This window comes from Streptopelia decaocto (assembly GCF_964273445.1).
Source record: "Streptopelia decaocto genome assembly, chromosome: 5".
Taxonomy (NCBI): domain Eukaryota; kingdom Metazoa; phylum Chordata; class Aves; order Columbiformes; family Columbidae; genus Streptopelia; species Streptopelia decaocto.
The window spans coordinates 61803787-61874978 of NC_138659.1; the positions used below are offsets into that span (position 1 = coordinate 61803787).

The 71192-nt window shown below is 42.8% G+C and overlaps 2 protein-coding genes across 2 annotated transcripts; both read left to right on the forward strand.

Annotated features, from left to right (window-relative positions):
• Positions 1–8920: 8920 nt before the first annotated feature.
• DUSP5 (dual specificity phosphatase 5) lies at positions 8921–20330 on the forward strand. Its single transcript, XM_082052453.1, has 4 exons — positions 8921–9473; positions 13833–13975; positions 15445–15664; positions 17870–20330. The coding sequence occupies exons 1-4, from the start codon at positions 9077–9079 to the stop codon at positions 18268–18270; spliced, it is 1161 nt and encodes a 386-aa protein (XP_081908579.1). The 5' UTR covers positions 8921–9076; the 3' UTR covers positions 18271–20330.
• An 11717-nt stretch (positions 20331–32047) lies between these two features.
• SMC3 (structural maintenance of chromosomes 3) lies at positions 32048–59531 on the forward strand. The gene is made up of 29 exons (XM_082054603.1): positions 32048–32200; positions 36330–36405; positions 37932–37970; positions 38779–38846; positions 39221–39292; positions 39477–39556; positions 40147–40225; positions 41581–41698; positions 42261–42436; positions 42629–42709; positions 42938–43102; positions 43613–43734; positions 44161–44374; positions 46693–46796; positions 47018–47117; positions 47591–47751; positions 49088–49229; positions 50458–50608; positions 51641–51793; positions 53882–54033; positions 54261–54419; positions 55109–55216; positions 55611–55719; positions 56369–56616; positions 56738–56950; positions 57647–57838; positions 58005–58182; positions 58640–58746; positions 59058–59531. The coding sequence occupies exons 1-29, from the start codon at positions 32186–32188 to the stop codon at positions 59127–59129; spliced, it is 3654 nt and encodes a 1217-aa protein (XP_081910729.1). The 5' UTR covers positions 32048–32185; the 3' UTR covers positions 59130–59531.
• The last annotated feature ends 11661 nt before the right edge of the window (positions 59532–71192 follow it).

Consider the following 71192-nt stretch of genomic DNA (forward strand, 5'->3'; position numbering starts at 1 on the left):
CCTTTGCCTTCCCACCATAAGAAAGGAGTGGATAGAGGGAACCCCTGGGAAACTCCATCCCTTCCACATCTCTGGCTGCTTTCCACCCCTGCCTCTGGAGTTTTGTGTTCAGAGGCATCACACCATGTATGTGCTTCTTGGTGGGACAACTGTGTGTTCTGATGGTATTTCTGGCTAGCTAGCAGCACATGATGCATGGAGGGTGCTGATGCAATCTATGTGGTATAGGTATAGAGAAGAGAGTCCCCGTCACCACGCATTCGTAACTTATCACAGTCCCAGGCACAGCCCCAGGACCAGACTGACAACATCACAAACGTTTTTTATTCCTGAAAAAGCTTTAGCTGTTCTTCATGGGTAGTCAGTTCCAAGGGTTGTTATGATAAAAAAAGGAGTGGCAGCTTCAGCAGCTTGTTGTCTGTAGGCTGAGGTGGTACGATAGGAGCACTGCGGCTGTGCATTGACAAATCCTCTAGGATTGACCTCCCTTTTTGGAACAGTTTCTAAAGGCAGAGCTGCTTCACGTATCTTGAAGCCCCATGGGTTCGGGTGCCCAAGATCTTTCCAAATCAGTGCAAAAAAATATGGTTTTCCCCTCTCTGGTAGATAAGCAAGGTATTGTAAACAACCAAAAACTGTCAGTGATTCAGACAGTGGAATATGTGTCAGATGTCCCTGCTCCCAAAGTAGCACCGCTATGGTCTGAGTGGTGGTGTGTGTCAGCAACCAGCCTTCCCAGCTGGGAAGCTGCCCCTCGAGCCACACTTCCCTGAGCGCTGTCTGTCGGGGGTGGCGTTCCCAAGAGGTTCTGGGGGTGCAGAAAAGGGAATGAGCATGTCTGCACCATGCTCCTGGAGGAGGAGAGCAGTGGGAACGAGAGCTGAGCATCAGTCATGGAGGGTTGCTTCACCACCCCCTCCCAAATTTGGCTTCCAGTGTCACCACGAGCAATGCTGGACAAATGTTCTGGCAAGTGACAAATTGTTTCCCAGCTCAGCCCTGTTCCCTGCCCACCCCTTTTTCCCTGTGAGTTGACTTCTGCCTACACAGATGCTTCCAGAGCAGCCTGGATGCTGTCTTCATCGCATGCTGATGGAATGGTGAGTTTGCACTGATGAACATTTTCTTCCCCTGGATTTCCAGATTTTCCTGCATGTAGGCAGAGAGCAGCGTGATGCTGTATGACTGAAGCCCCTGCTCACAGTTCCTGAATAATAAAGGCTGCCCAAGCTCACAGCCTGAAAGCCATGTTTTTAAAGGCCTCCAGCACACATTCACACAGCAAACATCTGCGGTGGTGTGAAATGTGACAGCTCTGTGCTGATCTTCAGCCAGAGGCTACACTGCCCACCCTGGAGCTGGAGGAAGAGATGGTGCAGGATAGTCCAGCCCCCTTCAGCAAAATGACCTCTGGCTCAGGTGGGACCTTTCTGCAGATAAATTAGCAAAGTGAAGCAGAACCCTCTGGGTGCAGGAGGGATGGAGTGAGCAGCAGCTTATAGGGCTAGCATTTTCCTCCTGCTCTGGAGGACTGGCTGTTACTCTTTTTATCAGGACCATAGGATGAAACTATCTGGAAGCCATAGGCTATAAGGAAGCCCTAGAGATCCTTCATCATGAGCAGTTCCTGTTGGAAAGGGCATTTCCCAGGACAGACTTGGGAAGGGAGAGGGGAAGGGCCTGGCTTTGATTTTTTTTTTTTTAATTAAACAAGAAAGTCTTAATAGACCTGGAAATCCCCCTTTTAAATTTGATACACCAGCCCCTTGCAGACCCCCAAGCCCTCAGGGAGGAAGCCATAGGAAGTGAGATTAAATGCGCTTGAAGTTGAGGGACCAGAGAGACAGGGACCCAAGGCATGTCTGCACTTGGGTAAGACAAAGCAGCGACTGAAGGAGCTCATTTGAAATTAAGCCCATAGGTGAACAGCCTTTTTCTCAGAGGAGACCACCCTTTCACAGGAATGTGAGATAAATAAAAGATGACTTTGTACCTACAAGGTCTTGCTGGTGGTGCAGTTTGCAAGCCGAGGATCAAGGCAGTTTCTGTTGCAAGAGTTCCTGTGCAACAGGCCGTTTGCCGTATCTGCAGAGGAAACCAGCTCTGTCACCCCACGGGCTCTTTTCTGCCAGTAGGAAACTGCAGCGAAGACTCATACTACAAGCAGTAGCGTTGTACTGGAAGGAGTTTCCAATACAAAGTTGACTTAAGAGCAGCCAAGGTGCTGCACTGATTCGTCTGTGTGTTAATAATACCAGTACAAATCATCATGCAGGTCCTGCTGGTCTCAGATCATGCCCTTCCTACAGGACAAAGGTGAGCAAATGCATGGCAGGTATCCTCCAATTTTTGTAATCCTCCTGTTTTCTTAATGAACAGCATTTTTGTTATTATTTGCTTCCACATTTACTTCAGCTTACATATGCTTATATATTTTATGGGTTAGAGTGTGATACCCTCTTACGTAGGCCTGTGAAATACAGGGGTGGAACATGGTCCTGCTGGCACAAACCAGTTTGGTGCACAGAATGAAAACTGTAATGGGCTGAAAGTGATGGGGAAGTTTTATTTTGTAAAGATGCTCAAGTGGGCTATGCCATCAAAAGGATACAAAGTTGAAGCCACATCCTGCTGGCTTGGCTGATCCATAAAAGAGCTTTCAGTGTTTTTCCCTTGGAGTAACAGCTTTAAATTTTAATAAGCTGTAGTGTACTTTCACCGGATGTCATAAGCTGATAGAAAGTTTAAATAGGGTTAAGTAAGTAGGAGCCTAGGAGAAATGAACATAAGAGACATAAATCATTTCCTCTCTTTTACAAGTTTTTTCAATAGGTTTATTTTGGAAAAAAAAAAAAAAATCAAATTATTTTTTTCTTCTCAGATGCCAGGGAAGGGAAACAACCCCTGAAGTAACCATAGAGCAACTTCAGCAGAAAGGACACTTGGTAAATGAAAGAAATTATTCAAATAATTAATTCAAGTTACTTTGTCATTTAATAGATTTTAGGATAATTAGCATGTTATAGACTTGTGTACCTGAATGTGATCCACGCAAGCCTGTAAAATAAAGACTTGTAGGAAGACTCCCTTAAAGTTTCTTCAGCCCACTCCTGCTGCAGGGCAGGATCAAGTCTATGTAAGTCTTTCCGGATAGACTTTTGTCCAGCCTATTCTTGGAGCCCTCAGTGCTGGAGAACCACAGCCAGCGACCCCAGCGCCGGCACTCTCTGCTGCCGAGAATCTTCCCTCCGCCTACAGCAGATGTGCCTTCCTTCACTTTAAGCCCATTATCTCTTGAGGTCTGGTTTATCTCCTTCCTCCTCACAGCTCTAAGCAGCATGTTCACAGCCTCCCCCAGCCCCCCCAGCTCCAGCTGTTTCCTCTGTCCAGCCCTGCAGCTGCCTTCTAGGTACCCTGCAGCAGCCCCAAATACCCTCTGGAAATACCATCCAGGGTGATAGCCAGGGGGTAGATCGAAGCCTAGATCTCCTTTTTCTTTGTTTTCTCTTTGAAAAGGTGGGATGTGCAATGCCATGCCTGTACTGGAGTAACATATGGAGTTTGCAGTCTGCATCATGACCCACTGGTTGCCCTGCTGGTGCCTGGGGACCCCTGAGAACAAGCAGGGGCTGTGGGATGGGGTTTTCTTCTGCTACTGGCAGTGATGTCAAAACCAGACATGTAAGGGGTTTTAGTAAATGTGTTTGTTTATATCTGCGTAGCCTACTAAAATGACTCCAAAACATTCTCAGCTCAAAGCATGAGCTGCTCCATTTTGAGCTTAGAAAGTAATTTCTGTACCCAGGAGCTGTACTCATTCTCAGTGGAGTGGGCATAGTAACACGCTGTGCAGTGGATTATATTTATATGATTATACCCTTTAGGCAACAACCTGGTACTTAAGAAATTAATCAGTCAGAAAGACCAAGGCAGAGGGAACAGGATTCAGCGATGAGACGATTTGGTTCCAAAAGACCTGGACCAAAGTAACCAGCATTTCTTCAAGATCTGTTTGTCCTAGTAGTCAATTAAATAACACGTGTAAGAATATCTTATGCCATGTAACGGCTCTCAACAGTCTACGGAAACAGTAACCGCACACAAGGACTAGGATTTGCAGCATCGGATCCAGTTGGGTACCAGTGGGCAGGAATAGCGGTGAGATATGAGTGAGAGCCCAGACGGGCTGACCATGGCTGTTAGTGGGGAGAGATCTGCTGGTGTGGAAGAGGAGCAGGTTCCTGGGAAATATATCCAGGAAAAGGGAAAAGACAGGATGAGAAGGCAAGAAATGCATGTGGGGAAACAGCAGCAGGAAGAGGAAAGAACAAATGAGAACTGGCAAGTTGATAAAATAACAAAAGGGCTTTGTCTCATGTTAAAGGCAACTAACCACACAAATTATTTTCCCATGTAAGCAATTACTGCAGCTACCCCGGGGATGGTATGTGGTTGCTAATGGGAAGATGGGTTCTTTACATTCATAACTGGGTCTGGCAAGTGCTCCATCAATGTGTTTCCTGATGCTCTGGGCCATGTCAGGCAAGATGAGAAATTGAAACTTGATTGTGTAAATAGCAGGAATCCCTGTTTTAAAAATTGCCTGTCCATCTGTACACAGCAGTATGTCATCAGCAGTGGAACAGAAAGAACAGTGGCTTCTAAAAGGAGATGAGAGGTTTGCATTATTCCTCTTTCTCTCCTGACAGCGGCTGTTGCCAGCAGCTTGCAGCAGTCAGCAGGGTCACGTAGGCGTGAGTCAGGTAAAAATCAGACGTAAGTCTGAGGTTCCTTTTCAGCCTGATTTTCAGAAGTGCTGAGCGCAGGCAACTCCCCTTTAAGCCAACACACCATTTAGCTTAATTCTGTTTTACAGCAGCAGAGCTGGAAATATAAACCAGATATGAGAGACACTGGGGCCACATAAACTAAAATTTGGTTGGTTCTTCCTAATTGTATAGTTTGTGGCACTCTTTTTTTTTTTTTTCTATTTCTTTTGGAATACTCACTTATGATTAATAATTTGTTAGAAAATGTAGAATTAAAGTGAAAAATGTATGAGTTCTTTTTTATTGAAAATGCTCCAGCAGTACTAATCTTTTTATTAGTTTCCTTGGGGAAAATATATTCCAGTTCAGTATCAAATCACATGTATGGAGCCATAAAGTGAGGGGGATGGTTGTCATGCCACAGAGTCTGTGTCTGACAGTGCATTTCACCCCCTAGCATCAGCTTTTGGTGACAGGTTATTCTGTTGAGACAAATTTGTAAGCAGGCTGTATTAGTTAATGATCTGATTTGTCAGACTTTGTCAAGAGCCACTAAGTCATTATATCGATGAGGTCTCAGCTTGACAATCTCCTGTTGCCGCTGCTCAGCTGTCATTAGCCCTGGCTATAAATTTACCTGTCTTCCAGCTCGCTCTATTTACTGGCACAAACTTATCTCACTGCTTGAGCTGTAAGTGTTTTGACATCAGCCACTCCAAAATTAGAAACTGATGTTATGGAAAACTTAATAACATTAAAGAAATGCCAACCCCTCTTCTCTGATGTCTTGTGCTATGCTTTGTTCGTCTGAGGAATTTCTTGCGTTTCACAACCAACCGGAGGATGCGGATTCAAGATTGTGCCCCAGCAGTCATGATGCAGCTCAAGCCCCAGACTAGGACTCGATGGCATTTAGGTTACTCTCTATATACCACATCCCTGACCAATTCCTGTGTGACCTGCCTTCCCCTCGGTCTCCTTTCCAGCAGCCAGAGCTCACTGGCTTTTGCTCACCTTTGGTCTTGCTGAGGTTTGGGGTTAACTCTGTGGGGTGACAAGCACACTTGTAGCACCCAGCACAGGGTGTCCTTTGTCTCAGCTCAGGCAACTCAAGCCCTAGAGACTTGGCTGATCCTGTCTCTTTTGCTTCCCAGGAAGCATGCATTTATTCACCTAAACCCCTCTTTAAAGCTCCTTTTGTGTTTCATTCTCTCCAAAAGGCAGCATTTTGCTCCGGAGCAAGACCTGCTGGATGCTGCCCCACGGATGCTGTGCCCTGGGGTGGGGGTCCAGCCGTGCCCCCCAGGAGCCGGGGCCACCCCTCCCCAGCTGCAGCAAGAACATTTCCCTTTGCAGCACTGAGAACAGGCAGAAACAAAGAGTCCGGAGGAGGCAGGGAGGGGAGAAGGGAAGAATGAGCTAGGTTAGGGGAAATACAGCCTGGAAGAAAAGGAAAGGACCAGCTGATCTGAAAGCCCCGATAAAAGCCCGAGACAAAGGACGAAAGAGCCTGGGAGATTATCAAGGGGAAGCGGGAGGAGGAGCAGAAAGATGCAGCAGAACCTAAGTGGGAATGATGTAAAGTGCTGCAGGGAGGAGGGGAGTTTCCTACCTAAAGCAGAGCGTGGTTTATCTTACTCAGCCACCTCCATTTACAAGAATCGAGCCCCTTTCTCCCTTTTTTCTGAGAGCACCTGACAAACGAAGGAGCTGCTCCGGCGGGGAAAAGTATCCGTGACCATCCCACAGCCCTGACAGCATCAGCCCCGATTGCTCATCTGTTTCCAAGTACAACCGACTCATTTTGCTGGTGGGCAGAGAAGTCAGGGACACTCTGCGTCCAGTACCCTGCAGCGGAGGAAGCATTAGCACTGCTGTTGTTAGCCTTGTTATTTTCTTCTAATAAAAAGGTGGTCATGACTCACTCCATTAAGAAACAAAAGCAGAGCTGTAATCTACTGAAAGACAGTTGTTTGGATGCTGAGCATTAGGTGTGTAAAAGGAGGAAGGTCAGCTGCAGGTCAGGTCTGGTGATACACATACACCCTGCTGCCACTACAGGCCAAACTTCAGGTATTTCTCAGAGAGGTTATTTTCTGGGCTGGTGTGATTTGCCCCTTCTGTCAGACTAGCACACCACCGGGAGGAGTGTGCGGGGGGTGAAAGCTCTCTTTCCCACCCCTCCACATTTTGCTTTGGTTTCCTGAGAGGAAATGATGCTCTCGTGTGACTGTGCTGGGCCCCCTCCTTCCTCCCAGGAGGGAGAAACACACCAGCCTCTGCCCACAGCCCCTCTTCCCCTCCCTGTGCTGCGCTGGGACCAGTTGGCCAGCTGGGCTGTTACTGGGGGCTGAGCCCCGAGGGAGCCGGGCTGCTTCTTGGGGAGGAAGAAGCAGCTCCTGAAGCTGGGGACTGGGAGGCAGGAAGGGCAGGTTGTGTTCTGGCAGTGCCAGGGCTTTCCTATGTGAGCAGGAACAAGTCACTGCACCCCTGCCTGCGCCAGGCTCCCACTTAGTGAAAAATAAAGTGGGGGAATTGGTCTGTCCATGGGTTGATGAGAAGGTTTTCAGCATGGCTGTAGCAATGCTTCTCATGGTGGGGATCCAGTTCTGGCAGGGACCATGCTGGCACATGGGGACAGCCATCCCAGCCGCATGGTCCCAGCCATGCCCAGCTGCCTCCCAGGGTGGGTGCAGAAGAAGGGATGAAGCCAGGCTGCTGTGATGGTGGTGGCCAGGTGAAGACAACACCCACGCCAAGACGCTCTGCGAACATCTGCCCCTACCCACAATCTATTTCTATTTTTGTTCCATCTCATACCCTGACTGACTCAGAGGAGGGGTCAGGTTAGAAGGAGCCAGCTGGGGGCTGCAGTGGGGTTGAAAGAGGAAGAGGAGGAGGTGCTTCGAAACCAGTAGTTGCTATTCTTTCGATCAGCTTGAACATTTTCCTCGCAGACTCTCTTTCATGCTTCTCTGTTTCAGCTGCAGGCAATTTGAGGCAGGGATGGCACTTCCTGCCTGCTGTTGAGGTGAACATACTTTCAGGGCCCCATCAGAATAAATGACACCCTGCTCTGAGACAGCACCACTGTAATCTGCCCCGGCTGTAATCCTGCTTTGGCTGGAGCTCATCCTTCTGCCTAACTTTTTCTAGGGATTTCCAGTTCTCTTTTTTAGTCAGTTTGCAAAACTCATCTACAAGGAAAGGGCAAGTGCCAAATTTCCTGATTCCTGTGTCAAGACTTCTGGACACAGGCTCAGACTGAGGTCTGTACTGTCTCACAGGTCCTCTAGGTATAGTTTTGCAGCTTAGAAGTTTACCACAAGGAAAGGGACATAAGATCCCCCAAACAGCCATGTCAGCAGTTTTTCTGTCACAGGTAGCCCTCCCATCCACAACCCCACCTCCACAGCATTCATTAGTTCTGCAGAAATGGCACATCTTGCTTTTTCTCAGGCTGTTACTCCTTGTTTCCTCCCTTGCTGCCAGGCTGTGAACCTTGGGCCAGGTAACCACATCCCCAGGGACGTTCCCCAGGCGGTCCACACTTCTCACTCGATTACCTGCTTGCCTTGATGTAAACTGCCGCCCAGGCAGGGGACCCAGCTCTTTCCGAGGGGGTCTAGGAGGAGGCAGCTCCCATTCCCTGAGCAGCGGTGCACTCGCAGGCAGGCCTGCCTGTGCTTGGGCTTTGCTGGGGGCAAGGACATACACAATGAGAGTGGGAATGAGGGGAACTGAAAGCACCTTTGCAACCTGGTGTGAGAAGCCTGTCCAGTGCTACCCTTCCTCCCCTCTCTCCACCCCCTTCCCTCCCCCGGCACGCTTCCCGGTTTTGACTGGGGGGAGAGTGGTGATGCTGGGATGAGCCTCAGGCCGATGACTGAAGAATTTTTGCGGCATTTTTCAGCTTCCTCTGCCTCCGAGCCTGACTAACGCTGCCTGCGCGGCCGCAGCCCCCGCCTGATGCCGGGGAAGGAGGGAGGGGATCCCCGCCAGGGGGCGGTGCGCCGGGCGGCGCTGGGCGGGGGATGCCCATGTTTGGAAGGCGGGAGCGTCACTCCCCTTATATGGGCAGTGTCGTCAGGGCCCAGCCTCCCATTCATATAAATGCCCAGTGGCGGCAGCCGGGATTCCCTGCCCGGGCTCGGCGCGGTACCGCGGTGTCTCCGCCTGTCCCTCCTGCCGCCGCTGGCCGAGGCGCTGCGGCTCCCGCGCCAGCACCGGGACTCACCAGCGCGCACCGTCCTTTTCCGCTCTCCCCGCTCCTGCCCCGGCTGCGGCGGGGCGCGACCCGCGGAGGCATGAAAGTCACATCCCTCGACTGCCGCCAGCTGAGGAAGCTCCTGCGGAAGGAGCCCTCCCGCTGCCTGGTGCTGGACTGCCGGCCGTACCTGTCCTACTCGGCCTCCTGCCTCCGCGGCTCGCTCAACGTCAACCTCAACTCGGTGGTGATGCGGCGGGCCCGCGGCGGGGCCGTGCCGCTCCACTTCGTGGTGCCCGACGCGGCGGCCCGAGCCCGGCTGCTGCTGGGCGGCGGCGAGGGACCGGCGGCGCCCGGCCGCCTGGCAGCCGTGGTGGTGCTGGACCAGGGCACGGGGCACTGGCAGAAGCTGAAGAAGGACAGCACGGCCCAGATCGTCCTCAACGCTCTGCTCTCCAGCCTGCCGGAGGCCGGGGCCAGGGTCTGCTTTCTGAAAGGTGAGAGGGGCGGCGGGGAAAGCGGGGGGCGGGGGCTGGGGGCAGCGGCGTGGATTGACCCTCGAAACCTGTCCGGGTAACGGCGGCCCCGCCGTACTCCGGTCCCCTCTCCTGCACCGCCACCGTCCTACAGTTAACCTGATTGTTGGTGCAGGGCAAGGAGGTAACGCCGGGATTTCGTTTCTTTTCCACCCACTAGAAGTAAATCCCGGATAGACTCTGAGGGCTGAGCTCAAATGCCTTTCCGCTCACCCCCGCCGCGCGTTTGAGGCTCATGAAAAGCGAACAATATATAGGGAAGAAGAAAAATATTCGAACATTATCAGGAGGGGAGGGGGGCGAGAGGAATTGGGGCTGCGTGAAAAATAAACTCAGCCCCGCAGAAGCGAGGAGCGCTCCTTGTTCTCAGCCCGGTGACACGGGGCGACTCGTATTGGGCGCCCGAACCCGAGGGATCGGTGCCCGCTCCTCCACCCAGGGCAGGGAGGTTTATCTCTCCATCGGGCAGATCGAGGCTGGAGGGGGAAACCCATAGCGGAAACTCGGGCGCTTCTTGGGGGACATAAATACCTTCTCCCCCACGTCTATTATAGCCCTTTGATTGCGGTTCTCTGTTTTCCTTTCGAGTAACCCGAGGATAATAAAACGATTAAAAAAAAAAAAAAAAAACAAACAAACAAAACAGCCCGCCCTTTCTCTGTCCTCCCATCCCTGCTTCCCCTCCATTTCTCCCGGTAGCGCCTTTGTCCTTTCGCCCTCTCTGTTTTCTCAGCCCCGCTCTCTCCGGGACTGCCCGGCCGGGGCCGCTCCCGCCCGCAGCACCGCACACCCGGCTGCTGGGGCCGCGGGGCCCCCGGAGCGGGTCCACACCGAAGCAGGAGTTCTCAGACACACCCCTCACCATAACCTGAGGCCATGGGGAGGACATAAACGGAGGAGAAAACCAGGCGAGGTTTCTTGAATGAACTGCCCCTGCCTCCTCAAGAGCCAGGGTTAATTCACTTTTGTTAAGTCTTTCATCGCAGTAGTTTTTGTCCTGATGTGCCCACTTTGTACCTCCTATTACAATCGGTGCCTGGAGGGCTTCTTGCCGAGCAGAGGCACCTCCAGCCTGGGTATTGCCTGCTACCAAGGCGGGGGGAGATTTCCAGGGTGGTTTGCCACCACCCTGGCTCTGTCCGGTCACTGCCAGCCTGCCCTGGGCTCTGATGGTCACCCCAAAACGACCAATTCTACTGCTGCAGGGCAGAGATATGCACAAGGACAGCACGGCCCAGATATTGCACTGTATTGGGCCTGGCAAAGAAAGATATTGCACTGTACTGGGCCTGGCAAATCCTTGGGGACCCAATTAAAGCAGGGATAAAGAAACATCTCCAGGGTCACGCTGGGAAAACTGTGGCAAAGCAGGGTCTGTGCTAAGCTCTGCTGACTCCCAGCTTGCTTGTGTAGCCACAAAATCGTCCTTACCTCCTCATGTACCAGCCCCACACTTTGAAGTGGTGACTGTGGCTGTGGGCAGTTTATCTGGGGTGGGGTTTCAATGGAGGCTCTGCTTTCTACCTTGTGCATATTGTGAAGTTTCTTATCTGGAAACCTGTTGATTTGAGGCTAAAAAGATTCCCCTTTGGTGGATGAGAAAGTTCCCTCCTTTTCCTGCTGCTCTTCCCATTTGCTTTGCTGGGAGTGCTCTGGGATCAGGCCTGTGAAGTCCACTGCTCCATTTCAGATCTGGTGTGGCCTGAGGAGCCAGTGACTCACTGGGCAGCGCTGGTGATTCACTGGGGCCACAGACCCCCCCAGGAAGCTGATGTGGTCTGGGGGAAGATCTCTGTGACAGTGGGGGTATAAATCACCCTGAAGCACTGGGCACTGATCAGAATAAAGAGTCCTTTTGGGGTCTGTAACACCAAACTTGCAAATTATGGGCTGCGAAACTACCAGAAAAAAAAAAATTCCTTGAGGTTTCCCCCTTATATTCACATTTTTCCTAGGTGTGTGGGAACTGAGAGGAGGTGCTGGCTACTTAGAAGGTTAACAAGGTCTTGGTCTTGTCTTGGAAGTCTCGGTGATGAGATATCAGTAGGTCATCCTCATCAGGTCAAGCATCCTGGGGACCTGGCCCCGGGCAGGGAGGCTAGTGCAGAGCAGTTGCACACCAAATTGTATGCAGGCCGTGTTCCTTCCTCTGCTTTCTGGCTTCTAGGGGCTGAGTATGTCACATCTTTCATCTGTGTAGGTGCAGTTTCATTCTGGGTGAGCTCAGCCCCAGCAGGGTGAAAGCAGTTGTGTGGCAGAGGAAGAGCTTGCAGAACGATAAAATAACGGATCCTCCCTTGGTGCTGACAATGATTCTATTATTTATTGATTAAAACCGAAGTGCAGCCCAGCTTTCTGTGATGAGCAATCTAGTATTTGCAGAAATGACCTCAGGGAAGTTAGGTTGAGTGGGGAGGGGGAAGAGGACATTGCTGGAGGATGGGATGAGAAGATGACTCACCGTAAGAATGGCCTGCAAATATCCTGATCCCCAAGGCTTGTAATTAACCATTCACCAGCTGTGTGCGTTAGGTGCCCCAGAGACATGAGACATGCATGTCTGTTCAAACACGCACACTGATTTGGCTCAGGCAGATTTCTGTGTTCATTCAGAAGTAAAAAACACAGCACAGGGCACAAATAGGGATAATGGCTATTTATATAAACTGGATATATATTTCCTATATGATGGCTGGGGAGCAGGGAGAGATAAGGTCAGCTATGCAAAACAAGAGGATTTAAAAGGCCACCCCATGAAGGGCAGTTGGAGATCTGGAGAGCATAGGAACCTGGAGAACTGCTTGTGTTTGTTGGCTTTTCACACTGCAAGTTGATCATTTTATCAACCCAGTTGTTGTGGATATCATTTTTATCACCCCCGTCATGGTCTCCATGGTCACTTGGCTGCTTGACCCACTCCCTCGCGCTGTGAACTCTGGGGTGAGCCGACTGAATGAGGCTCGGGAGTAGGAGGAAAGGTGCAGGTGCTGAGTGCCAGCTGACTGCAAAGTCACCCTCCTGCCCTCCGTCATGGAAAACAGAGTTTCATCATGTTCAGTGGGCTTTGGATTGTGCCAGCCACTTGTAACACGAGGACCCCACAGCAGGAGTGAGTGGGCGACAGCAGCACGTCACGAATTTGAGCACACATCTGCTCAAACATTGCAAACCAATGAGACACCCGCGTTAGGGGGCTGAAATGTCAGAGGTAGCTGTACCGGGCTGCCCTGGCAGTGTGGGTGGTGGGGTGTGCGGCTGCTCAGATCTTCAGCACTTCCTTTTGTTTTGAAACCCTTCCTTGCACTGGGGCACCCACATCGACACTGCTTATCAGGGCGAAACAGTTGCAGATGAATGAATCACAGAGGGTTTGCTTTCTGAGCCTTGTTTACTTGAGGGCCACACTCTGAAGGATTATTCAAGAGCTTTTGCTGTTCATTTCTGTTCTGAAAAAGCACAGGTGGTAGACACTTGGCACACCACTGTTTCCAGGCTGCTCCTGCTACCTGACTTGTTCATGTTAATTTTGGAGATTGTGTGCTTCGATGCAGCATATTCCTAGACTGGAAATAGGCAACGATTTAGCTGACAACAAACTTTGAGTAACGATGTAATAATAGGATTAATTCCTTTTCATTAGCAGTGCATTGAATGAAACGAATGCAGTACTTAACCATCCAGAATAGCTCATGTGGGGCTATTCAGTTGTCAAATGCTGTCACAGGATTTCATTAAGTTTTATAGCTGTTATTTAATAGATTGGTTTCAGTGGGGCTGTCTTCATTACTTCGCTGTCTTGTGCATTGTGGTGATAATTGACACAGTCACAACCATTCCCCTCTTGTGCTTGTGTCCATTCAAAAATGCAAATAAAATATTTCTTATGTTGTCACAGTAATAACAGATTTAGAGAGGATGACTATTGAGTAGAAAATCTCCATCTCAACTGCTGGAAATATTGCTCACCTATAAAACCTGGGGGAGGGAGTTTAGTCCCTGCTGTACTGGAGTTAATGGTTGCTAGACTCAACAGAATTATGTTCGCTAACAGTTTTAATCTGGATCCAGTGGCTGTTGGTGAGTTAATAATTGTCAGTACTATCAGACATTTTTCTTTAGCAGGTCCAAGCCTTCTAAACAAACCTTTTTCCCCATGGGAGCATTATCCCTCATTAACCCCCTGGGGCCCATTGCTGTGCAGCACTATTCCACTGCATTGCAAGTGCCAGAGCTTCATTTCTCCTCCACTTTAATTAAACCAGTTTTTGGAAGCCAAACCATTCATGTCTTTTTTTTTTTTTTTTTTTCTCCCTTCCCTAGGGGGATATGAAACCTTTAACTCGCAATATCCTGAGTGCTGTGTGGATGGAAAACTCATTTCCCCGGAGAGAACAGAGGCCGAGAGGAACCTCTCCAGCCACTGTGAGAAGCAGAGTGCCAACCACAAACCCGCTTATGACCAGGTGTGTGTCACAGCTGTGGTGGGTCACCTTCCCCTTGCGTCTTGTCCCTCCTGCCACCAGGCTCAGGTGGAGGCTGGCAGGGTGCTGGGGAGGGGCCCTGGTGCTGGCACAGGCTGTCAGTACATTGTCACAGTCCAGGCTGGCAGCCCATGTGTTGAATAAGATGCCCTGTGTTTGCTGTTGGCCAGCAGCGCCTGTGCCCCTGCTTCATAATTCGGCAGTAGAAGGAGGAAAAAAACCTGTCTAGCCCCAAATCTGTATTTGTGACTTGTCCTTATCACACAGCCAGGCAGCATGAGCTGTGAGCAGCTCGTGCCTCCCCAAGAGACTTAAAATGGGCAAGGGAGGGTCTGCCGTAAGTGTCCTTTTTCTGGCAGATGTGCTTTGCCCATGCGTCCTCCGGCACCCCAGGAGGGCTCTGGCACTGGCGGAGGGAGGCTGGGGCCATGGGGCTGCTTTTGAAAAGAGGCAGCAGCTCTGGAGAGTTGCCCTCGGCTGGGGGGGAGTGGGGTTTCCACAGGGGAAGTCATCACACCCCCTTGCCTGCCCAGCCTGGGGAACACGTGTGCTCTGAGCTGTCACCTGCGGTTGGGCTGCTTCCGCCACGACACCTGTTTCCTGGCACTGGGGGAGCCCCAGGCAATGCCCCTCTGCTCCCCGGGGACCTCCCACACCAGGGGTACCTCTGTCCCCAGGCTCTATCCTGCCACCTCTGTGGTCCCGACTGTCCCCTGTGCGTGAGACCTGCAGGCAGCTCGGGGGGTGGAAAGCTGGTTTCTTACAGCTGGGGGCTGGCAGCAGCTCTTGTGCATCATGGAAAGTTACCTGCAATCTCCGAAACCCTTGTGTCAGGCGGTGGCTTTTTTTCTTTCGCGGTCTCGTCACCCAGGCTTTGCTTGCGCTGAGGAAGGAGGAACCGAGATGACATCTCAGGGCGGGTGACGCAGCGGGTGCTGTGTCTCAGGGAGGTGCAGGGGGACAAGGAGCCCTGCTCCAATTTTTTTTTTTTTTTTTTTAACTTTCCTTCAACTTTAGAGGTGCGAGTGGAGGGGCTGAGTCCTGGACTGAGCTAGAGCAGCCTTTTTCTCCATCCTCCTCTTCCTCCCTGCTCAGACATGGCTCCCCACCTTGCCTGTATTTTGGTAAAGCCTCAGAGGGAACGGGCCTCACATATGAAAGCGCTTTGGGGCCGTCCTGAGGGGCAGCGCTTTAAAGAAAGCCAGAAACATCCTGCATGCGAGTGGGCTGGATCTCACTTTGTACCTCACAGATGTGGACAAGAAAATGAAAACCTTTTTCCTGCGTGGGCTTTGATACCACAGTGATTCACTGGTCAGCAGCACTGGGATCCAAAAATGCCAGCGAGGGAGGGAGAGGGTGCCCACGCAGGCTCCCTTGCTGCTCTCTCGGGTATCAGAAATCAAATACCCTTGAAAAGGAATTACATGCTTCTGCTCCTTCTCTTCCAGGGTGGTCCAGTTGAAATCCTGCCTTTTCTCTACCTTGGTAGTGCCTATCACGCTTCCAAGTGTGAGTTTCTCGCCAACCTGCACATCACGGCCCTGCTGAACGTCTCCAGGAAAAGCTCAGAGTCCTTCAAAGACCAGTACTGCTACAAGTGGATCCCGGTGGAGGACAGTCACACGGCAGACATCAGCTCACACTTCCAGGAAGCCATCGACTTCATTGGTAGGTCCAAATGAACACATTTTCAGATCTTTATGTATTTTAAATCAATTTAATTTAAATTTATTTAATTCAAGATACATGAAGATCCGGAAATTCGCTAATTGTTAAATTGATTTAATATAGAATACATACTGGTGGGAAGGACACATTATTTTCTGTATGCTCCCAGATGTGACAGCAAAAGTATGAGCTCCTTCCCTTCCCCAGCATCTCTCCTGGCAGAGGGATTTCAGCAAGGAAGGAATGAAGAGGGAAATTCAGAGCAAGGTCTTTGTCCTTCTTTCCATGCTGGGAGGCTGAGTGAGAAAAATGCCTCCTCTTGCCTCATGTGCTCAAGCAGTCAAGTGAGCTGGTTTCTTTTCAAAGCAAGTATAAGCTTAACTTCAGCATGACAGGGAACAAAGAAGTATGGTTGAGTAACACTAAAGTCTATTGATTTTTTTTGTAGAGGAAAAAAACATATTGGTTCCTTGCACTTGCATGCCAGACCCTGTAAAAGCCAGGTGAAGCAGAGTCAGCTTGTTGCTTTGCTGTGCTGAGATATTCCAGAGCCAGGGTCTTAGAAATCCAGTGTCTCCCCTTCTCTCAAGAACTCTTTCCATTTCTGCTTTTGATCATGTTAGTATCTCACCCTTTAATCAGACACCCCAATGCAAAAAAAAAAAAAAAAAAAAGAAAACTTCAAGCCATCTCCTCCCAAATCTTCCCACGCCAGGCTGGGCCAGTGAGCGGCACACTGGCCATGCCAGTTAGCACAAGGAAGAGGCTCATGGTGGTTTGGTGGGGTGGAACAGCCTAAGCCCAGGTGGAGATGGTGTTGAAATTGGTGCTGTTGCTCTCCAGGAACACTTGAGAGAGAAACAGAACAAAACCCCAGTTACAGACTTGCTGGACTCATTGCTCGGCTGAGTTTGAGTCCTTTGACAGTGCAGGCAGAATTCCAAACACCTGATCTGAGGGTGCCCTCCGAGCCCTTCCTGGTAAGGGAACTCTCACATCTTTCAGGGAAATGCTAATCCACAACACCTCTCTGTCCCATCCCAAACCCCTTCTGATAGTTGTTGAGTCACTTGGAAATTTCCCAGATTTTGAGGATGACTTTAGTTTTCACTTTCTTTTAAAACTGGGCATGTGGTGTAGATGCTGTGTATGACTCAAATCCATGTCTTCTTTATTTTGTGCAGTAGTTAAATATAACTGGTTGTGGTGGCACCAGTCCCCTGGCAGACAATTGAAGACAGGCAAATGATAACTTGCTCAGCTCTGTGTTGTTTCAGTGCCATGCACTGAGCACTACATTCAGCACAGTTCTCCATAAATTGGAGCTTGAACATATTGCTCAAGGCAATAGAGCAGAGAACATCTATTTTTGAACTGTATTTTTGTGTGGAAAGGGCTTATTTTAAGCACACTCTCTTTAATCTAATAACAATCATTGTGTTGTGTGAGTAACCACAGTGGCTCCTGTTGAGTAAAAAGGGTGCTTTGCATAAGCCTTTTATATCCTGACTTAAGTCCAAACATCCTTTAACCAGGCTGTAATTAGCAACTGCCTACCAGCCCTCCTGTGCTTTGTGGTGAGCCCCAGGGAGTGAGCTCAGCCTCTCCACCCAAGGGTACCCACCAAGGGCTCAGCTCCTGGCACCACCACTTGCTGTGAACCAGCCGAGCAGGGAGTTGGGTTTGGACTTTAATGGAAAGTCCTGTTTTCCTAGCAAAGCTGATGAGAGGAAGGCAGCCCAGCTGTTCTCTCTTTTGAAAGACCTGATGGTGGGAGTGCTGGCAAGGCTGGGCTTGGGTCAGTTCTTTGAGCCATAGGCAGAGAAATGTAGTTACAGCAAACCTGAGCATTGCCCAGATAGCTGATCTCTATCTTGCAATGCTCTGCAAAGTGAGTGGTTCCACAAGAGGAGGAGACAGGGGAAGGACTTTCCTAAAAAAAAAAAAATGCAGAAAGAAGCTAATCAGGATACACAAATCCTGAAACCACATGTTATCTGCAGATCAGCTCCACCTCAGACTGGCTTTTGTCCCCCTTTTCTTTTTAATCTCCATGTTACTCTTAGTACCCAACAGAAGAGCAAGCCTTTCCTTGTTAGTGGACTGGCTGTGTGCCATATTCCACCTCCAGTACTGGGTGTGTGTCACAGTGTCTTCTCCATCCCCAACAACAACTGATGTCTGGAATTACTTTTTTTCCCCTAGATTATGTCAGACGAACTGGGGGAAAAATCCTGGTGCACTGTGAAGCAGGGATTTCACGCTCTCCCACCATCTGCATGGCGTATCTCATGAAGACGAAGAAGCTCTGCTTGGAGGAAGCCTTCGATTATATCAAGCAGCGCCGGAGCCTGATCTCGCCAAACTTTGGTTTCATGGGCCAGTTGCTACAGTACGAGTCAGAGATCTTGTCTTCCACTCCCAGCCCTCCTGTCACCTCGTGCAAAAGAGAAGCTGCATCTTTTTTTGCAGAAGAACTGACATTAGGCAAAAACTTTGAAGGCTCGTGTTTTGCCTTTCCTACCTCAGTGTTGAGTTCTGTGCCCATCCACTCTCCTGTCCACCCACTGAAACTCAGCCCAATGACGGCATCTTCGTCCTGCTGAACATCCCAGGGAGACCAGAGCTGGTGAGGTCCTCTGATCCAAACTGTGACCCCAACAAGAACATTTCATGAACGTGCAATAGAGAAACCTCATCAACTTAGTCTGAGATGGAGTGGTGGTTGTGGGTCATACTTCCCGTATGCTGTGACTGTAAGATGCAAGTGCTCTAAGTGTGGCAGGTTTTCTGAATTTTAGTGTCTTTTTTTTTTTAAAGTGCTTTTTTAGGTTTTTAACCACAGAGTGTGTACCCACTACTGTATTTCCAGATTCCTGGGGAACAATGAGAAATCCATTTAGTATGTTCTCAGTTCCCATCTGCTTCCCTTCTTATTTTTTTAAAGACCCTTATTTAAGGTTTCAAGCAATAAACAGCAGCAGTGGGGAAGAAAGCAAAAGAAAAAGCACCATCTTTGCGACTGCAGAGGTGGTGGGAGTGAATATTCATTCTGCTTTTTCTCTGGCTTTCCTCCTCCCCTCTCCTGTGTCACACTTTCAGGGAGCGAAGGGCTGGGGTGGTGGGAGGAAGCTCCTTTCCCAGGACACCATTGCACAACCAGGTGAAAATCCCCTCCCCTGCTCCAGCCTCTGAAGTGTCAGGTATTGACCACAGCGTAACTGGATACCAAACCAGCCCGTGGATCCATTCAGGTGTGGCATTTCCTGTACGTCTGCATTTGCCTTTGTACTGGATGTGCTTTTAACTAAAGCAGGGAACTTAACTGAAGCTATCAGGCTACCCTGCTGAGCTATTATCCTCCCATCTGTTGTATAAGAACAGCCCTAGAATACTTGAATGTCCTCATACCAGTTACTTTCCATCAGATGATACTGTAACTGCTGGATTTTACACCAAAAAAATAAAACCCTGACAAGCTCAGCTCTAAGCCACCTCTTCCTCCATCCCTTCCCAAGTGTTCCCGATCTGTGATCTGTATTGTTTGTGGTCAAGTGGTCTTGTTCAGTGTTATGTGACTTGCTTAGTGTGTGTGGTCCCACCTTCCAGCTAGCCTTCCTCCGTGAAAACTGCTCACGTTGGTTTCTGTGTCTGCAGGGAGTTCAGAACAAGCAGTTCACTTTGTCTTGTTGACCTTTTTATTTTTTTAAATATGTAATATGTATGGGAAATGGCAATAATTTCCAGAAGATCTTGTGAATGTGAAAAAACCTGCAATGGTTTTTATGGAGTGTAAAAAAAAAAATAATAATAAAGAGGAAAAAAAAAAGCCAGGAAACCAAAGCTGTTTGTTGTACTCAGAGTGAGCTGCTGAAGTGCTTTTGCAGAGCTTGGTGGCAGAAGAGGTCCCCTGGCCCAAAAGTGATGTACGGAGAGAGAAGAGGAGGGTAAGCACCCCTGGGCGCTGTGCTCAAAGCCTCCAAGGTGCATCTCTACAAAGGGGAGAAGGTGAGGGGGAGGATTGTTTTAAACAGCACGACATGAGTCACGGTGGCGTCACTTCCCAGCAGTCAGGCAGGCACTTCTGTTTTGATTCATGCATGTTTTATATAAGATTTACCATCTTGCTGAAGATGAAAATCTGAAGTAGACACAGCCCCCACTTCCTTCCCAAGCACTTGCCATGGGATGTTGCATGCCCTGTGCCACAGGCCACCCACGAGCGTCACACCAGGGACCAGGGCATGTGGGTAATGCTCATCTTTTCCCTTTTTTCAAATGAAAAAAATTAATTTGAGGTGGCAGCATCGCTGAGCCATTCAATACCCCTTTTCAGCTGGGAGTTTTTAAGCTCTTACTGGCTCATCACTGCAATACATTTTAATTTGCATTTCCAAGTTATCAAGTTGAAAAACTTATGGTAGATGTCTGGGTGAGTTACAAAGCATTTCTGCCCTCTGGGGTTCATCCAATTGTAACATCCTCCCCGTGGGAAGCAAATCTCACAGGTGAGAAGCTGTCATTGGAGACAGGCTTTGAATTTTCTCCCTGTGTCGGGGGGCATGGCAGCAGCCCTGCCTGGGCTCTGGGAAACCTGAACACAGGAGCCAGCAGCTGGGGAGGTGAGGCAGGTGATCCAGTAAGAGCCGATCAATTAATTTTCTGAAAGATCTGATTGCTCCCCTTGGGGAGCCCTGGAGAGTGCTCTCTGTTTCTCAGCTCTCACAGCAGAAAGGCTGCTAGGCTTAGCAAGAGTGGCCGTGTACTGACCACAGAGACCTGCAACCTTGACAGAAACAGAGCAGCCAACAGCTTTATTAAACAGCATAAAACATCTTCTGGGGGAATGACCAGCTTTGTTTCTCAAGGATGAGGAGGCTGAAACCTCTGCAGAGCTGATGTTTGCCATGAGAACCTGCAGAGCACAAGGCAGCGGGCTGAAGGGGTTAACAGAGGGACTGCTGGCCTTGGCAGGTTTGACCACAGCAGCTGGAAAGGATCACAGGCCAGGCGGAGGACCAGGTATTTAGCAGGGAGAGAAGGCAGCTGTTCTGGTTATGGAGAGGGACTCTGATCCTGGCCTTTAGCACAGTGTGTTGGTGGATAGTGTTGGCAGAGGGAGACGCTGGGCTGGGATGCAGCAAGGATGGAGGATCAGAGCTCTGTGGGAGCCTGAAGGGGGGTTGTAATTCATGACTGGGCACAGGAGCCTGAGGCTTGTTCTCCTGCCCAGGGCATGGTTCCCTTTGCTTGGCTGGTCCCAACCCATGTCTCCTCCCTGCAGGAGGACACCCCGACATCCAGGGCACTGGGATGTAAATGCTGCCTCCCAGAGGGACATGCTCTTGTGCCTGTTCATGCTTTGCTGTTCTAGTGCTAATGTAAGATTTCTGACCCCTGCTCAGCTCTTCCCTTGGCCAGTTTGGCAGATCTCACCTCTCTGAGAGGACATCACAGCCATCTGACCCATCTGACTGCAGGGCTCTGGAGTGAGAGTATGTGCTCTTGTCCCTCCATGCCCATGTAGCTCCAACGGGCAGGGTGGAACTGAGGACCCAAGCACCAATGTGTGAAGGTGAGTGTGACAAATCAGGATGGCACCTAACTGGGGGATGTGACGTATGATTTTGAACCTGCATGGACAGGGCAGGAACCCTGATTCTCTGCTTCCAGACACCAGCAGAAAACAGCTGCCTCTGTCCTTAGTGAGAGAAACAACTCCAACAGTGTTTTGTGGCTTGTGTGCCAAGCAAATTAATGAGATTGGACAGCCTGGAAGTCTTAGACCAGATGGTCTTGGTTCTGGGTAGGTCAGTCCTAGGAATGGAAGTTCAGATCACACAGGTGAGTTGGATATGTCAGTGCTGAAGGATGGCGGCTGACATTGACAGAGGCTGAACTGGCTGGTTCAATGTGCCTGGCAGAGGAACGGGGATGTCAAAAACAAAGTTGTGATGGAAAACAGAGACACACGTAGCTGTAACAGCAAGGGGAAACCTATAGCACGAAGCTTTCAGACATCAGAAAAAGCAAGTGAGGGAAAGATGCCAGGAATGTTGTACCCTTAGGCAAAGCTTTGATTAGAGCTTATCCTTTATGATACCTGAGTCCAAAGAAGATGAAAGGAAATGTCACAGAAAAGGGGATTTTGCAGGTTCTGCTGCCCTTGGAAGTGCTTGTTCAGGGCTGTGCTGGAACATGAGCATCTCTCAGCATTGACACACTTATGTTCTGAACTCCTCACTGTCAGGAGCTGCTTCAGATCCTGGTGTGGGACTGAAGAGGGCTTGTGCCACATAAGCTTTTGGTCCCATGCTCTTAGGCTTACGAAGAGCATGGTTGTGTTGCAAGAGTGAGCACTGCTGCTCAGTTGGTCTCTGCTTTGCTCAGGCTGCCTTTCCTTTCAGCCTCCAAGACAAACAAATTCCTCAAAAAAAACCTGCCACAAGAAATACATGTCTTTACATGATTGCAAATCAGATTGTGAAGTGATCTGGGTTGGGGGTGGATGGGTGGGTGTTGTCCTTAAGTGTCCCTTTGTGTTCTTTTAGTCATTTGCTAGTGTGATCTGCAGCCTATGCTGGTTACAATATCTTCTCCTGCTTCTCTGATTAAAGGACTTTCCAAAAGGTAGAGGTTACATCCTGACCAGTAAAACCCAGGTAAAATTCACCTGCTTCATGGGGAGTTTATACTGAGATGCCCATCCCTGGCTCCTGAGCAACACTAGGTAGGTAGTTCTTAGCTTCTTGCCTTCTGGTAGCGAGTTTCTTTTTTTTCAGAAGACAAAGCCTGAATGAAGAAGGTATTCTGCAGGCGTTGTTATTTGTGTGCTAAAACCAACACTTGCCTTACCAGGAAGTCAAAGATCCAACTGTGCCTGTAACACGGCAAAAGTAAGCGAGGCTCCAGGTGTGGTGAATTTGACCCTACATCTCCATTTTTCACGGCTTCATGCTAATTGGAGAGGAGACACGCTGCCAGCTCACTCTCTGGGGAGACAAAGACAGGAATCAATTTGCAGAGCCACATAAATATGGAAGTAGGATTTTTTTTGGTGTGGGAGGTGTTACCAGTGCCACACATTACGGTTCCTTGGCTTTATCACATCGTAGGCTTTTACCGAGACGTGAGTAACTTCTCTGAATAAGGAATATGAAAATAGCTTGTGAAATAGGTTGAGTCATCAGAGAAAATCAAATTAAGTTCCGACATTGGGGCCTCAGCTGTGAAGTCCTACTTTGTTTTACTGTTGCATTATAAACTCTGGGGTCATTTCAAGCTGTTTATTTCAGCTTCAAAATTCAAAGTACTCTGACATCTAAGTAAGGCTTACCAAACGGGTTCATTTTTCTGTTAGCAGCAGTGCTGCATCCCTATGTGTCCTGCCTACGAACACTTGCAGGGAATGTAAAGATTATCAAGAGAAATGGCTTCTGTGGTTAGAGCTGAAATGCTCAGCACTTCTTCCAGCATTGTCTAGTTATTTAAGAGGATTTATGGCCCCTAAATATCCCTTTCAAGTACTAGCCTACCTCATGGAAGTTATTTGTAGCTCCTGGGAACCCTAGCAAGACCTGTTGTGCTGAGAGCTGCACAAACACCAAACCAACCCAGAAAGCCAGTAATTCCGGACCAGAAATGACCATAGTAGATAGAAAGGGAGAAAGAAACACAAAGCCCCAAAGGGATAGCATTGCTGTGGGGCTCTCATGTATCTGTCAAGGATTTTTCTTGCCACACCAGGATAGAACCCATGCTAGGGAGACCACCCATGGAAAGCACCCCTAGGAGAAAAGCTTGCATGGGATCCATGGGAACCATTGGATGTGCTGTATGTGAGAACAAGTGGGAAGAACCCACAGTGTAAATCCTACAGCTACATGACACGCAGGTCCCCACCCAGGACCAGGCTCACTGCAGTCACAGGATTTCAGGACAGGAAGCACATGAAGGTGTCTGATCTGCTGGGTCTGTTAGATGCTCAAAAATGACAGGCAGACTGATAAAGACCTCAAACCCCTTTGGCATAACCATTTTTCCAGACTTGGTTTTGCTGAGCTGCTCATGTTAGTAAAGTTACTCATATGAGTAAGCGTTCATCAGACAAGATTTAAGTCTCTCAAGTGAAGCGATAAAGGGGTTTTTCATTGGTTCTCTTGTGCGTCTGAATAGTGGTTTATTTCTGTCACACAGATACTCCATTTCTGAGACTCCTTTGTAAAGTAGACAGAGTTTGATAGTGAGTCATCTCTGGTTATTAAATTGTCCATACATTGCAAGCTGCCTCCAGGCCCTGATCCAAAGCCTATTGCCTTCAGTGGGGAGGACAGTTCCTGAATGCAATGGGCTTCGGGTCAGGGCCTGGATGAATCTTTGCATAAAATCTTCTAAGGAATCATTTATTCTAATTGGAACTAGACTTGACGCTGCATTGAAATGGAATATGAGGTCTGCAGGACTCAAACTGGAACAACGGGTATGTCCTCTCTGCTCCAATGCCTCCAATCATGTTAAGTCAAGTTAACTGGAAAATCAATTGACACGAATTCCAGCATGACCATTAACTGCCATCCGGCTGGGCCCTGAGAGGCTGGCCAAGATTAGCCAGATTTCTAACAGGAACGGAGAAGAACTGTGTGCGTTCATCTCCTAGAGATGCTTTCAACCCATGGCCTCCCTAGCAATGTCCGTGTTGCCCCGAGTAATTACTGTGGCTAATGGAGGGACCAGGGGGTCAGGCAGCCTGGGATCGATTGTGGGCTCTGCCCTTGGCTTTCAGGGCAAGCGATGCAGCTGCACTCCTGCTGGCACAGTCACATTTGTCAAAAGCATAAAGGAAGTGAGTGAGAGCTGGGCTGACCGAGCTGACCAGAGAGATCCCCTGAGAATATATAGAAAAGAACTGTAGCAGCAAAACTGTGTTTTCTGCAGCACAGATCATTTCTCCCACAGAGGATGTTTCTGCTCTGTTGGTACAAAGCAAAGCTTTGCTGATGTGGCTTTGCTCACACAAGAAGCATTTTGCTGCTAGAGTGGACCTGAATTTCTCTCCAAATGTTTCTTGCAGGCTTATCCATATGTTTTTGCATCCTGCCTTGCATCAGGGATAATGACATCGATCTCATTCTGAGAAGGGCTTTTTCATATGTTTGCAATGCAAATTAGACCCATGGACAAAGGCTATCCTAAGCACAAAATCTCATTAACATGATGCATCTATTGTACTGTGCTTGTAGGCCCGTATGTTCCCTACTATGAGAGAGATTTTAGGTGTGTGTTTAGTTTTGGTGTGGTTTTTTTGTGTGGTGTTTTATTTTTTCTCCCCCCAGCCTATAACGTTTTATTTAGTTATAAAAACAAAACCAATCAGACAGTGTTTCAGACAACCACAGTGCACTGGAGCAGCCGCTCTGCCAGGAAGCAGGCGACGGGAGCCCTGAGTGGGTGGCAAGAAAACCATGTGCTACCGAGAGCTAAAGCATTGATATGGTTCAGTTTACTAAATCCAGCTGTGAAGAGCAGCTGGTTTTCTGGCAGCCAGCGTGACATACTCAGGCGAATATGCTTGAGAGGATGGATCAGGGGCCACCAGTGGGGAGAAGGGGAGGGTTCCCCGTGCTACTAAGTGCTAAAGTGGCTCCTGGCAATTCTAATTACCAAACCCAGCTGCAAGGAGCTTTTCTGGACCTGAATGTGACATCTGACAGGGATACCTCTCAGCCGTGTGCACGGGGAGGACGGGGGAAGGAGAAGGGTTCTGCATAACCAACTACTGCCCTGCTCGGTGCTTGGGTTTGCGGGATCCTGGGGAAAGGTCACGGGGACAAGTGGAGGATGTCTGCAGACAGCAGGGGAGGCTGCCAAGAGGCTTCAGGCAGTGTTCCCATCTTGGTTTCTCGGTTTGTCTTTCCATTTCCTTCCCTTCCAGCCCCCCTACAGGAGGGAGCTGAGGACACCAGGGGAGACAGCGGGCACAGCAGGCCAGAACAAAGGGAGATCAGGTAGAATAAACAGCAAGACACCTCCTTAGGGGGCTGAAAAAGATTAAAAAAAAAAAAAAGATGCCTGTTATCTGGACCAAACTGTGAAAAGCTGCAGCGGTGAAGCCTGCCAGGCTGGGTGTGATAGGAAAAGGATGTCCTGCTGTCCCTGGGCTCATCCTGGGAACAGCCTGAGAAATGATGCTGAGCTTAAAACTGGGGGGGAGGGAGGTCGGAGATAATCTCTGGGGTAGTGGTCTTAGTTACCATGATAAAGCTGGAAGTTATTTTCGCTTTCTTTTGATCTTCAAAGGACAGGAGGAAATTTCACACTTAGAGGAGGCCACCCGGTGTCAGGTGAAGTTGCTGCAGCTTGTGAACGTCGGTCAGATGCCATAAGGCCAGCAACTCACCTGCCTTAGTGTGAAAATGCCCCGTGGAAAGGAGTCTGCCTTTTCCTGGGGCTGCTGTTGGTGCCAGGGCTAGAAAAATCACATTTACTTGTGGGTCCGGAGGCTGCAGACGGATGGCTCAAATTGAGAGTAAAATCCAGGCAATGTGATTGTGATGTGATTCATCAGTTTGGATGTGTATTACTTTGTTGGATGGATGTGGTCAGCCAAAATAATTATTTGTGTTCTAATCTAATTACAAATTTACTGCGGCTGTCTCCTTCCAGGTGCTAATGAGCAGTAGAGGCAGGAGGAAAGGGATTTTTCGGTATTTCAGGACGCTCTGTGCAAATCAGATGTCTAGTCTGGCATCTCTGTCAACATAATTTTGTTCATATTGGCCACAAAGACTGAAAAAGCTGCCCTGAAATGAGGGGGCATGGGTCACAGACCCAGGCGGGCTCTTTCTGCCCCTGGCCCCACAGCCTGGCTCATCACACCACGTGTGCCCAGCGCAGGCATTTGGCCACTTCTCTGCATCCACCCACCAATTCCCCCAGGGAGTCTCTGTGGCTCTCGGTTAGTCTGTGTCCTGGCATTGCTGGGAACTGGTTGCAAAATATCCATTTGGTCAATGATATCATCCAACCAGCAACACCTCTGGGGCCTGGGCAGGCACTGCCACTTCCCCTCAGTCCCTCACCCACTCTTTCACAACAGCAAATAATCAGTTTTTCTGCGGATGCAGCTTTGGAGTGAGCAGCCAGTCCGGCAGATGGGATGTATATATTTATGTCTGAGTGGCTCTCTTACTGCCAAGATCGCATTTACTGCTCTCTTGAACATGAAGAGATTCTTTGGAAGTAAAATTGACTGGTTTTAATTCACCTCCTGATCTCCCAGGCTCGTGCTGCTGCCTGAGCTGGAGATTTTTCATCCGGAGTTTGCATTAGGAAGCTCTCCAGAGGTCACCCTCACTTATGATTTATTTTTATGACAACCAGTTGATCCTGTCCTCCCAGGGCCGTGAGTGGCAGGTGCTTCCACCCCCCCTGGAATGTGATGCAGTCCCCAAAAGCAGCCACGCACCTGGCCTGATGTGGGTGAGCTGGTGCCAACCCAGCCCGGCTCCGGGGCAGCATCCACCAAAGCCAAGGGTGCTGGTGGCTGCCACCCTCACTGCTGGGGCAGCCACTGGTGCAAGGGCTCTGTGTGGTCCAGGGTCCATGATTTGCTTCTCCTTCACACCTGGCCCACCCAAAAACAGGTCTGGGGGTACATCTGGGGGAGTCCTCCAGCACAGCTGACCCCATAAACAGCCCACTGCAGGGCTCTTCCACTGTCTGAGAGCTAAAAAAAAAGAGGAAAAAAGAAACAAACAGAGCAATAGTTTATTTTACAAAATTGCCAAATGCAACAATGCTCTTTGTTGCATCAGAGCAAAGAAAAACATAGAAGGTTTCCCCCCTTCGGCAGGATGCGGACCCTCTTGCCCCACAGCAGAGCTCCTGGCACGGCCCTGCTGCAGCACCCGGGTGCGTAAATTCATTTCATGTGTGTGTGATGGCTTGCGTTATAAAATTAGTGAACCAAGTAAAATTAATTCAACCACAACCACATTTTATTCATAGAGAGGCTCAGCTGGAAGATGATGAGCAGAATAACTGCTTTCCCTCAAAAAACCTGCAGCAGATTCATTCATAATTAAATACACCTTTTTTAAAAAGGACCTTTTTCTATTGTCCATTTTATGCCATTGCTCTACCCAGCCACTATCTTCTTGACAAGTATGTTAGCTCTCTTAAAATGTTGGATGAATGGGTTTACGGATGAATACTTAACAGTCAACAATCATTATTTATCTGTACACATTCAGAGAGGATCATAAAGATCAGGAAACTTTTCTTGAAAAGGAAACCTCTGTGTGTCTGACTTGAATGTTTTTCAGAATAAGTGCTCCTTGTTCCTCAAAAGCCTGTCAGGCTCAGCACACTGAGACTGAAGTGTATGCCCAGGCCTGTGAAGAAGGGGCTGTTTTTTCTCATTTCACCTGCTAGCATAACCACTGAATTCAAAGGTGAGAGAAAGATGCACTATGGCCTTGCTGCCTCAGGATTTGTACCTGACCTGGGCAGTTCAGGAGGAGAGCTGTTGCTGGCTCTCCCACTGTTACCCTTCTTGACCTTGTGCCAGACACTTTCTCGCCCTGTTTGTTTCACAAGCTGAAATCAGAATATCAGAATATCTGGCCATGTGTTCAGAGTGCCATTAAAGACCAGCTTCTGCAAGGTCTAACCAAAGTGTCTAACGAGAGGCCTGGTCCTCAGTTTGCTCCTGGGATTTTGCTGTGACACCAACACAAAGGTGAAGTGTCCCCCGAGTGCTCTGCCTCCCCTGCCACTTGCTACCGACTTCAAGTGCTGAAGCACAAGTGACTGATGTTGTGATGAGCCTGCTGATTTCTCCAGTCATTTAAAAATGGCAGTAAATACCTCAGTGATTGCAGCCATTCATGAATAAAAGCAGCCTATACACATGTTGGTTCACAACTGAAAGTGGTAATAGCAGAGGTTAATAATAGCTTTTAACAGCCTTTTTCCCCATAACACATTTAGAAAGTTTTTTCTAAGATAAATTTTACTATTTGAGAAGAAAAAAAAATAGACTTCAAATCCCATCTATATGTTCCTATTAAGCTTCATGAAAGAAATGCCCGATGTATTTTTATGCCAAAGAAGCCTAGATGAATTAAAGCAATGTTCCCACTTCGTCCTTTCTAATGCTAATGTTTCATTCTAGCGTATTTATAGAAAAACGCTGCTTATAAAACAGAGACATAGAATAAAGCTCTGAAGCACCTGCTGAAGCGAGGTGAACTCCATGCACAGCAAGTACTGATTATATGTTTCCAGGTTTTGAATAAAGTGAGCTGTTTTACTTGCTGCCAGCTTCCTGCAGTCCTACGGACCTGGCAGCTTGACAGAATAAAGATGACATGCATTGCCCTGGGGTTGGGTGCATATATTCAGCATGGACTACAAAAATGAAAGAATAACAAAAAATATAATACCTACCCCACACCCATGCTCCCTCAAATACAAATCTCTAAAAGCTATGTGACAAAACGTCTATGCAGGTGCCTGTATTTGAAACACCCTTTGAACTAGACAATTGTTTGCCACTTAATCCTTACTGAACGCAGTTGCTATTTTTGCAAGCACATCACACTGGAGGGAAAGTTTGTTGATGAAATATCAGTGAGATATTATTTTATTCCTATGAATAAATATAACCCGGTGTCTGTGCACATCTGTACGCACACATAAGTCATGTCCAAACTGCAAGAGTATGCTGTATATCCAAAGCCTTCAAGAGGGAATGAACACCTACAGATGAAAAAGATCTCAGGTCTTTATTTGTGCCTGTTCATAATACAGAGGGTGATGCACTTCTTGGTACACCTCAACAACAGCAAGATATCTGGGCCACCAGGTGTGGACCAGCAGGTTGTGGGATCTCAGATCTTAAAGCTTTAACTTGAGCCAGGGTTTTCAGGAGGACTTGGTGCCTCCAGGCACAGTAATGTCAGTGCAGCAGCCAACAGAAAAGGCAACATATTCCTCAGCAGACGGCCACCCTGGTGACTCTGAACTCGCTTTTTAGGGGAGGAAGATTAAATCCATGCTCTGGGAGTCTATGATTAAGTGAAAATAAGTTTCTCAAATACAAAGGAAAGCTCGAAAACATGACTCAAAGCATCCTATACCTCTAAAAGCAGAAGACAAAGATGAATGAACTTTAAAACCTGACAATTTAAAAACATTTCTATGCCTATTACTGCCCTCAGAAACAGAGATGAGTAGCACAGGGTGGTCCTTCTACCCTTGGCCTTTAGCAGGAGTAGAAGGCTGTTAGTGAGGAGACATCCCAGCTGCTTGTTGTGGCAAAACCTTTGCTGACATGTTTCAGCAGAGGTCAGACTGCACTGCCTGCCGTGCTGTGCCCGTGGCATCTCAAATGCATAAAACATATTGCTGCTTCCTCTCGCCGGAGTGCTTTATGGGTTGATTTTGAAAATTACAAGTTTATGTAGAATTTTTAAATCTGTGCAACTTATTTAGACACCAATACTAATAAAAAAATTAGACGTAAATAATTATTTTAACCAGGTATAGGATTTGTTAAGTGTACTGTGAGAAAAGCAGAGAATTCAAATTCACTTTCTTAATTCTCTTCTCACCCCTGCCAGTGGGTCCCTTCAGATGGGCCAGACAGCTGGGACTCAAAGTACTAGCATCTGTAATTCACTTTGCACCAGAAAAAGTGAGGAGTAAATTCCATTACACAAACCAATCCCAGAGAGATGTTGTGAGACTCATTTAAGGACTTTAAGTTCCCCAAAATACTAAAATGAAAGGGATTTTGAAAATGCAAATGGAGTAAATATTTTTTTCTCTCAAATGTTACTGAACTGACCTATTTCAAAATAAATGCACAGCAGTCAGGCAGGAAATTTTAATCCTGAATTTTGTTTGTGGAACAATCATTAAATGCTCTAGTTTTTTAAGCGCTGCGTTTTCTGAAGAAACAATGAACCATTTCTTAAATGGTGCAGGTGAAATCTGTTACAAAGCCTCCTGATGGGTGCTCAGTAATACCATTTCATCACATGGCAGTTAAGAATGGTTGGGGCTTTGACATTTTCCTATTAAGCAAGGAAATTAATTCATCCGCTTATTATTCTAGGAGAGGTAGGAACTACACTGTTCTGTTCAAATTTAATTTTTATTAGTGTTAAGACGATAGGTACGGGAATTATATCACATGTATAGAAGTGTTGGCCACAGCTGCATTATTTGACTGTCAAATTGAAAACTGTTTTCTCTGAGATGTTGCGCCTCTGCTGTTGTCACAATAACACCTGAAATTACTGTAACTGAAAGAGAATAGAAGAAAATTAATGTTTCTCTTCCTTCATTTTGCTTATTTTGTGTGTTTGACAGCTCCTTTGGGGAGACGAATGGCAGCTCCCTGGGAGATAAAGGAGCGGGTACAGACTCCAGCTAATCTTTCTGTTTTCCTGAGGATATTTTGCACCGTTCCTGTTACTCAGCTCATTCTCAGCACATAGTTCACTTTGCCCAGGCTTTTTGGTGCGGATGCAGAGCTTGGCGCTCAGATCTCGGCCCTCAGAGGCACTGAGGCCACCCAGGGCGCCCGGGCCCCTCACAGCGGGAGGTGGCTCAGCCTGGTCCAACACCACTTCGGGTTGCCTGGCTGGAGGGGCTGGAGTCGGCATAGTGGGAACAAAGAGCAAAAAATTGACATAAATAAGCTAAAAATTGGACAAGGGGCCGAAATCCGCACCTCCCAGCCCTGGTGGGATGGCTGGGCAAGGGGGCACAGAGGGGCGATGGGACATACTGAGGCCCAGCCAAGGGCCCTAATGCTGCCAACTCCTTTTTTCTTTTTTTTTTAAATCGATTTTCTATTTTCAGATGCTCGAATAAAAGAGGATTAAGATCAAAGTTCTATTTCACATTTCTGGGCGAGCACCTGTACCTCCCTCCACCTCGGGAGAGGACACTGGGCTGTGTTCTCTGCTCTCCACACTGGGGTCAAATCTCCGCCATGTCCCGTGCCCGGCCCCCGCGCCGCCACTTTCCCCGCTCCCTTCACACTTGCCTTTGGCGCCCAACCCGCCTCCCAGGGGGAGTAACCACTTTTCCCAAGTCTCTGGGGGGACCCTTGCGGAGAGGGCAAGAGCAGTCTCCCGCCCTCCCTTCTTCCGAGCACGTTCAAATGGGCCCATGAGCATTTCAGAAGCTGAAAAATATTGGACTCTCTATTGTCCCTTGCGGTGTTCCTCTCTGATGGAGCAGGGGCGCGTTCTCTGCTCTGCATCTCCCCCTCCAACTGGTGCTGAATGGTTCGCGCCGGGCCGGGATGGGGGAGTCTCCGCCGCCATTTTGTTTGCGTGAGGGGTGAGCGGGGCGCTGTGCTGGGGAGTCTGGGGGGGCTGAAGGGGCGGGAGACGGCGGAGACCCAGGGTCACGCCGAGCACTCGTGCCGGGCAAAGACGGTGAGGGCGGGCTGAGCGACGGCAGGAGGCACCGCTGCAGGCGCCGCCCCCACCCTCCGCAAACATGTACATCAAGCAGGTAAGTCGGCGGGGTCCGAGCCGCCCGCCGTGTGCGGTGCGGCCTGGACCTGACTGGGGCGGTTCGGGCCGGCCTGCTGTGCTCCGCCCCGGCGCCGCGGGGGTCTGCAACCTCTGGGCAAGCAGCAGAGTCAGGTCTCGGCCCGCTGGCTGGTGGCGAGACCAAAGGCCTTTCCTTGGTTCGCTGCTGTCCCGGGGGTGAGACCGCGGCCCTTGCTGAGGGGAAGCGGCCCCGGCCCAGCCGCGGAGCTGCTCCGTCGTGCAGGCTGGCGGGTGCCTTTCCTCACACTGCTCCCGTGGCTAGTGTCATTCATTGCAGGTGTGGAGTGGCGGTGGGGAGAGGCCCTCTTGGGCCTGGGACTACTTGGCGGGCTCTTCGGGGTTCCTTCGGACGGGGCAGCCCCAGTGTCCCGGCCCTCCAGTGGCTGCCGACCCGAGGCCGGGGGGCTGGTACAGAAACAAAAGGCTTTTCTCAGCTGTCAGGCGGCATCTTTCAGCTGTTAAAGTTGTGGGTTCTCTTTTTACTTTTTTTTTTAAATAAACCTGCTTGTGGTTTTAGTGGAGAAATATGACTGTATTTGGGGTTTCAATTCAAACTGGTTCTATCTGCCCCTTTCCCCGGGAGAAACAGCAGTTACTGTTTGTATTGGGGTGATGCCTTGGGCCCCCGGGCACGGACCATTTAACCTTACACTTCGTGCTTGGCAAGTAGTCTGCAATTAGTTCGGTTAAAAAGGTTCTTGTATGAACCTTTTCCAGACAATTTTTTGGATTTAGATGATCACTAATGTTACTTCTGTATTATATACCTGCAGCTGTACCGCATAGTATGGTTGAATTTTTCTGGTTGATTTTGTACCACTGTCTATGCATGTTAATACAAAGCCTACTAGGATTCTCATTTCTCTCTGAGCTCAAAATTTGCCTGGCTTTCTGACACCCTACATGTGTCTTTACGAAGAAGTATACTTTATCATCTTTAAAAGTGCATGTTCTACATAGAAATCACATTCTCATCAGTTCAACTCATTAGGGAGTGTTTCAGTTGCCTTTTGATCGCAGTTTAGTAGATCACTGGCATTGCAGGTGCACGCATTACTGCAGAGTCTTTGAATAAGAACTCTTGTTCTCCAGATTTGAATCACACTAAAGTAAACAGTAGTGAAGATATATAGAATCAGAGTAAGAAGTCCAATTTAAGTCAGAACAAGGGAAATGAGTTTCATCTGGAAAAAAATAAATTTAGGTGGTCAGTAACCAGTACTGTTCTAGGACCTATGGAACAGAGCATAACAAGTTGTGAACATGATAATAAGGCGGGTGAGGGTGAATTTGGTTCCTCCAATATCTCTAGTTCTTGGAGTTTGAAAATTAAAAATATTTAAGTCTGAATCTGAGGCTATACAAGGCAAGAAAGAGGTTATGATGTTTCAGAATATGAGGGATGGATGAAGTGAGAAGCCATCTAGGAAAAACTTTAATAGGGAGGGAAATGGTGTTCAGAGTCTGCCTGTATCGTGTTCTTGTGGTGCCTGAGTATGTGGGTGGTAAAAGTTTGTCCTGCTATAGTAATATCCAAGAAATAATGATCAGTTGGTTTTGTAGAGGCATTCAGATTCTTCTGAGAATAAAGTAGATTAATTATTCTGTAGGTTTTTAGAATATTATAGGTAAACTGTAAAAATGCTAGAGACCATTTTTTCCCCATTCTTTTCATTTTTTTTTTCTTGAAATCTGATGAATTGGGAAGCAGCATTGTTTGCCAGATATTTTTGGTTTTGTTTTTTTCTGTTTTTTTTTTTTTTTAATTTTTCAATATCAGAATGAATTAACATATTTGCTGTGGCCTAGAGTTGTTGGCAAGACCTGAGTAAGATTTACTGTTCCTGTTTTTTAATTTGAGAGCCATTGATACTGAAGCTGAGCTTACTGTTACTGTGAAATCTCCGTCTGACAGATAAGACACATTGAATTTTCAGGCGAGGTGTGGGTCTGTGTTCACAACCATAGTGACTGGGTAGTCTTCAGTTAATACATTGTCTTAAACTTGCTTTTGGTAGTTTGGACCATGAAATTTTGAAATCCTTAATTACTCCCAATGCAGGTTCTTTGAATTTAGATCTGAATACAGTGCAGGCACTTAATGAGGACTGTATCTTGCCTGTGGAGAGGGAGCACAGACAGTTGAAATTTAAAAAAATGTTTAGATATACAAAGTACTGGAGGAAGTGTCAGAGTATTCCTTTTCCAAAATAGCTGCTGTTACTTACATCAGGTGTTTGATAGTCCAGGATTAGTAATTTTCTGCCTATACATGTTCTTAGCTTCAGATTCCAGTAATGAAATAGTTTTGCAAAAAGAGGATTTGACGAGGAATATATAGTGCCTGGGAAGAGAATGACTGTGATTTCTGACTAAAAGTTAGTTAATGCTTTTAAGTTTTATTTCCTTTCAGGTTTGTAAACTCAGGTGTTTAATTTGAAATCTGGCATGGCATTTTCCTTCAGTATTAGTGAGATGGTTTTAGTCCATTAGTATAAACAGGTGGTAAAAGAGTTTTCTGTGATAATCCTTGACAATGGGCTGTCACATAGTGGGAGAAAGACTTAAGAGTGAACTTGACGTGAATTAATCAGGGCACTTTCTTCTCCCGGTCTTTTATCTATTAAGTTTTACGGATAGGATTTTTTCCCCACCATTTGTGTAGTGCACTACCAGAATATTACCAGAATATGGATGTGGTTCTGAGGGTGATTGTTTCTTGAGCTGCTCAGGTGTACAGTTAATGTAGACTTTTGTAGTAGGGGAGAAAGGCTTGCTTTAATGTTTACAGTACTACTTCTAGGCTTTTTGCTGAAGTTTTATATGTGCTTTGCAGATACCAAGTATCATGCTTATCTTCTGGAACATGGGCTCTTGTAATACTTGAAGATGTGAGCAAAGGGTTGACATGTTCAGAAAAACAGAAAATGTTGATGGGATCATAGACCTTACAAACAAACCAAAGTCTAAATAATTTCACATTCTGAACTTCAGCAGTAATAATATTGAGAAATATCATGTAAGATGTTTTGCTGTCTTCCTCACAAATAATTCTCATGGTGAGACATTGGCATTGTTTCAACAATATCTTGCTTCTGCTGGAGAAGAGCTGGGTGAAAGACATAACTGTTAAATGTCAGCTCTATTCCTTTTGTAAAGTGTTCTTGCTGAAAGACCTGCAAATATTAATGCTTTTCAGGTGGCTGCCGTCTTTTTGATGTCTTGCTGAACAGAGCAAAGCTGCTGTGTAGTCTTTCAGCATGGCTTTAGTGTTTGGAAGAGATTGCTTAATGCTGGAATATGTGCGCTGGAAGTTGTATCAGTTCCACCACTGTGCAGAACTGATGTATTGGAAGAATATTGTTGCTCTGTAGCTTGTATATTGCTTGGCCTGGCAAACCTCAAATCACTACTGAAATTGAGTAGTTGAAATTCGACATGCTGCTTCTAGATGAATGTTTGCTGTGGAGCTTCTGAAGTTAAATGTGAAGGTTTGTATTTGTCTACTTAGGAAGTGCATTCACTAGAACCAAGATAGCATGCATTTTTTGCTTTTCCCTTTAGGTTGTGCAGTAAAACAAAATAAGACTGTATTGCATGTAAAATAGGTAAAGTCTGGTTTAGTTTTTGCAGTCTATAATTGCTCTACTTGAAGAATTTGCAAATAGAATTCTTATGCTCTATGTGGACTGCATTATAAGCATTGACTATAGGTCTGGCCCTGCTAGGATAACTGCCCGTTATATTGGGATTTTCTTTCCCATATGTACTATTTGATGCAAATACACATTTTTGTGTAGTTTGTTACAAAAAGACTCTCAGAATTCTCTTGTTCATTGTGCTTTGGCCTAGAAAATTGCCAACATCTCTTGTGATATGGGGAGAAAATCTGTCCCTAAACTGATGCTTAGGTTAGGGGCAAGTTTTATGATGTAACCTGCTGATCTTGAGCTGGAAGGTTGAAGTGTGTGCAGCAAGGGTGGGGAAAATCAAGTATATTGTAATTGATATAAATATTCTGTAAAATAGATCAAAAAATGGTAAAGAATGGAGAGAACTTTGTTAAAATAACTTGCTCTTCTCATTAGGTTATCATTCAGGGCTTTCGAAGCTACAGAGACCAAACTATTGTGGACCCGTTCAGCTCCAAACACAATGTCATTGGTAAGTTCTGATACTTGTCTTTTAACACTGACCGAAGCTGTAGTGTTATTTCAGATGATGTTCACGTCGGAGTCCTTTATGGTTTTTAGTATCCTGCCTACGTTTGACAGCTTTATTTTCTGTTTCAGAAACTTCTTTACAGTTGTCTGTAACATGTCATAAGGCATACTCCGCTTACAGCAAAGTAATGCTGGCATTCAGTTTTACTGTGGCAATAGTATGACCAAGTCTTCAGTAATTGAGCAGTGTCTGTAAACTTCTTCATAGGCATAGATCTCTGTATCAGCCAGACCCCCTTTAAAGGCTGTCCTTGAAAGAACAGCAGCAGAGAATTTGTATAGGATTTTTTTTGTGGTGTGTGTGATCATTTTTTATAAGTAAACACACTGCTCTACACTGCTGCGGAGATGATCTTCTTTCTTTCAACTTTGGATAAATGAATTTCTGAAATGTGGACTGACAAAAAGTATAATGTAAGTTTCAAAGTGTAGTTTCATAAATGACACTTAATCTAACATTGTGTTGTCGTCCACCCTTCTCATGCCTCTTCCTATTTTTGCCCACAGATGCTTTGTCCTGTCTTTTAATTTGCATTGAGTTTAGGGATTATGCAGCAACTTTAAGATTGCTGACCTAACGGAAAACAGTCAATTTTGGACGTAAAAACTTAGTAGCCAGAGGCTAGAAAAAAATGTGCATGTGACTTAAATAGCATGTCTTATCATGTAATGTTACTTCAGCTGAAATTTTATATAGGCATTTCCCTTTTTAAAAGGGGGAAAGAAAAATTCAGCTTCGCTGTTTTTTGCCTTTTTAAAGAACTGTTAGGAATCCCAAGTAGTTTTGGGGATGAGGTGAATCTGGAGTGTATGCAGGCAGGAAGAGATTAAAAGCCTGGGATGCTTATTGCTGCTGGAAGGCAAGCAGTTCTGAAATTAATACAGTTGATGCCCATCTTAAAGATAAGGCACTGAGCCTTGCTGAAAAACCCGAGTCAACACTGAGGTTACTGTATGTTAGTGTAGTGCAGCGTTCTTATACTTTTATTTTTTTAAATAGAAATAGTACTTTTTCCAGTCTTTTTAAAATAAAACATTACTGAATTAGTAAGTGGAGTATTAAGAAGTTGAAACTCTACCTGAAGTTCATACAGTCAATCTGAATATACAGGCAAGTGATTTCTTTTGGTTAAATATAAAAAATTTATGCTGGCACCAGAATTTTTATCCCACCAATAGATCAGTATTTAAAAGAAAAGTACGTGAATAAACGGGATTGGTTTAACCATTATTCTCATTGTGGAGTAGTATTGGAGTTTGTAAGTCATTGCAATGTGTTTGAGAAAAGACTGCTCTGTTCTCAGGCAGTGACTAAATGATCCACCTGCTAAGTTTGCCTCATTCCACTGAGGTTTTGTTTGTGTTATATTTGGGTTCTGTTCTTGAATATTTATATGCAGAATTTAATGTAAATTGCAATGTTAACTTATGTCAACCTGAGGTCATACTTTGTGTTTTAATTTTCAGTGGGAAGAAATGGATCTGGAAAAAGCAACTTTTTTTATGGTAAGCATGGATTTCATCATAAAATATTAATAGCACAGGGATGCTGATGACACCAGGTTTCTTTGTTCATTTTTGCCCGTAGCTGGTTTAACAGATGTTCTTCCTCAGCAAGGAGTGGCAAACTGAGCATTACTTGACGATGATGAAATGCACTTGTTTAATACTTAACTTTAGGTTTTTCCCCAGTACTCAGCTTCTCTTACTAAAGGGCCCTTTAAGATTTTAAAGTGGCAAAAATGTATTTAGAGGAGGAAACTGTTTCTAAAAGTCACCTACCTTGAAAGCTGATTGTGATATTTGCAGTTCCTTTAGACATTCTTAATGGCTGAATTCTAAGCTGATTCTATAGCAGTATGGCACAGCTTATACAACCCTTTAACATATGGTTATGAAGGGAATTTTGTGGGGTGGGAGCATCAATGGAGGAACAAAGATGGTAGTCAAAGGCGGCCTTTGTGATAGTAGTCTTCATAAATTGCCAAGTATTGAAAAAATATTTTTAACGTAAGCTGTGTGCTATGTATTTGTAAAGGAAAGCTCTTGAATCCTTACCTGTGCAGCATTGTTGGTGCTTGTACAATGAACCGGCCAGGTGGTGACAATGAGATGCCTTCAGAGAAATTCTAATGTACACCAGACTGAGTCATTAAGATCCAGCAGATTAATGTTTTTAATGAAGAAACATTGTAAGGTATTAGCAGAAGCATATGATACAACAGTAAAACAGTATGTTTTGAGTTGAAGAAACTGCTGCATATCTCCCTAAAGGAAAGATTAAATCTTGTGTTTCTTTACTATTTTATTACAGCAATTCAGTTTGTCCTCAGTGATGAATTCAGTCATCTTCGCCCAGAGCAGAGACTGGCTTTGTTGCATGTAAGTGAAGAAGTATAACAACAAGAGTAAAAATAAGCTAATGGATTTGATTGTTACTAGGAAAACCATAAATTGCTGGGCTGTGGATATTTTAAGCCAATTATTTTGGAAACATTCTTAATTTTTTTGTTTCCCTTTGGCAAAAGAGAAATTATTACAAAGTAATAATGTTATGCTGATAATGCACACTAGTGAATGTGTATCCAGGATTTTCAGAAATAAAAATATATGTACTGGATGTAACATAGGTGCTCTTGACTTTCAAATCCTTGGCAGGAAGGGGGAAGTGGGATTGCCAGGGAAAAGGGGAGATGAATGAGCTCAAAATCTTCCTTAAGGTGGGAATTACCTAACCGCAGTATCTCCTTTCTTAGGAAGGTACAGGTCCTCGTGTCATTTCTGCATTTGTGGAAATTATTTTTGACAATTCAGACAACAGGTTACCGGTAAGTTGAAGACATTACTTCAGAAATAAATGATCATTTCAGACTGATATCTCAGTATTATAGTAAGTCTTCAGTACTGTAACTGCTTTTGAGTTGGTTCTGGTAAAAAGTGCCATAAGCATTCTGGATTAGTTTTACCTACCTACTGCAAGCAGTTAACCTTACTGGGTTTTGTTTTCTTAAGATTGATAAAGAGGAAGTCTCACTTCGCAGAGTTATTGGAGCCAAGAAGGACCAATATTTCTTGGACAAGAAAATGGTGACGTAGGTACTTCTTTTCCTTAGCTGAATGAGAGTAGTAGTATTTCTGTAATATTAGCTAGTCACATTGAACACTTGCATCTCTACCGTGAAATAAATTCTCATGACTTTCATGAGCAATGCTAATTTAGTTGCATAATATTGAGTACCAGTAGTTTGACAGCAAGGACAACAGTCCTTGTCCTTGTGCAATAGAGAGCAGACTTGAATTTGTAGTTTAACCCATTCATTAACATTGTGTTTAACTGCTTATATAATAGTTCTTTCAGGGCTTTTTTTTTGAAATAGAAGAGTTACCAGACTTTAGGTTGATTCGTATCCTTGTGATATCTTTACCTGTATTTGCCTCCTCTTTGCTTTGAGGTGCTTCTTAATCTTTTTCCAGTGCTGTTGTATTTTTAGATATTTTTCATTTTTTTGGTCTCATTTCATTTTAGAATTAGCTATTAGCAAATAAAGAGGTTTCTTCAAAGAGAGCATGCATTACACACGGTGATTATATTATGTGATGAATAGTTGTGATACTTTACTGAACTTTTACAGCTGTCACTTTCACTGTAAGTGTTTTTAATGGATTCACAATAACATTTCAGGAAAAATGATGTAATGAACCTTCTTGAAAGTGCTGGATTTTCTCGCAGTAATCCCTACTATATTGTCAAACAAGGAAAGGTAAGATTCTTGTTCACAAAGTGGAAGAAATGACTGTTGAGAGCATCATGCTTCCTGGAAAACAAACTTAGTTTAGTTATTGCAGAAGTAAACCAAAGGCTAAATCAATCATAGTCTTAGTTAGAAACAGTTCTTGTAGATGCTGCTTTTGCAAATACTACTGTCTTAGTAGTGTATGTTGATTTCAAGAAAAAAGTTTTAATGTCTGTAATGTTGATATGTAGCAAAGTGTTTTTTCATGGTAATCTCTGCAATCACATGCTTTTCTTTATACTTAAATACAAAGCACACTTAATTTATATGACCATTTCAGTGTAGATTCATAGATTGCTGGGCTTTAAGATGAGGTGGTAAAGTCATTCTGCAGAATTTTAAGAGGTTAAAAATACTGTCAATGGAGAGTCAATGGAAACATACGGAGGCAGCAAAACTGAACACACAGCAGGGAAAGGGCTCACAGCATGGCCTGTGTGAACTTGTCTTCAAGACCCAAGTACACTTACCAGACCTTTCAAAGGACACCCAGATCTGGAGAGGAAGGGCAGATTACTTGTAATGGCTCACAGGGTGGGCCACCATGGAGACACTAACTGTTAGCTCCAAAAGATTACTGAAAGGCTAATTAAAAGGGGAATGCAAGAGACTTGTGAAGCACTTGATGGCAGAAATGCTGACCCAGCAGTGCAGTCTCTCAAATGTTTAGCAAGATAAATTTTTCTATACAGCTGAATGTGTGTTTTTCGAAAAAAACCAACTTCAGCTGGAAAGTTACTTGTGTTTTGAAGAGGGGATTGGTCCACATGACTCTTACAGCCAAAATACACATACTGGTGTTAATATAATACAAATTAGAAACAGTTACCTTCCTAAAAATGATGCAATTACTGAATTTCTGTTGAAGGAAAGTGAATTTTACATCAGCTTTAGCTGTATGACTGATTAATGTTTGATTAATGAGTGTTTCATGACCTGATTTACTCTAAGATTTATAACCCGCACATTTTGGTGTGATTTTTGTGGAGGCATTTAAACTAATGGGTTTAGCACTAGGCCTTGAATTTCTCTAAAAGTAATTTTGAGCGGGTAATGATTTCTTCCATTTACATAATATTAGTATCCTGAGTTTGGCAATAGCTGGTAGCATTTGAAAACAAAATTTGTTACAAGCAGAGTACTTGCCACCCTAAACTAATTGTCTCAAAAAGAAAGCAGTATGGTATATACTAGATATCTGAATATTCCTGCCAACACCTGAGGCAAGCAGGCACAGGAAAAAAAAAAGCAATCTTTGATCTGTTGTGATTAGCCATACATACAGAGCCAGGCTATTGAAATCGTAGATCTTGAATTTTCAGATCAACCAGATGGCCACAGCTCCCGACTCTCAAAGACTGAAGTTACTAAGAGAAGTAGCCGGTACCAGAGTGTACGATGAACGTAAAGAAGAGAGTATTTCACTAATGAAAGAAACAGGTAAAATAGTTTAAGAAAAAATGCTTTACAGTAGTTCTGTTAACTCTAAAGGCTTATGACTTCTTCAGTAAAGCTAATTGCTAGATAGATTTTATTTGTGGTATGTTAAACGATACAGAGCATTCATATTTCCTCCTTGAATTTTAGATACCTCAACAGATTTAATAAGTGACTTCATGTGTGTTTTTAGTAATAAAACTTTTTAGCTAGGCTAATTGGGATATTTGTACTGTTCAAAACAGTGAGTGGTGTCAGCTGACAGTGATGCAAAAAAATCAGGATACCTACTGCTATGCAAACACTAAAGTGTGTGTAATATAGTCTATAATTATTTTAAGTGTGTGAGCCAAGAGAGTACATGTTTGTGTTGCCTTACAGAACAAGAGTTCTGCTGTAGGAGAGTTTTTTGTACAGAGGGGGAACTTGTGGACATGGGTTCTCCTTTTCACATTTAATAACTGTTGACAAATAGTTAATCACTGGAGAACACTGCGTAGCTTTAAGGGTGAGAGAATGTATTACAGTGTTTAACTGAACTTCAATCCTGTCATCTGTTCTAAAGAGGGCAAGCGAGAGAAGATCAATGAGTTGTTGAAATACATTGAAGAGCGACTGCATACCCTAGAAGAGGAGAAAGAAGAGCTTGCTCAGTATCAGAAATGGGATAAAATGAGGAGAGCATTAGAATACACAATTTATAATCAGGAACTTAATGAAACCCGAGCTAAGCTTGATGAGGTAAAGTAGCTTAACCAATACAAAATGTAACATGAGCTGTTGATTTGCTTTTTGCCAACATCTCCTTGCACTCCTTGATAGAATCCTGTCAATGTTTTTCAGTAACTTAACAAATAATTTTCATTCTTGAACTACTACAAAACCAGAATCTTGCTACTTATTTCCATTCTTGCTACTGATATTTCCATACAGCTTTCTGCCAAGCGAGAGACAAGTGGAGAGAAATCCAGGCAGCTGAGAGATGCACAGCAAGATGCTAGAGATAAAATGGAGGTAAAAAATACTTTTAACAAGGGCTCTCCAGAGGTGTGTTTTGCTTTGTGGGTTGTTAATTTTTTTTTTTTTTTAAAACCAGTGCTATGCTTTCATCCTGTTCGGAAACTGGTGAAGTTTATCACACTTTTCATGTATCTTGAGCTGTTATTAACGGTCTTGTGAGTTTGGATAGATACTGAAATGTGCATGTGGTATTTAAGATAATACATACTTAAATTTGCATAGGAAATAGAACGGCAAGTTCGAGAACTGAAGACAAAGATTTCGGCAATGAAAGAAGAGAAAGAACAATTAAGTGCTGAAAGACAGGAGCAGATTAAACAGAGAACTAAATTAGAGCTGAAGGCTAAAGACCTGCAGGATGAATTAGCTGGCAACAGTGAACAAAGGGTACGTAATAGCGCTGAAGTCTTAAAATGTCATTGGCATGAGGTAGTATACTTGTGTGTTGTTTTGATTTTAGACTGCAGCCTTTCATTATTGCTTAAGGTTTGTTAGATATCTGAGTGTTTGGTGCTTGTAGGGCATGTAAACATAGACTCATGTGTTACAATCCTGTATTTATCATCCTATGTGTTGCAAAATCTAGCACTTGAAATTCTCTTCATCTTAATTGCTGCAAGTATTGGGATGGAGGGTTTGCACTAACTTGAACTTTGGGCCATACAGACCATCCTTGCTTGCATAGTTTAGCTTCATGAGAATGCTTCATTTCAATCCTCTTTGCTGTCTTGATTGGAATTAAATTCACTTCTGTTAAGTATTGAAACAAGATAGTATCAGATAAGCAATGGTATCTTGCAATCTTACAATTTAATTGTTCTTTAGAAACCCATATCTACCTAATAGTCCAGTTACTTATATTGCCTAACTTTAAATACTGCTTTGTTTGACTTTCAGAAAAGACTGTTAAAAGAAAGACAAAAGCTTCTTGAGAAAATTGAGGAGAAGCAGAAAGAATTAGCAGAAACGGAGCCGAAGTTCAACAGTGTAAAAGAAAAAGAAGAGAGGGGAATCGCTAGGTCTGTGGCATTTTACAACAGGGAGTCAAGCATTTTAAAAGAAAGCCAAGATAATAGCAATACTATCCAAATGTGCAACTAATTCGGAGTGGTACTTGTTGCTGGAGAATGGGGTAGCTATATATATTTACAGATGGTCTGTAAAAAGCTGCTTTTATTGTTGGGGGTAACAGTATTTGGTGAACTTAATTTTTAAACTTAATAACTTTTGTGGGCTATTGTGGACTTCTGGTTTCATGAAATAATTTGATTGTATGTATGGTTTGTAGCATGATCCTTTTATTTTTGTTATTGGTTTGGTGCTTAAATTTTAGAGGCTGGTTTGACACTTTTTGAAAATTCTTATGGTAATTCTTACTGCTTGCTCTTAATATTTTAATTCAAGGTTTCTTTATAATACAGCATCTCTTTCCTTTCTCAAAATAGACTTGCACAGGCTACACAGGAGAGAACAGATCTTTATGCAAAGCAAGGTCGAGGAAGCCAGTTTACCTCCAAAGAAGAAAGGGATAAGTGGATAAAGAAAGAACTGAAGTCTTTAGATCAAGCCATCAATGACAAGAAGCGGCAGATTGCAGCTATACACAAGGATTTAGAGGATACAGAGGCAAACAAGGAGAAAAATTTGGAGCAGTACAGTGTAAGTTTTCAGCTTATTATTTCCCAGTATTTTTGACAGAAGAGTTAAACACTCAGTCTAATAGGACAATTAGACTTTGGTGCCTGTTTATAAGGAAGATGAGACTTTCTGGTTGGGTGTGATCTTCTAAAGAAAGATTATTGCAAATGTCTAAACCCCCTTTAGCACTGCATTTTCACTGCATGCTTTCTGGTACTTTGCTAGAGTTTTTGACCTGGGTTTTCAGGAACAGATGTAGATCTGCCTTGTTCCTGGTCTATGTTGAACATGGCCATTTCATATAGGTAATGATTTGTTATGTTTTTATAGAGGTCTACATTGCATTAAGGAAGCAATGTCTGAAGACAAGAGGCTTCTGAAGTGGTGGGCTAGGGTCCCATCAGGATCACCAGACTGTTCAGGAAGTTTCTTTTCCCTAGGTTTCCTGATACAGAGACTCAGGCATGGATTCCAAAAATTTCTCTAAAATAATTTATTTGTTTGCAGAGTACAGTGTGTAGAGCTGCTTGAGGTGGGTGCCTCTGGTAGAGGGAACCCCAGCTGAGAAATTCTTGGGCAGTTGTACCCTTAAAATCTAAGCTTCACACTCCTCACGCATCAGTTCAGGCCAGTTGTAAAATCAGAGACTGGAGTCTCCCCATTCTTATTATTGGGTCTGTTGGTTTTCATGAGGTTTCTTATCTCTGTGGGTAGTTGATTGTCTTTTTTTTCAGAAAATGTGGTGTTGGTTGTTTTTGTGGTGGTTTTTTGGTGGTGGGGTTTTTTTTGCACCTGCAGTTGGGGGGAAAAAAATAAGTTCTTGGCATAACCAAAACATTCTTCTGTTTGTCCTCTTTTAGAAGCATCGTTCTGTTCCTTTTCTTATCTCTGGGGATACAGCTTCTTTATCCTCTAGATTGAACAGTCTCTGGGCCCTTTTTTGTTTAATGAGTCAGAAAGTTCAAAGGTTCACAGCTTGCAGTCTAAGCAAACTTACTTAGGCTAAGCAAATTCTATTTAAGCAGTTTCTAAACAAGTTCTTTGTGAAGCAGTATACTAAATAATTCAATAAGCTAAGGCAGTCTATTGCCTAGCAATTGGTTGTTTTAATTCTTTTCTTGTATTCCCTGAACAGAGGATCTTTTAAATGGTACTGCAGGTGCTGCACCTTTGCACCACAATTGCAGATGGTTAGAAGCTGCATCCCTATCTGTTTTAGATTAGTCTGTATCAGTATTATCTGCATAACTTTTAGACTTTAATTTCCATTCAGAAACAGCTTTTACACTGCAAATACAGCAGTACAATTAAAAAAAAAAAAAATCACTCCCACAGGAGTGAAAACTGCTGCATTTATGGTGGCAGAGCATCCAGTGCCAATGCTGCTACCCTGCATGTGCTGATAGACTGTGTTGTTTTTTATGTAATATATCTACTGAAATCAAGGATCAGTCTGACAAAATCTACGAATGTAGTTGTACAAAGAAGATGGTGTTCTGCTAAAATACTGTTTTGATCAGGCCCTTGTTAGCAAAATAATGATTCTGTGACTTGGTGGAGGAAAGAAATGGCATTTACCACTGGCTGTTTGTAATTGTATTGTTTTGCTCAATAGGAATTCTATAGAATTGAAGAGGTTAATTTGAGATGGCCTTTGATTCCTCTTAAAACATGTATCAATTTTCTCCTTAAGGAAGGTCGATTTATGCTCAGGCTGAGTTTTATAGCTTTTGTTGTTCAAAGGGGAGATGTCTTGGGTGAATGTGATAGAGAGCTTGCGAAGTCAGGTTGGAAAAACTTGGCTGTGTTTTGAGAACATAGCCAGTCCTGTTCAAGTGGCAAGTGTTAAATGGGCAAGGGGATTGTGTCTGTGCATTGGCTTAAATAGCTTGCTGCTGACAGCAGCTGTGTTAAAGTGCTTGCCCTACTGGAGAGCAGGCTTAAGGTTTTTGATTAATAGCAGCATGGCATGGTATGCAAGACTAGTATGTGTGTTTTTATCACAAGTGTTAGGTCAGAGCATGGTTAAACATAATTATGTGTATGATAGTTACTGCTTTGATTCTGTTTCTTACTGTGACTCAGAGTGAGTCATTTCACTGTGATGCCCAGATGCACAGTGCAACTTAGTGCCTGCCTTGCAGTCTGTTGGATAAATCACCTTGTTACTTCTCTGTTACAAAGATGTATTTATTCCTAGAGCTTTTGCAGTTTGTTGTAAATTAGTTAAAATGTTTGTAGGAATTGTTTCTGAATTTTAAGTAGTAATTTAGTATTGAATAAAAAAAAAAAATTGAACCTAGAGAGCTGTAGTTTCATGCTGTTCTTTTTTGTGTTAGAAACTGGACCAGGATCTTAATGAAGTGAAGGCTCGTGTTGAAGAACTGGACAGAAAATACTATGAAGTGAAAAATAAAAAGGATGAACTACAGAGCGAAAGAAAGTTAGTAATTAATTGAAATATATCTGAATATCACTTAATGTGAAGGACCCCAACTGTGTAGTTGTTAACATGGCATGTAGGTATGTTTTTTAAAATATAGCCATGTATGAACTCCTGCACTTTGCCTTCCTGATTGTTTATTATTATTACTTTCAAAGACTGCTAATCTATCTTCAGACTTCATTCACTCTTAAAATATTTTAATTATTTTTGTTCTTTAGTTATCTATGGAGAGAAGAGAATGCAGAACAACAAGCACTCGCTGCGAAACGGGAGGATTTAGAAAAGAAACAGCAGCTTCTCAGAGCAGCAACTGGAAAGGTAAGATACCTCATATTTGAGAATTCCTTGTGGAAGCTTTTCTTCTCATTCTTAAAAGACATCAGAGTCTTATCAGAAAGATATGATAGTTATTTCTTTTGGTTATCATGTTATTGTCATAATTAAGATGGAAAAATTATATTTGTAAGCTGAATTTTTCAAATATTTTTAGCTCTAGAACTACTTGGAAATTAGTTTTGTAGGCTGAAGGTAATTGAGGAAGGGTGAGGAAACCAGGTAGAAATGGAGTAGTTATAAAATTTCTGGTATCTTCTTGCTTTTTTTTTTTTTTTTTTTTAAATTATTTTTAAAAAAAGGACCCCGAAGAGTGGCAGACTCAAATATTTAGGTATCTTCTGTTACCTGTTAGAGGTGTAGGTTAGTTAGCGGGAACTTGTTGAAAAGGTTATGGCTTTCACAGAGTTAAAGTGGATACTACTTCTGCAATACAATAATGATCTGTGTTTTAACAGGCTATTTTGAATGGTATAGACAGCATAAACAAAGTTTTGGAACACTTCCGTCGAAAAGGCATAAACCAGCACGTTCTAAATGGCTATCACGGCATTGTGATGAATAACTTTGAATGCGAACCAGCTTTCTACACCTGTGTTGAAGTTACTGCAGGGAACAGGTAATTACATGCTGTTCAGTGCTAATTAAGTTGAAACAGCTGCAGTGTTACAATTTAGTTGTTGGTGCCAGTTGCTACTCAATGTTTTATTCTTTTAAACTTGAGCTCCTGTCCTTTTTTTATCAAAGTGCCTTCTATATAGCATGATCAAACTGCTACTCCTTTGAGAAGGAAGAATTCTGCCTATTTAAAAAATAATCGTAGCTGCTCTTGATCTTGTCTAAGACGACCCTAAAAATACAACACAAAGACCACCCAAAAAGGCCCCAGACCGTTACTCCTGATGTTTACCAGAAAGGTTGGTGGTGAGACTGAGCTATATTGAATAATGTGGACAACATATTCCAGTATGGAGAATTCTACCGAAAGCGATGCTGATGTTTCGATGATAACCATCAATAAGAATTATTTCACTTACACTGGAAAACCTCTTGAGTGAGGGTGGTCTCTAAACTGTCAAAAGCTGGTGTTTAAAAGCTGTCTGAAAAAATGTGGGGCATTAAGGAGTCTGTGTGTAATGTATGTTCTAGAAGAAGTAAGTGCCTATTGCATGATCCATCACTTTGTGCAGCATTTGACACTTCAAGTTATATTGTTTTTAGTGTGATTAGTCCCCTGTCCTAAATTCATGAGTAGTCATGCAAATTCTTGTTCTAATGAAATGTAGATAGTGGCGTAAGGGCAGGAAAGAGGACAGAGGTGACATGATGTCGCAAAACATCACATAAAAATGTTGATGCTACCACAATTTGAAATGCAGTCCCTCCTCTGAAATGTGTGTCTGTGTGAACAAGGGTGTCTCTTCAAAGTTACTTCATAGTTCTGAGTCCTGTTTTATGCGACATAGTTTGGAAGAAGCAGTAACAAGCAAACTAGTTTTACTTGCAAAAGAAAGATCACTTATTTCAATCTGTCTGATGCTAGTCCCAGTCACTGACAGGTAGATAGATGTGGTCTCTGCTTCTGTTGGTTGTGTACAGAGGCATAAGATGCAGACTCTGTAAATCCATGTGAAGAGGGATGAATATTGTATAGTTGAAATGGTATGGAGGACAGAGGTTTGCACTTGGACCAAACAGGGCTGTGTACACAGGGATACCATATGCTTGTTGAGCTGCTCTTGTGACTGGAGGGTGGAATGTAAGATTCTTGTCTGATCCCATTCTAATGAAAGTGAATGGAATATATCCACTTGCTTATTCTAAGGCACAGAGATGTGCAGATATTCATATTGATATATTATTTCATAATACCTGTATGCTTACTGTTCCCATACAAATATGTTTTTGCTTTTAGCACAGTAAAGTTTTGCTTGTTTGTTGGGCTTGTTAATTAGGTTGTTTTATCACATTGTGGATTCTGATGAGGTCAGCACAAAAATCCTAATGGAATTTAACAAAATGAACCTTCCTGGAGAAGTTACTTTCCTCCCTCTGAACAAGCTGGATGTTAGAGATACTGCTTATCCTGAGACTAATGTGAGTTAGAGTTCCTTTTGAACCTTCCTCTACTTCCTAATTACAAAGCCTAGTATTTTTAATTGTGTGTGTATATTGCTTATTGCCAACCACTTGCTTTGGTGGGCAGACTGTTGAATGTCTGCTATTAAATGCTACTTCTAATTTATGCTTCTCAACATAAAAACTCTGTTATAGGAAAGTACTTACTTTCCTGTCAGGCAGTTCCTCTTCGAAGTTTAACTTCACCTTCCAAGTAAATAAGTGATACTAAAAAGAAATAGAATTTTCTTGTAACCAGATAATTGCTGGAATTACTGAATTTTAATTCTTTTAAGTTGAATTTGCTGCCACAGACAAAAGCTGAAGAGGAAGATCGTGTTATGTTACACCTGTAGACGATTTCTCAAAGTTATTGAAAATGAGTTGTGGTTTTACACTTAAAAATGCATAAATAAACCTTCAGTGACAATCATTTAAAAAGTAGTTCTGAAATACATTTCAAAAAATATCTGCTCTTATTTGAAATTTCCATAGTGAATTAATTGTGAAAATGTTAACTGCTTTCTACACTAATCATGGTAGAATAATTTCTTTAAATTTTTTTTTTTTTTTCCTCAGATAAACATAGGAAAAATAAACTGGAAACAATTGGACTTTCAGCATGTTTATTTTGGGAGGGCTTTACTAGTAAAACAGTGTTAATATTTGCATTCTCTCTGCAGAAAGGAGTATTTTTTTGAGGAAAAAAAATGTCTTCCCATTTTATGATACTTATTTGATTTGTTTCAGCAGATGAGATTTCTGGCAGACCCGTAGTTGACTTAAGGCTTAAGCCGAGCTACTAAAAGCTAAAATTGCAAAATCTTGCATTTGATTTTTATGTGCTTGTCAATCAGGATGTCGTCCTTCCACCAACTGACAGCTTTTCATTTCCAAAGTATCATTCACAATATTGTGCTTTGAGTTCAGTGTTTGACATCCTGGATGCAACTAATGATATACACAGCTCCAGGAGTCTTCATTCTGGAAGTTTATTGATTGTGAAGCCAATGTTAATATTCAGTGCATTAGAGATGTGCTAAACTTTTACAAATTCTTGTTGTGAGACTAGTATGTGTTCTGTTTTTACTCTTGATGGTAGTTTCTTTTTTCAGGGCTCTCTTAAATTTTGTGTATGAATTAGTTGCAATATACTTGCCATATTTGTATCAATATGCTCTTCTCATTAAAATCACTGTCACTTCAGGATGCTATTCCCATGATTAGTAAACTGAGATACAATCCAAGATTTGACAAAGCTTTCAAACATGTTTTTGGGAAGACTCTAATTTGTCGTAGCATGGAAGTGTCTACCCAGCTGGCCAGAGCTTTCACTATGGATTGTATTACTCTGGAAGGTAAATATTGCAATTTTATAAATTATTCATTGTGAAAATGGGTTCCCTGGAATGTGAGGCTCATTAAACATGGTCTGTTGGTGTTGTCAAAATAAGTTTATTTTAAATAATAGTATACTTGTCTGAGATGCACAAGGTTGCACTTGTTTAAGTAATGTGCTTAAAAATACAGAATTTCTTCACAAGCCATTGAATTTTCTATGGTCTAAAAGTTAGTAGCTATGTATCTCCATCCTGAGGAGTCATAAAGCAGATTGGATTTTTGTTTATCCAGTTTGTTTTATCCAATTTAACAGGTGTTTTCTTTCCTGGAGTGTTGATGGTGTTTTCCACAAACTTAAACCGGTGCCTAGGGAGCACATGTACATCCTTAATTACTGATAAGTGTAAGGTGAACTCTTCCGCATAACAGACACATTTACATGTTATAGTGTCTGAAATAATCTGTAACTCTTGTTAATTGCCTGTTCTTGGAGGGCACATTCCCTGCAGGTTTATTTTAGTCTCTTTGTCTTTTACAGTCAATCTGAAAAAGTTGCTAAGGACATCTGAGGAGGAAATTATTTATTTTTCAGTAACAGCATCCTCTACAAGCCACAGATGCTGCTAATTACTCAGCCTCTCTTTTATTTTCTCTCTCATGGAAAATCTGAGGGATTTCTTTTTTTTAACTGGTTGTTCTAGGTGTGTGCATTTTTCCCTTAATAAATATTTTTCTTCCTTCAAGCTGCATGGTTTCAAAAGTTAATTAAAAACAACAACAACAAAAAAGCTAATGTTTGAAGGAGATCATAGCAGTCTGTGTTGGTCTTGAGAATGGAAATGCACTTTAAGATGAATCCCAAAACATTCCCCTAATTATTGTAAACATACATAGATGGTTCCTGATACTGATGCAGCACTTCCATAGGTTGATTTAAATCTTCTAGTTAATCTGTTTAATTGCGTTGTTGAAACTGCTTTGAACATTATGGAGAGCGTATAGTGTGCTGATAGCATGGAACATATAGTCTCTTGCTGTTGTCCTCCTAGGTGACCAAGTCAGCCATCGTGGTGCTTTGACTGGAGGTTATTACGACACAAGGAAGTCTCGGCTTGAGTTGCAAAAAGATGTTAGAAAGGCAGAAGAAGAACTTGGGGAACTCGAAGCTAAACTCAATGAAAACTTACGCAGAAACATTGAAAATATCCTTTTGCTATTTTTGGGGAAAGGTTGTGTGATGACAAAGTTTTTGTTCTGCGGTTACAGGAATAGGTGGAAAACAGTAGACTAACCTAATGTTACATATTAGCTGTGGCATTTGTTTTGACTGTTGCTTGTGCAACCTGGTTCTTTATTTTATTATAGGGATTTTAGTAACAATAAATCAATGGTAAAACAGAAACAAACAAAACCTCTGCATGAGAAAATGAGTGTACCACTAGTGAAAATAACAAATTTTTAAAAAACACCCATTGTTTATGTGCTTGAATTGCATTACATTTTAAAAATCATTTTTAGATCAATGCAACGTTTTAAGAAATACTTTCTATACCACTTTTATTTATTTGGTAAAATGTCCATACTGGGGAAACTTGACTGAAAAATAGCGATTAAAGCACACCTTGGCTGATAGTTTGCTTCAGAGAGTGGCTGACACCGTAGACTTCAGGAAAAAGGAGCTTTAGTAATCTGTCCCTGTTAAAGTTAGATCTTGATCTTTAAAGCTCAGAGGTGGGATTAAACCATACACTTTGCTTTCTGTTCCTTCTAGAGTTTGTTGTAATAACTACTATAACCACATATTCTTGTTAACTGCATTAGTCTTCACTGCCTCTTCTGACTCATGCTGTATTTTTAGTTCTTGTGTCCTGAATTGGTGTGTTACATAGTCCACTTATGCTGTGGGGAGGAGATGGAGCGCCTTATATTATAATTAATCTCTGAGGTGCTTGACAGTCTTGGTCTTTTCAGTCTCTTTGTATGAAAGGTCAAGTAACTGTCACCTTTTTTCCTAACATCTTTAACGCTACAATGTCCTTTCGAGATCCAGTATCTAGAATTCAGGGGCAGGGAAGGTTTATACAATTTTCTTCTCCATTATCCAGGTCATCGTGTCCTTTGAACTGAACTGCTTTGTTTTTTGACCTGCAGCAGTGCACTAGAGACATTTCAGGGGCAGCATATGCTTAGAGCCACAGCTGATAAGCAAAACTTTAAAACTATGTGCCTGCATCTTGTTAACTCAGTGGAAGAACATCGAAACAGTATATTAAATGTGAGTTTAATAAGCTGAATTTGCCAGCATGCTTTATGTGCACCAATGGTAAAGAATGTCTTTCAGCCTTCTTATTGTTACCTGTAAGTGATACGCAGGACTCCATTTGTGTATCTACAATTAAGTATTTATTAAGTGTTGCATTTTCTCCATACTTACATCTTTTTTTTAAACTACAAATATGTAGGCATATAGTTTAAAAGGATTTGTGCAGAAGCTAATTTTAACACTAATCCTGGTGTGCGTTGTACAGGCAACCTGCTTTTTGTAACTACGAATGGCAGGTTGAATTCCTGCTGCTTATAGTTGAGTTCCCCAATTACCTGTTAGACCCCTTGGTTTCAGTACAAATTAACTTTTAACCAAGACTACTCTTTTGGAACTGAGGAATCTTTCTTGCTCTCATTTTAGTCAAAATCTTTAGGCCTGGGTTTCTTTCTGAGGGGGGATCTATAGGGGATGTAGGCAGAGTGCTCACCTAACTGATAGAAATTCCTATGTGGCATGCCCTTCAGCTGTGGTAGGTCAGTCAGTGACTGTGATGTGAGCTGTTACTGCAGTCTGACAGTAACTTTGAGAACATACCACGAACAGACCTAGTAGTCTAGAAAATAAAAAATTCCATTCTTGGTAACTTCTGTTCTGTAGCTCATTCAGTTTTTGCAGAATGAGTATGTAGTGAAGTATTTTACTGTAACCTCTGCTTAGGGGAATTACTTAATTTTTAGGGCATTTAAGTTGATGTCATGTCTCAGAACTAAGGGATAATTGTATTGTTTTAGTATTTGTTTTTAAATGTAAGCATCTGCTCTTCTATATTTTTGAATATTTTGGGTTTGTCTTTTGGGGTTATTTTTGTCAGTTTTTGGTGGTTTATGGGTTTTTTGTTTGTGTTTTTGTTTTTTATTTTTTTCTAATGGCAGCTGAATATGCCAAGGGGAATAAAAATTCAAGGTACTAGTAGGTATAAAATGCCTTTTGAAGCAGTAACAGAGTATTCCTTAGCCCACGGTATGGATTAATAATGAGATTGACCAGCTAATGAACCAAATGCAGCAAATTGAGACACAGCAGAGAAAGTTCAAAGCTTCTCGAGACAGTATTTTGTCAGAGATGAAAATGCTGAAGGAGAAGAGACAACAATCTGAAAAGACATTTATGCCTAAGGTATAGTATGTGGATATTGAAAGCTGTTAAGGGTTTTATATTAATTGTATTTATTAATATTATTGATAAACTTACATTCCTTTCTGGTTAATGTCGTAATATGAAATATATATATAAAAAAAAAAAACTAGAGATATGTCACCAAAAATACATAAACAGAAAAGTGAAATTTGTATAAATCTACAGATTGCTCTGAGGAATGATTGTGTCTAATATCTGTTCCATAGCAACGCAGTTTGCAGAGCTTGGAGGCAAGTTTGCACGCTATGGAGTCGACTAGAGAATCATTAAAAGCAGAACTGGGGACTGATTTGTTGTCTCAACTCAGTCTTGAAGATCAGAAACGTGTGGATGCTCTTAATGATGAAATTCGACAACTACAGCAAGTAAGGAAATGGAAATTTCTTTCCATTGAATGTGATACCTTTCTTCCCAATAAACTTCCTTATGTACGATGAATATAGTGTAATTAAAGAAGTGTTTCATTGGTAGATGTGTTTGGAGTTTTCTTGTCTGCAAAGTGTGTTTGTATGTTTTTTGCAAATGCTGGGTGAATTTTATTAGCTGTATTGTGTGAGAATTATGGCTATTTGTGTTGGAATCATCAGTTTCCTTGCTTCTTCAACTTCACAACAATAAATACAAGTGGATATCATCTAAAAGGAATTATGCGGAGTGTGGGGAGATAAAACAATGCCTTTAAACACGTGATAAATGAGACAAAACTACAGTTTTATCTGATACCCATGTTGTTGAAAGAATACTGTTTCTCAAGTATAATCTCTAAAGCTTTTCTGGATTTAAGAATTGGATTCTTATGCTAATACAGTTCAAGAAACTTACTGATTTGTATGGTTGACTTTAAAACTAGACAGACACAAAAGTATTTACTGTTCGGTTCTTTCTACCTGTTAAAATGAGAGCAACAGTCCAGAGAGCTGTGTGATATTTAATGCACAGAATTGTGTGAAGAGTGGGGTTTTTTTGTTTGTGTGTCTTATTTTTTTTAAAAAGAAAAAAAAAAAATAGTTGTTTAGGAGTCAGTTAAGGCAATTAATATACTCTTTTTTTTCAGGAAAACAGACAGCTTTTGAACGAGAGGATTAAACTAGAAGGCATTATTACAAGAGTTGAAACATATCTCAATGAGAATCTGAGAAAACGCTTAGATCAAGTGGAACAAGTAAGGATTTTCTCTTAAATGTACTTTTGCAATTTGTTTTTGGTTTATTTCTGAGGCTTTAACGTACTAATAATTCGATAAATACTCATTCATTACCCTGTATTATCTGTGGTGGGTTTTGCTTCCCTATATCCAAGCTAAGTGTGTTATTTAAATTTCAGCATAGTATTTTAGGCGTATGAATTTTTGACAGAAATCCTCTTTTAAATACATAACCTATGGAGAAATAGGGCCACCATAATGACAGATTTGTTTGAAGATCTAACTTCTCTAAAACTTCACTAAAATATTTAATATAGTTGTATGTAGAGTAGCAGAAGATAACTTGTTTGTCTGGCTTGTACTTTTGTTCCCCTCTGTGCTGAAGCTTGGTGGCATTTACTTTGTCCCATAGGAACTGAATGAGCTACGGGAAACAGAAGGTGGCACAGTTCTTACTGCCACCACATCAGAACTTGAGGCCATCAACAAACGAGTGAAAGATACGCTGGCACGGTCAGATGGTGGGTAGCATAATTTTTTTTCAAAGAAAAGTCCTGATGGTTTTGAAAGTCCACACACACCACATTTTGGTTGAGAAGTAGACCAATATATGAGAAGTAATAATTAACTTCGAATACAGTTTAGTAGTTACATAGTGTGTAACAGATTTTTGGAACTTACTTCAAAAGATAAGTGATAAGATTTTGTGCATGTTGTACATAAATGAAAGTGTCTACAGCTGCACACTGTAATACCAATAAATATGTGTGGGTGATTACAGACTTAAGGCTTCAGGGCATAGTACTTTTGAAGCAACCTTCATAACAAGCATGATGTTATATAGTTGTTCTTGAATTTTGTCTAACCTATCTAAAATTTAAGTTGCTGTCAAATAGGAAATAGCATCTGTATAGCTCAAACTTTGCTTCTCTTTCTAGACTTTAACAATATGACCTTACTTTGTTTAAGGTGTTTTTTTAAGCCATATACTCATGAGGAAGAAAAGAGATTTTCAGCTTTTTGCCTTAAAGTTACCTTTCTGTTTCATAACTGATCTTTTTCATTGGATTACCTTTTTGTTTCATAAATACTTGACTGCATAATTGCTGATTTTATGCAGGTGTGTAAGACTTACCATTTTGGGTTTTGTGTTCTCCCTCGATACCTCAGATCTGGATAATTCTATTGACAAAACAGAAGCAGGAATTAAAGAGCTTCAAAAGAGCATGGAACGCTGGAAGAACATGGAAAAGGAGCATATGGATGCCATCAACCATGACACAAAAGAACTTGAAAAAATGACTAACAGGCAAGGCATGCTTCTCAAGAAAAAAGAGGAATGCATGAAGAAAATTCGAGAGTTAGGTTCACTTCCACAGGAGGCTTTTGAAAAGTATCAGACTTTAAGTTTAAAGCAGGTAATAAGTGTACTTGGTTTCATGTTTTATGACTTGAAATTTTAGTGTTGTGTACATCTCAAGTGTCAAATGTGGGTAGAATTGCGAGTCACTTTGATATGTTAATATTTTCCGTTTACAGTTATTCCGCAAACTGGAGCAGTGCAATACGGAACTGAAGAAATACAGTCACGTTAATAAAAAAGCTTTAGATCAGTTTGTGAATTTCTCAGAGCAGAAGGAAAAATTGATAAAAAGACAAGAGGAACTGGACAGGGGCTACAAATCCATTATGGAGCTCATGAATGTCCTTGAGCTCAGGAAATATGAGGCAATTCAGCTGACTTTCAAACAGGTAACAAAATGGCAACAATTGTTAAGACTTGGTGCTGAAATCAAATTGTCCCATTGTGTAGCAGCTATATGGGCAGAAGCATATATTAAGTACATCTATCCTATATTAATAGAAGGCAATATCATGTGGCTTGAGGTTTGAATTTTGCTTTTAAATTCTAATAAAGAAATAGGGTAGCATTTTAAATAGATGCTCATCTTGGTTGTATTACAACTCTGGCTTTGCTTTATACCTCTCAAATACTTCCTTTCTTTCAAATCTCTTTACAGCCCTTTCTGGGGAATGTCTGGTAATAAGCTCTGTACTAAAACCATTCTCCAGATTTAGTGAAAGTAATTCCTAATGTTAGCAGAGGATCTTAATTACAAAGTATGTGAAGTCTTCTCTTAAAAGATCATTTGCTTAGCTGAGATCTCCTCTGATGTTTACTGAAACAAGTAATACTTGCTTTTGCTGCTGTTTTATATTTTAATTCTACCATTTTCTTGAAAAAGTGAAACTTCTCATATTACAGGAACAGTTGGCTTAGATGTTTTTAAACCAAACTCTGTATAGCATGTTTCTCATTTGTACTTGTGTTTAAGAATGAATGTGGGACTCTGCAGATATTTAGTATGATCATGTAAAAACAGCTGTTGTGTGTAATTGATTTCATTATGCAAAAGTGAGCCAGTGTATTGATTGTTTCTTTTTCAGGTTTCAAAAAATTTCAGTGAAGTATTCCAGAAGTTAGTTCCTGGCGGTAAGGCCACGTTAGTAATGAAGAAGGGAGATGTGGAGGGCAATCAGTCCCAGGATGAAGGTGAAGGCAGCACTGAGAGTGAAAGAGGATCTGGATCTCAGAGCAGTGTTCCATCTGTAGACCAGTTCACTGGAGTTGGCATAAGGGTAAAGAAAAATTTGTGGTTTACTACTGGGAATACTCTTTTAGATTGCCTTTTAACTCTTTTTTTAAAAAGGAACATTTAATTGGTCCTTTTTATTCACTATAAAAGCAAGTGATGCTGTGGCCTAATATTTTGAAATCATCTTGTCCTTGCATTGTTTTCTTTAGGTATCATTCACAGGGAAACAGGGTGAAATGAGAGAAATGCAGCAACTTTCAGGTGGACAGAAATCCTTAGTGGCCCTAGCCCTGATATTTGCTATCCAGAAATGTGATCCAGCTCCATTCTACTTGTTTGATGAAATCGACCAAGCTTTGGATGCTCAGCACAGAAAAGCTGTTTCAGGTCACTGTCTGCCTTTATTCATAGTCGTTTTGATTGAAGGTGACAATCTGTCTTCTCATCCCTGATATTTAAGATAAAAGCTTTATCCCAAAACGTGTATTAGAATTCAACTTTGTGCCTTCTGAAGCTTTCATGGATTTGGTTTTAGGTCTGGGTTTTTTTTGTGTGGGTGTGTTTGGGTTTTGGTTGGGTTTTTTGTTGTTGGTTGGTTGGTTGGTTTGTTTGTTTTTTGTTAGGTTTTTTGGGTGGTTTTGTTTGGTTTTGGTTTGGTTGGTCGTCTGGTTTGATGGTGTTTTGGTTTGTTTGTTTGTTTGTTTGTTTTTTTGGGTTTTTGTTTAATTAACCAAAACCTCATTTTGAATAAGGAGTAGCAAACTCTTTGCCTGTCTCACATTAAGACCTGTCCTGCTTTATTGAAAAGATTACATTAATAAAGAATTCTTGTGTTCTTTTTTAGATATGATTATGGAACTAGCTGAACATGCTCAGTTTATTACAACAACTTTTAGGCCTGAACTGCTTGAGTCAGCTGACAAGTTCTATGGAGTAAAATTCAGAAACAAGGTAAACAATATGTTTCAGTTATGGCATTTACTGAGAACCTTAAGTTGTGCATTTGAGACTCCACAGGAGTTGAAAGTGGATCGGTCGTATTTCAAGTAATGGGTTTCTAGTTACATTGCAGTCTTATGTAAAAGTTCTCTCCTTCCTGAGAAATAATATAAATACAGAGATTTGTTATGTTCTTGTCATATTCTTTAAAGGAAGTTAGAGATCAGTTATAGGCCTGTTGCTGAGTGCTTGAGCCTTTAGAAATAAGGCTGTCTTATTCTGCTGGAGATACTGTATTAACTGTATACTTTTTGTTCCACCAGGTCAGTCATATTGATGTGATCACAGCAGAAATGGCCAAAGACTTTGTAGAAGACGACACCACGCATGGTTAAATGAAACTGTACTTACTGTTTGTTTGGAAGATGTGTATAGTGCTATGTTTATGCCAGGGACCTGTAAATTTAAAATATGAAGTATTTAGTCCTTGTTTAAAATAGTTTTGAACATACATTTTAACCAAGATCCCAGAAGGCTTAGTTTCAAAGGAGCTTGAGTATCCATTTTGTCTCTGTTGCTGTATTTTATAAGATAATTGTTAATGTTACCTTTATACAGTAACTGTAGTTTGGAAATTTTATTCTCTTCCCTCAAATATTTTGTAAAGTGTCTGTTGCTGTTTTAAAGCTTTTTGGAAAGTGCTAGCTATTCTTTCTTAAGTATAATTTTATCATTTATATTGCCTCACATGTTTTTTTTTAATGGCTTCAATTAAAGGGTTGGTTTTATCGCTGTAACTTGTATATGTTAAGTTTATGGTTTGTTGTCTTTGTTTTGGGGATTCCACTGAGATGGAGTAAATAGTATTTGATCATATTGGAGCTGCATATTTCAGAAGTATGAGACAAAGCTATTCTTTTAAGCCATTTTTACGTTCACATTTTCCCTTTTTTTGCAACATTGCCACTGCCAGCGGAAAACCACCCCAAATCTGTGCTTGTCCAAATTGATAGTATTTTGATTGTTGCACTGAAAAAACCTTTAAGTATCAGAAGATACTGAGAAGTCTGAAAAGACCCTAGAGCTGTATCAAGACAAATCACAGCACCCTCTTTTTTCCCTGGCATCTTGGCCAATGTGACAATTCTTCCATCATATCCCTTCAACCTGAAGGACCAGCATAACTTGAGACAGGTGACAGTCACCAGTCAAAATGTGAATCTCTTCTTACTGTCTAGACTTTCAGCAAAGGGCTATTGAATAATTTGATATGTTAGTCTGGAGAACTTAAGGCTTTACCATGAGCCATACATTTCTTAGGTAGCAAAGCAATTGTAAAACTGAATTTGGTTGGTGTTGCAATAGTATAGATATAAATAAAATAATATTAAACAGTAACTTAGTAACTTTAAATAGTACAGTGAGAAACAGTGAGCTTTTGTATACTGCATTTACTCTGTAGGACACTTCCAACGAAGCAGAAAAATAAAAGTGTCTCAGGTTTTCATCTGCAAACACCCTTACTCTCCACTGAGAACTTCAGGCAGAGAGTGAACTGATTACAAGTCTCCTGAGCTGAGGAGTGCATGTACTTGCCATACCAGGCAGGGTAAAAGAAGAATACTAAACTTGGTATGGAGTAACGGAATTGTAATAATACAAGTAGTAATTTTCTACAGTAAGACTTAAGCCAGAAGGAGGAGGATGCTGTGTCTGGCACAACCAAGCTTGCTATAGTTCCTAGGGAGTCGCTACCTACATGGTAGACTTCTCTCAGTGAAGAGAGGTTAAGGTAGAAAACGAACTTGTGAAGCCACGTAACCCCAACACCTCCAAAAGTTTTAGCAAGTGAATAGATTTTTGAGAACCCCGAAGAATTTGAAATTTGTCCACTGCATGCGGAGCTGTGAATATGCGGTTTTGGTGGCTACAGAGCAAAGCATTCCTGAATTCCTCACAGGTGAAACAAGTGAGTTCAAAGTTTAGAGAAGGACCTAAAGAATGTAGCCACAGATTCAGACCTACTGTTACTGATTTCGTGCCATTTGATCCAGTGTGTCTAAGAACATACTCGAAGTGTCTGTGATCTATGACCATCAAAGGCAGCACTTGCCTGTGGTAACAGCAGGCTGCAGTCTTGGCTAACTCGTTAGGATTGACAGCGCTAGGGCTTCAGCTTGACAGTTTGAATTTTGGAAGACATAAGCAGTGCATAGGCCATGAAGCTAATTACTGTGCTTGTTAAGTGTCATACTAAATTCATCCAAGATTGATAATGAATTTCATCAAATAATCTCATTAAAGTGCAAGTAGCAGAGCAGGATTTTTGTACAGTGCTCAGCATAATAGAGCCTAAATCGAGCTGGATAACTTGAGCAACTTCAGCTGTGTTAGGAATTTTCCTCTGGGTTGAGTCTCGCATTGAGTTAGTTATCAAGCAAAGTAGGAAAATGGGTAAATCTAGCAAGCTGGTGGAACTACAGCTGAATGCTGGGTTGATATTATGCAGGGTAAGAATAGACAAGCTTTTGATAGCTTTTAGCTATCACAATTTCATGTCTGCTAAAGACCAAGGTTTAGAACTGCTTGCACAAAACTTGGGGGATATATCAAGACTTTCAGAATCCTTTTTCAAGGTAAGTTTTGGGGGGGATGGTGGTTAATTTTTTGTTTAAACCCAAGCGACTACTCAACTTTATTCTGCCCTTTGAAAGTGTAATTTCTGGAGAGGCTACTTTCTAAGTTGATGCCTTGTTTTCCTGTGAGTATACTCACTCTCAGCCTCATTTTCAGTGCTGTGATGCAGCCGCATAATGCAAGAGTGAAAAAAATGGCATCAGTTCTTCATCTGGTTAACTGAGTGTATTAGCAGTAATGCCAGCATGCTTGGGACTGGAGTAGGAAGTGCTGCAGATGAGATACTGATGCTCTACAGTGAGCTTGAGTTGATAAATTAGAATCTGTAGTTGGAAGCATTAGTTAAAATTGAAGAAGGGCTCAGGGATGTAGTAAGGCAGGTTGTTTAGCAAAATCCATACCAACTCACTACATTGGAAAAGAAATTGTATGAGAGAACTGCATGAAAGGAAAAACAGAACCTCATCCCTTGCTGTATGTTTTAAGGAAAGTCTTTGTACAAAGGAGAAAGAATAGTCTTGATAAATTGCCAGTACACACAACTTAGAGGAGGATTTTGATTTTTTTCCCATCCTGGTTTTGGCCACGATTAAGGTCAGCAGTGGCAGAAAAGTTTTTTTCCTGTCTGCCCCCTAATGATTTGCTGACAGCCATTGCAAAAGTCAGTGGCTGGAGGTGTTTGTTGTGTTGTTTGTGATGGTTCATATCTGGTCCACTCAGTATCATAGTTCACAAGTTACCTTTTCTGTTTGCCAGTCCTTTACATTCTTACTTAAAAATAAGCTTTGTTGGGAGTTACTGTGTCCTTGCAATTCTTCATGTGTGTCCTGTTTTTTTCCACCTGGAAGTTTAAGGCAGAGTTCAGTGAAACTATACACTTGCTCTGAACTGCAGGACATCCTAGAAATTGTAGAAATCCTGTGTGCCCCGTGGTGCACCTGCTCTTTATGCCCAAGGAGTCTGGGCTTGGATGTATTGACTGCAGGATCTGTATAGTGGCTCTGGTAAGTGCTCCTCAGAAACGTGGCAGCACAGGCTGTGGTGGTGTTCTGGGTCAGAATTGGGTGTTACAGCTTCTGTTACCCAAGTGTACTGGGAGAAGATCACTGGTGGGAAGATCCAGAAATGTAAAACTTAAGAATGTTACCATTTTATTCTCATTTCTCTGGTTATACTTGTTCTTCTAGTAAAACAGAACTGTTGTTTTCTGGATGCCCAACTGGGGTTGTGTTTCCTACTGTAAGCTTGAAGGTCACCTGGGAAATACTGATGTAACTGTTGAATATCTCCAATATAGATGTTCAACTGTTCATTTTCTTAATTATCAATATGTAAAACTTTTCAGCTGAATCACTGATAATTTCTGATACTTTAGTATAGTTTTCATCTCTAGTAAACATTCTTCAAATACTTTGTAACAGTAATGTGTTTTGTATTTTTAATCTTACGTAAATGTTACAAGGTGTGTAGTTTGTGACTTTGGGCAGCAGGTGGAGCTGAACTGGACTAAAAGCAAAGATGAAATTTGCTTTATTGTTACAAGTTGAGGGTAAATTCAAAGCTTTTTTCGTGAGGCTTTTGGAATTCCAAAGACTGTTTGAATACTCGTGAGGATCCTAAACAAAAAGAGAAATAAAAATAGTTTTACATGGATAAGAATGTAAGTAAATGGGGATAAATTACAGGGTTTGCTTTTAAAAAATTATAAAAGCTCTTAAAATTTTAATAATTTGCTGAAATGTTCTTATTGGGTAGAACTGTGCCATTCCAGAAAAATCTATGCATAAATTTCTGTAAAAATAACCACTGTACAGGTAAAGCAAAGAAAAAAAGCCAAAATTGACACAAAAGTATAAGAATCTAGTTCCTCTATAGAAATAACTAATAATTATTTCTAGCAAATTAAGTCATCATTCTGTCCTTGTAGCTGAACTTGTGGGCACAGGAGGCGATGATTCCCACAGCAAGGATGAACAGAGGGGACGAGCGGCTTCTGTTCAAACTCTTCCCCCAGGCTGGAGGTACAAAGTGAGTCGCCGTGGCTGCTGAAGCCGGCAGCTGCTGGGACCCTCTCACAGCTCCCGTCGGAGCGTGGTTCTCACAAGAGCACTTCTGAAGAGCAGCTGCCCTGCTTTTGGAGCACGGGGTTCTAACAGATACCAGCTCTTCACCTTGTGGGGAATGGCACATTTTTATTGACTCTTAGTGGAGCCCTGCTGGCTTTACAAGCTGAGAGCCTTCGGATATTGTTTCAAAATATTTTCCTAGGGAAAGGTAACCTTAGAACATGGAAGGTCTTTTTTTCCAGCATCTGCTTTCATTCCTCATTAGACACAATGGGTGATTTTACTATCTCCCTAATAGTCAATAAAAGCATTCCCAGTAACTAAATCTAAATCTTTTCACATGTGCAGTGAAGTTCATTTCACTAATGATACTGGTTTGTTTTTCAAAGAGAGTTATAATAGAGTGGATTTGGTTTTGTAGAAAAGCAGATATATAACATTTCCTTTTAGTGTCATTATAAGCATATTTGGGGATTATTTTAATTGGAGGCATTTTTCACCTCGGTCCTGGCATGGTGTCCCTGTTCTCCCTCTTACAGTCAGCTGAAGTGCAGAGAGAAGCCGGTTAGCCTGGGATCCTTATTTCTAGTTATTCTGCCTTGCTCTTCCTTTAGTGTAGTTTTTACTTCTCTTTCATTTGCTGCCTTTGACTGTAACCACGAGGGGGCATCTGTTGTTTTTGTTAACCTTGATTGCCTCAAGTTCAGCTTTTTCATTTTAGTTTTCTGCCTACATAGTTTGTCTCAGACAATCATTTCATACCTAATGCAGCAACAATGATGGACAAAATCGTTATTCAGTAGTCCTTGGATTCCTCTGTTGCTGCAGTTTGAGCCAAGTGTTAACTGTGTTCAAGGAGGATACATTTAGCATAAAAATCTTTGTAACAACACTGAGCCCAGCATGTTTTCAGTTTTACTTAATCAGCAGCTGCTTCGTGTTGCACTTCACTTCTAGGAGAATTCCATTATTCTTCTGAAATAACTGCTAATTTTTATCTGCTAAGGCAAAGAAGAACTTGTGATTTATTTTTTTACTATAGTCATGGCTTGCATTTGGGATAGCTTTGCTCTTCTGTGTGGAAATATAAAGATGAGAAATGATATGCACGTTCTCGGGTTCCAATGCCTGACAGTTCCCACCGTTCTAGAAATGAGATTTACATTGGGTAGGATAAGCATTTAAGAATCCACTTCTGCGACTACACCCCAAGAGGATGTATCGGTAAAATGGTAAGATGTTTGTTGGGTTACAATGATATATCATCTGCATATACTACGCTTTAAATAGGATGCATTCCACACGGAGCGTGTGTGTGAGTCAGAAGTAAAATATCTAATTGCTGTTGAGTTTATTCAAGGGTTTAAGCAGATGCTGCTAGAACCTTGAGCTCAATGAAAATCTGCCTCTGACTCTCCAGAAGAGCCCAGTTTTCCTACTTAAAGTTTAAAGATAAAAATGCATCCATGACCTTTGGTGTTCAGATCACCCAAATAGCATCAAGCCAGCTGGATGCAGGCCCTCAGTGCAGGGAAAACCCTTCGCCTCCCCTTGCTTCAACTGCGGGAGTCTGAACTTGTAAACGAATTTCTGGTCAGTTTTAGAATTCAAGCTTGTAAATGCTGAGTAACTGGAATCACTCAAGTACAGCTCTAGATAGCAACACTGGCTACTGGGGAATAAATTGCATTCCCATTGCTTTGTAATTGCAGATACTGTAGAACCCAAAACTGTACTAGGGTTCCTCTGTGTAGCTGCCATAACAGCTAAGAGGAAATTCTAAATTTTAGAATATATATGTATATTGTATATAATATACATTACAATATATTTTTTTAAAATAAGGTAATATACAATACATATAAATATATTTAGGATATAGAAAGACATATATTAAAGAAATACTCTTTCACTTTAAGCTAGTGCTATGTTCAATATTTTGTCTGAATTGGAACCTGAACGGCATGGTTTCTGCTGGCTTAGATAATAAAAGCACTGTAATGTAGAGGACATATTTACGCAGTTATTACAGTGCACAGTGGTGGTATCTAATACTTGTTTTTAAAAACAAGGGGTTTTTAATTTTACATGTTCTTTTAAAAAGGTTCAAAACACATGTGCCAGGACAGTTATGGAGTCCTAACCTCTTTTTCCAGTTGTACTTGCCTACAATGCTATAATGCAGATTTGTCACTAGATAACAGTTTTGAAGGATTTCATGGGTTATGGTGCTGTTTATTTGTCTCAAACTGATACCAAGTCACCCATCACTTACAGTTGCAGCCTCTTTAAAAACAAACAAACCCCCACAGAAACAAACAAAAACACATACAAAACAAAACAAAAACAGTCTTCTGCCAAGCCTCTATGTTTTATGCATGACAATTCTTTAGCCCTCAGGATTTTCCCTGGGCCTTACTGGAGGTGGCAGAGAGTGAGGATGAGGTTCAAGCTGACCTGCTTTGATTTTTGTTGGATCCTTGGCACTATCAGCTTTGTTTACTGGTTCATTCAGAGAACAAATTTCCAAGAGAAAAACACTCTGGTGGACCAGGCAATGCTCCCGAGGCCAAGCTTAAAATCACATGGTCTCTTTGCTTTCATGAATCCTCTCTGACCCACAAAAAGAATTATGCTGAAGTTTGTAAGATGGCTCTGATGCTAAAGATTCAGATGGGTACCCAGGTAGGCAGATGGGTACATAAGTTGGAAGCACAGCAACATTAAAATCTCTTGTTTAATAAGGGACGCTCTAATAGGTGTGTTCACAACCGTACTTATAGAATATTTGTAAAAGCTTTTGTGCACAATGGTCTGTTTATGTAGATGAAGTCTGTAAGAGGTCTGTTGCACATTTTAAGATAAAAAAGAGAAGGGAACCTACTCAGCTGTGCTCCTTCAAAAGAGGTGGGGAAGTAAAATAACTGGGTGGTGCCGGTGTGTCACCTGAACCCCTAATGAACTTGTGGAGCTGTCTCCTGGGAGACAGCTGTCCATCAGCTATGTAAGACATCAAGGGTTCCAGTTGTAAGAGAATCACACCTAGATAAGATACTCAAAGTAGATGATGTAAGTATTCCCCCAGTGTCCAGGGTAAAGCAAGGAGATCACAAACTGGATGGAAGAGAAAGACTTTGTTTTCATTAAGTAATAGTCTGATTGGTAGCTGGAGTAAGCTGGGAAAACTGGAGACTGCCTGCTTGCTGCTTTTAGTTCCTCTTCTCCGCCTTCCTCAGGAGGTGGGGGCACTCTCTGCACGTAGGGTAGTTTTTCAAACAGCAAGTAAAGTGTTCAGAGTCAGAACGGGGATCAACGAGCAATATCCAGCACAGTACACTTGTGCTTTGTTGTCTAATTCCTCCTTGTTTGCGAGTGGCTGAGTGAGGCGACTTGGTCTGATTTCTGGAATGTGCAGTGAGATGAGGGGAAAGCATGGACGGAGACAGCTGGCACGATAAAACTAGAGAGGAGGTTCCCAGGACAGCCGGTCTTTTATTGTTTTTGTGTTGGTTTTATCTTGACTATGTAAGAGCTCAAGAGAAGTGGCTTCACTGTGAGGCCCTTGGGGACTCTGAGGTAGCAGAAAGGTGTGTTGTGCTGGTTCTCTGATGTACCACTGGCTTTGAGGAGAGCAACCCAGAATCACAAACATGGAGGCTTGGCAGTCAGATAAGGATACCTGGATTGGCCGGGGTGTGTGCTTACTGAACCTGCTTGCACAGAACAAGTCCCATCTTGTGTCTGAACCTTCCAAGGTCACCTGGTGATAAAAGGAAGGACTGCTCAGTGGGGTGCAGTTTCAGATTGGTGATGAGAATTTGCAGAGTTATTCGTACCACGCATTCCTAAGGAATCCCTGAATGGAACCCTAGGACCTACGTGTGGGTTTTTACACTGGCTGATTGTGGAGGTTGTATTAATAACTCTTTGTTGTATAAGTCCATAGATGTTGGCCTGTGCACAAAGGGAGCCAAAGGGCTGGATGAAGGCTGTGATCAGGCTCTCTGGCACTTGCTTTCTGACATTCAGCAACTCAATGGCTGCTGTTGTCTTTGTCTGTAGGGAGGTTGTGCTCACAAAGCTGCTTGAAGCACTCAGCTTATGCAACAAACAGCATGACCAATGCCACTCTGTTTCCTTGCTCTCTGTGAATTTCTAGTTGCCAAAAAATCCAAGGCAGGATCCAGGATGCTACTTCATTCTCTTTGCAGAGAAACCAGAGAACGTGGTCTGGGGAAACCTCCACTTGGTCTGCATGCTGTCCCTCCTGAGCAGCGTCACCAGCATTGCCAGTTCCCATGAGGTACTCTGCTTGGTGACTAGAGAACTTTATTTAGCAGGACACGCAATCGAGCAGCTCCAATTGGGAAACTATTAAGAGCAAAACAAAAAAAAACTGGTGTTGTAAGAAGCTAATTAGGTACATAATATCTAGAATCATATCCATGGATAACTTAGTTATGCATTGCATAAACGCATTGTTTATGAATATACTGTAATATCCTGTCAGTCCCTGACTTCTACGTGCTTTTCATTCCACCGGGGCTTGGATAATCATTTTATGAACCAATTTCCTGAGGGCTGAGCTGAGTACCCTCTATGCTTTGTAGTTTCTCCTGACTTCACCTTTCAGGAACCATGCACAATGACTGCAGTATGGGGCTGTGTATAATGGTTTGGCAGGTCTCCACAGTTGTGGAATTTACAATCATCGCTGTGTGTAATGCTTGGAACAGCTTTTTTTTTATTTCTGGTGGATGATGAATTAGGCCATCTGTCTCCAATGTCTGCTGACCCTTCCCCCCACTCTCCTCTTCCCTGGTATGTTCACACTGTCGCACAGTCAGCCAAGGTCAAGGTCTGGAGCCCAGGCCTGTGACCTTCACCACTGAGACCATGATGGCTCAGTCCTCAGTTTCCTAGGGTAATTCTCCAGTATGTTATGCACCCACAGGTCTGAGATGCCATGCAAGGAGGAGGGATCCATTTACAGTCACATTAAGAATGCGATAATAGGAACTTCCTTCACACATGTAGCTAGTACATGAATACTACTTTATTTAGACCTAAAGTTAACAAGTGGGCTAGCTTTTCAAAATGTAAATGGAATTTTTCAAAATGGCAATAGAATGCTTCCTGGTTTGCACCAAAAATGGCAGAGGACACATGAAATCAAATGGATCAAACATAGGTCTGAAAACGTTAAATGCAAACACACTTAGACATCACTGAGACCGATGGGAGCTTTGACGAAACAGAAACAGGAAGCCAAGTAAATTTGTCATGGCTCATTCCACTTTGCCCCTTGCCTGAAATAAAAATATATGATAGTGACGTAAGTATGGGCAGCCAAACAGATATGAAGGTTTACCCATATAAACCAAGGTAGTATTAGTAACTGTAGAACTTGATCCAAAGCTGTCTGAGATTAATGGGAATTTTTCTACTGAGTTTACTGGGCTTTGGATTAAGTGCATAGATACAAAAGACTTTACATAACAGCTTGCAGTGGTAAAGATCTCTGCAAGCACTTGGGAAATCTTTGGGAAGCTTTTCTGTAAACAGCCAGATCTTTAGCATGAGTGTAAGACTGGAAGGCTTATTTACTGCTGTTGGCAGTCATCATAGGGATAGATGAGTGCCTGTGCAGCTCCATGGCAATGGGACTTCTGCAGTGTTGCCAGTGGTATTACAAAATGATGAGTCAAGTATATAAAAAAAAGTGAGACTGTATGGAAATCATGGGACTTTGTTTGTTTTTAAATAGAAGGCAGTGGATTCTTTTTGTTTGATGCTTCCATTTTGGCCTTTAAAGGTGCATGGACACGATATTTCAAAGCAGTTGTGTGTTCCCAGGAAGGGCCAGGAACTTCTTTTTAGTGAAAACCTGAAACTCCCATGCAGTGATATGACTCCAACACACAGGGCTAAAAGATGGTAGAGAGTACAATGAGATTTGCATTAACACCTTTGGAAGAGGTGACACTGCACTAGCAGAGGGAGTAACGGAATGAGATTTAAAGGAGTTGACCAGAAATGAGAAAGAAGGGGAAATTCCTACACATGGAAAGTAATTGAAATGCGATGTCCGATGACAGAGCAGATGTAGTATACCCGGAGAAGAGTAACTGTCTTGTGATTCTAGATTGAGATTACCTCTGACGAGGAAAAATTATGAGTAGCGCTATGCAAATTCTACGCACAATATTATGTAGCCCAACAACTCCAAGGGGTTGTTAGTTTTCCGCTCTTTTTTTCACTTGGCTATTTCAACTATGTGGTTTTGCACCTGTTTGGGCTGCAATGTTCAAAGGTTTGTCTTCTGGGTCCAAGCAGTCCTGTCTGGAACTGAAGCAGCTGAAGAAGCTAATGCTGAAGGATGATAACTGCAAATATAAATAGCTGTTCTCACTCCTTGAAAAGAATCCAGCCTCTTTAAAAGATCAGAGCCTGCCCGGACTCAACTGTGGCTGTCTGCTGGCATATGAGATTGCTGCTCTGAGATTAGGCCCTGCCTATGCTGCCCCAAAAGGTTGGTCCTAGGGCGGTCACAGGTACCTGAGTCTCAGCTGGATGCTGTGCGACCCCTCACGTGTGGTCCAGAACGTACATTCACAGGCATTTGCAGGACCACAGAACAGAGAATGAGTAGATCTGCCATGAGGGAGCCTTGGCCCTCCCATGAGAGGCAGCACAGACATGGCCACAGCTTTTCCTGCTGGGGTTTAGCCCAAGAAACTCTGAAGCATCTCTCTTTGTGACTTTGCTGGGCCTTCCTATTATGGAGTGGCCTGAAGGAAGAGAAAATGAACAGACTGCATGTAAACTCATTGTGAGGAAAAAGGGATGTTGGTGGTGGGAAGACTAATAAATTAGTGTCACTGTTTTCCTGATGCTTTTATTAGTCTTGAAGTGCTAATGAGCCTTTGAGATTGGGCAACTCTTGATCAGTTGTCAGTGTACACCACAGCATAAGGGATCTCAGTTTCAAGAACAGAGATGGGCTTGTGAGTTGATATGAAAATCAAACATTCCTTTCATTGTTGTTATAATAGTTCCTCTGTCTTAATAATCCTTCAAAGACTGAAGCAGAAAATGGTTTGCTCCTTGTATGGAAGAAAAGTTTGGAACCATAAAATTCAGATTACTTTGAGACTACTGTCTCTCAGACTTAAGCAACTGGCAGAAAATTAGATGGCATCAAAGAATCACTGAAAAGGGGCTTATTTAATTTTGAAATTTATTGGAAATTGTCACATGTGGTTGCAATGCTAACAGCTGTTTTCCTGTCACTCTACGGCAAAAGAGAGTGGCAGTATGCCTGGATAAAGAGCATAGAAGTTGAAGCAGTAGACGGTGATAGAGACATAAATGGAACTTTCTGGGATATACAATCATATACAATTATGCTGTTTGTACTACACATGTTCAGGGCTCAAAAGTGCAGGAATTTGATTTTTTGGTTTTGTTTTTAATAGTGGTACTGTTACAATGAATTAAAATAAGTAATTTTACTTGAAAACCATTCAGATGAGATACACAAATAACAATCCCATCCTAACAAAGAGTTGGAAAAATAGCTTTTTTCCATATTTTTTCTAATCAGATCTCAAAAATACCTCTATTCAATTTGAATTTTCTCTGTGCAAACTTGGGACTTAGGGAAAATACAACCCTTTTTTGAGAACAGAAGTGGGAAAGACAAATCTTCAGGGAAAGTTTGCCTCTAATGAAGCAACAAGATTCAATGCACAG

Coding starts and splice junctions, on each gene's coding strand:
- DUSP5 (XM_082052453.1), top strand. CDS start 9,077: ATGAAAGTCACATCCCTCGACTGCCGCCAGCTGAGGAAGCTCCTGCGG. Junction 9,474..13,832: donor CAGGGTCTGCTTTCTGAAAG/GTGAGAGGGGCG, acceptor TCCCTTCCCTAG/GGGGATATGAAACCTTTAAC. Junction 13,976..15,444: donor ACAAACCCGCTTATGACCAG/GTGTGTGTCACA, acceptor CTTCTCTTCCAG/GGTGGTCCAGTTGAAATCCT.
- SMC3 (XM_082054603.1), top strand. Junction 37,971..38,778: donor AAAAAGCAACTTTTTTTATG/GTAAGCATGGAT, acceptor ATTTTATTACAG/CAATTCAGTTTGTCCTCAGT. Junction 51,794..53,881: donor CTTACGCAGAAACATTGAAA/ATATCCTTTTGC, acceptor AGCCCACGGTAT/GGATTAATAATGAGATTGAC.